The 63,948-nt window shown below is 38.9% G+C and overlaps 1 protein-coding gene across 1 annotated transcript; it reads right to left on the bottom strand.

The window, feature by feature from the left end:
• Nucleotides 1-33,077: 33,077 nt before the first annotated feature.
• Nucleotides 33,078-63,297, bottom strand: LOC124567632. The gene is made up of 2 exons (XM_047131036.1): nt 63,103-63,297; nt 33,078-33,668 (listed from the first exon to the last, which is right to left on the bottom strand). Exons 1-2 carry the CDS (start codon nt 63,295-63,297, stop codon nt 33,078-33,080), a joined length of 786 nt encoding a protein of 261 aa, XP_046986992.1.
• Nucleotides 63,298-63,948: the final 651 nt, after the last annotated feature.

Here is a 63,948-nt window from a genome sequence, read left to right as displayed (position 1 = left end):
CGGTTAGCGTCACCTTTTTGCTGCTAGATGCCTCGCGCTGGCTGCCTCCAGCTATAGTATTGTAGCGTCACACATCCCCCGCCATTTCATCACGGGGTATTAAATTACCACGAAGTGCAATGCCTTAGTCATGTGACACTCATCATTTACTTTTTCATTTACTTTTTTCTACGCCTAACCATTTGTCATAAACATGTTATAGACAACTAAATAATCTGCTTTCTTATTCCCTAAATTCCACGCTTTGAAACATTTCTATATTTATCAACAGGTAGAAAACCACTCTTTTACAATTATTTTACATTATTCTCACAGTCCCTAACACACAATAACATTAACACTTTTTTATAAGATAAATGTTTACCATGACGTTGTAGTCATTTAAGATTCACCACAGCTTTTATCCTTACTTTTTACAGTCTTTTCTGTTACTTATATTGTCCATGCATCTTTTTAGTTGCCTCTCTCATTTAATCCTCAACCTACCACATCATCGTCCATTCCTTTTGTGAAACTCTTAATATTATTCAACTTATTTTCTACACACCTGGTCTTTATTTATGACAGCTCTTGATATCTCTTTCCTCTTAATCTCTTTTTCTACACAGTTTCACCTCAATGATAGCTCGAGTGCCATATTTATTTTTCGATTTTGGTAAGATTAAGTAAAATACATTGGTATACACAATGTCAGCTACATCGAATGGACCTTTATATATATATATATATATATATATATATATATATATATATATATATATATATATATGAAAGAATTTTGATGGGGTCAAGGTGGTTGGTAGAGGTAGCACCTTTGCTTGGGGTTGACTCAGTACTGGTCCTCACCACCCCAGGGAAGAGCTGAGGAGGTATGCAAGACCTTTGCCTCTGAGGAAGCTACGTCCAAGACCGTCCGTGCGTGGTGAAGAGCCACATCCTACACGAGGTGACCCTGTTAACGCAGAACACGGCGGATCTATAGGAGAAAACCTTGAAAAAAAAATCTCACATTCCAAATCCTCAATGCGTCTGTACTCGAGTCGAGCGGCAGCGAGGTCAGCGTCTGTCCATCTAGTAGGTGCGGCTGTATTATATGCTCCAGGAACTGACAATCCCTGGTTCTAAACACCCAGTGGAAACACTGGACCAAAACTTACAAGCTATCATGATTCGTGAGAGTAATGACAGAATTACCCCAGGTGGTAACCAATCCACTCGTCGACAGACGACAACTGGGTTTTCGGATTCTGGGGAACCCGGGCCATCACGATCAGAGTTCTCAAGCAAACTTCGTCCCAAGGTTCCCATGTACATTGGTACCTTTAACATTCAGACCCTAATTCAACCTGGAAAATTACACAACTTAGTATCAGAGCTAGACCAACAAAAAATTAAGATCTTAGCGTTACAAGAAACTAGATTCACGGATGAAAATACAATAGACTATGGAAACTATCGCATCTTCAAGAGCAAGACTGACAAACGAATTGCCAATGGTACGCCACTCCTGGGCATGTCATTTGCGGTGCACAGAAATATATTACGCTCAATTAGAGAGGTCTCTTCCATAAATAATCGCCACATGACCATGCGTATCCAGTGCGCTAACAAGAAATACACATTGATAAATGTTCATGCACCCACAAACATCGACAACAAAAAACGCCAACTACAAACTGAAAAATTATGGACTAAACTTGAAGATGTCATGGCCAAAATTCCCCGGGATGATATCAATATCTTAATGGGAGATTTCAATGCACAAATTGGCAGAGAGAAAGAACACCAAAAAACTGTAGGAAAATATCCAGCACACAGATTCACCAACAGAAACGGACTGAGATTTGTTGAACTATGCCAACAAAATAATCTAAAAATTATGTCTACATCTTTGAGAAAAAAACCTAGAAAACAAAAGACCTGGAGGTCCCCCATACAAGAGATCGGCGAATAGCAGATTGACCACATAGCCATCTCCTATTTCGTACAGAAAGAGATCCATGATGTCCAAGTCCGCAGAGGGGCGAACATTGACTCAGGCCACTACTTAACACGCATTAAAGTGAAATTCACCCCAAAAAAATTCTATCCGAAGAAAACACACATGATGAAATTTGACACACGAACAATCAAAGAAACCAATCTGAAGGAGGAGTGGGAAAAGGAACCAGCTGACTCTTGGGAAAAATTTCGAACAAAAATTACAAAGAAGGCAAAAGAACTGATCCCATTGAAAAAGAACACAAAACACCGCTGGTGGGACTCTGGATGTGAAAAAGCGCTGGAAGAAAGAAAGAAAGCCTTTCTGAAGTATAACAGTAAAAAATCCCCAGAAAATCTAGATCACTTCCACAACACCAGAAGACAAGTGGCAAAAACAATCAGACAAGTCAAGAGGAAGTACCTCAAGGAACAGTGTGAGTCTATTGAAGAAAATTTCCGTAACTATAATGTACGAGACTTCTATAAGACCTTTGCTGGGAGAATCAATGGATACGGCTCACGAAATCTATGTTTCAGGAAACCAGATGGAAAATTAGCGCTCACAAATCGAGAAAATTGTGAGGAGCTCGCAAGATACTTTTCCGGACTCCTCAATTGCCCTGAACCTTCTTCAAGATTCCCTCAAGAAACTGCTATCTACACAAATCCAGAATCCCCACCACCTACACTAGAGGAGATCCAAAGACATATTCATAGACTGAAAAACAACAAGGCATCCGGAGAAGATAATATCACTGCAGAACTACTTAAAAATCTTGGACCAAATTCCCTCAAAGAACTCACTCAAATCATCACAGACATTTGGCAGACAGAAAAACTACCAGAAGATTGGAAATGCGCCCTAATTCATCCACTGCATAAAAAGGGAGACATGGCAGATATAAACAACTATCGAGGAATCTCCCTTCTCCAAGTCACTTATAAAATCCTCTCAGCTTGTCTTCTTCAACGAACACAAGAACAACTCGAACACAGTATTGGTGAATACCAAGCTGGCTTTCGCCCTCACCGATCCAGTGCAGAACAAATTTTCAATTTGAAGACAACACTAAAATACAAAGCAGTCAGAAACAGTCCGATCATTTGTTCCTTTGTTGATTTCGCAAAGGCTTATGATTCAATCGATAGGCAATCTCTCTTTATTATCCTTGAGGAGCTAGGACTCGATCCGAAAACCCTAAACCTTATCAAAGAAACGCTCACAAACACAACTTCTAAGATAAAATTCCTGGGTGAAATATCAGAGCCCTTCCTGATCAAAACCGGCGTCAGACAAGGTGACGGCTTGTCTCCACTCCTCTTCAACCTTGTCTTAGACAAAGTCATCCGAGAATGGGAAAAAGAACTGAAGAATCAAAATTACTGGAAGCCTATACAACTAGGAAGATCTAAAGATGGTATTAAAATTTCATGCTTGGCATTTGCAGATGACGTGGCCATTCTAGCAGAAAACGAGACCACAGCAATTAAACAGATAGACATTCTCAAAGAATCCGCCGAAAAAGTTGGGCTACAAATTTCCTTCCAAAAAACCAAATTAATCTGCTCAAAATTTGAAACTCAAAAACTGACTACAAAATATGGACAAATTGAGAGAGTTCCATTCTTTAAATACTTAGGCGAGGTCCTAGAACCCACAGGGGGAGAGAAAACTGCACAAAAAGTTCGACTGCAAAAACTGAAAAGAGCATACTGGAAAACCCACAACATCTACAATAAAAAGTGTCTCTCCATTCACTCAAAAATACGACACTACAATACAGTAATCAAGCCCGAAGCACTATACGCCAGCGAAACACTCACACTCCATAGAAAAGGCGACCTGGAAGGCATCCTGAAAGAGAAACGCAAAATTATCAGAAAGATTCTTGGCCCAAAAAGAACGGAAGATGGATACAGGTTACAGTCTCGGAAAAGTACAGAAAAATTATCTAACCTCGCCGAAGACATCCGGAAAAGAAGACTAAAATTTTACGGTCATATCCACAGACTCCCAACACCCAGACTCTCCCACAAAATTTTAATATACATTGAAAAATTGAAAACCATACCCTGGATACAAGAAACCAAAACAGATCTAGCAAATGCACAAATAAATTCTTCAGAAGTTATAAACAGAAATGTATACAGGCAAAAAATCAATAGTTGGAAAGTACAACCCGAGAATGAAGTTTGCAAGAGACAGGGGACAAAATGGACAGAGGAAAGAAAGAGAATTCATGGGGAAAGAATGAGAGAAGTTTGGAGAATTAAAAAATTGAATCGGAAAAGCTTTGCGTGATCCGTATGGGTCCAATCGCACATAATAAAATAAAGAATTTTGATATTTACGAATTTATTTCTTTTGATTTAACGTGGGTTTTCACCAATACTAAATCCCCTATTTCTATTTTTGTAAATTTACCTCTTTTATCATGTTGTTTCCTCCGTGAGTTACTTTTCTAACTGTTCTCTCACTAAGCATTTCTTTTCCATTGTGTCTACTTCTTTTCTGGGTGGATAGTCCATACACTCCTCAACCAAGTACTTTTCCCTAATTCCCTTTAAAATTTCATTAGGTGTAAATCCTGTACTCTTGTGTCCCTCATTGTTCATAACATTTTCTATGTCCTGCACATACCTTCCCCAAATGCTATGTTTATCATAGGCATATGTACGACGTAGTCTCCCTATTTCACACATATTTCGTTCCACTGTATTATCTGCAGCATGGTATGCTGTAATATACTTAACTTCGAGTCCTTGAAACTCCATATTATTTTTCCATTTTTTGATATAAATTGGAGCCCATTGTCTGTTAATATACTCTCAGGTTTCCCAACTTTCAAAAAACAGTCTTTGATCATTTTGTCACACACCAACTTTGCTGTTGCTTTTCTCATTCGGTATAATTTTATGTATTTGGAGAAAATATCTAAGGCGACTCGTCGTCGTCGTCGGCTGATACTCGTATCCGAGTTTTCATTTCTCTCCTGAGATTTCCTTTGTCACGGTTCAGGCGTGGAAGTGTCGTTGATGGCTTAGCAATCCAATCCTAGCGTGGAACAGGCGGCCACAGACATTACAGCTGATGGAAGGTGGAGGACGTGGCTGAGCCTGGAGGAGTTTACGTCTCTGGCGTTTGTCATTCTCCATTCTTCGACGTTCCAGCTCAAAGTTTTGAAGAGCATTTGAGGTAACTGAGCGCCAGCGACTTCGGTGTTCTGCTATTGTGGACCAGTTACTCGGATCGATGTTCAAGTTTTTCAGATTTTTCTTGTACTGATCCTTATAACGTTTGAGAGGGGCACCTCGTGGCCTTTTACCTGTGCTCACTTCGCTGTACAGCATTTGGCGTGGAAGTCTGTCATTTTTCATCCGCTGGACATGTCCGACCCATCTGAGTTGATGCCCAATGATAAGAGCTTCCATGCTATGCATTTTTGCTTTCTCTAGAACAGCCGTGTTGGATATGAAGTCATCCCATTTCAGGTTCCTGATATATCTTAGCTTCTGTTGGTTGAAGCGTTCTAGTTTCTTCAGATCGCAGCGATATAACGTCCAGGTTTCGCAACCATATAGCAGGGTGGAAATGACTACAGCTTTGTACACCATCAGTTTGGTGTACAGTGTTAGGTCTTTATTCAGGAAGACACGCTTTGTAAGACGACCAAATGCTACATGTGCAGCACGTAATCTATTCTCCACATCTTTTCCAGATGAGCAGTTGGATGACAGTACGCTTCCCAGGGAGAGGAAATGGTCCACTTGTTCCAAGAGTGTATCATAGATGGATATGCTGAAGTCAGGAACGGAGGAGCCAGGAGTTAGCTGCGCCATCACCTTTGTCTTTGGAATATTTATGGAGAGACCAAATCGTTCGTACGCCCTGCTGAAGGAATCAACTGACAGTTGCAACTCTGCAGGTGAATGAGCTGGAGAGGCATTGTCATCAGCATACTGCAGCTCTGTCACACGAGTGGTACTGGTGAACCTTTTTGAATGGAGTCTGGACTGGTTGAATAATCCTCCATCAAACCTGTACTTTAGTTCTATTCCTGCATTGTTTAAGGCGACTAATATATAACAAAAAAAAAACTGTGGTTCTGGGTAAGGGACCATAAAAATCTAAAGCCACTATTTCTAATACATCGTTAGGCAAAATTGACTGCATAGGGCCTCTACTCTTCTGATTGGACACTTTAGCTTTTTGGGACAGATCACATGTCTTTATCCTGTCTTTGTCTTGGTTCAAATGGTTCAAATGGCTCTGAGCACTATGGGACTCAACTGCTGAGGTCATTAGTCCCCTAGAACTTAGAACTACTTAAACCTAACTAACCTAAGGACATCACAAATATCCATGCCCGAGGCAGGATTCGAACCAGCGACCGTAGCGGTCCCGCGGTTCCAGACTGCAGCGCCTTTAACCGCACGGCCACTTCGGCCGGCGTGTCTTTGTCTTGCCATATTTTTAAAATCACAGATCCATTCAATCTCTCTAAACACTTCTTTGGTCCACAATGTCCATAACTTAAATGTACATAGTCAATTAGAGTTATTACGTACTTCTCTGGCCAACACACTCTCCATACATCAGACGTTTCTCCCCTTCTCCTATATAATACTCCTTTATATATACAGTAATACTGTGTCAATTCTCTGTTATTCTTCTGCCTAAATTCGTGTTTTACCATTGCCCAAAACTGATCATCATTCTGTTCTCTCCTCATGTTTTTACATATATTCCTAACTTCCTTTTGATATCTTACCCCTTTAATACAGTGGATTCTTTTACAACCCTCTACTTCTGTATTGTTATCTGTGGCTGTCATACCAATTGGAAATCTTGATAATGCATCTGCCACTACATTCTGTTCTCCTTTTACATACTTAATTTCAAAGTCAAATTGTTGTAAATACATGATCCACCTATTCAATCGCTATGCAACAACTTGCGTCTCGTCAAAAATGTCAGTGCCTGATGATCACTGGAAATTATCACCTTATCTCCCCATAGAAAATAATAAAACTTCTTAAGAGCCCATATTATAGCCAATGCTTCCATCTCTGCTATCGAATAATTCTTTTCACTTCTGTTTAAAGTTCTACTAGCAAACCCAATGTATTTCCTTTCTTCCTTTCCATCATTGTTTTATACTTGAAAGAAATGGGCGCTTAACCCATATGCACTGATATCTGTCTCTAAGCAAAACGGCAATTTCAAATCTGGGTGACTCAATACATTATATTCACTCAATTTAGCTTTCAAAACTTCAAACGCCTCTTGACACTCTTTCGTCCAAATAAATATCCTTTTTCAACAACTCATTTAGTGCTGGATTATTAAAAGCCTGATCTGATACAAATTTTCTGTAAAATCCACACAACCCCAAAAACGAGTTCACATGCTTCCTACACTTGGGAACTGCGAATTCTTTTATTGCTTGCATTTTTGCTGGGCCTTTCCTAATTCCTTGACTACTAATGAGATATCCCACAAACATGATTTCTCCTTTTACAAATTCTGACTTCTTTAACCTCAGTGTCATTCCTCCTTTCTGTAGCGCCTTACATACTTCATTTAAAATTTCACAATGTTTCATCCAACTCTCCATCGCAATGAAAATGTCGTCTACATATACAGTTACTTTCGTACTCAATTCTTTACCTAAGACTTTATCCAGTGCTCTTATAAAATTGACACTGGTATGTTGAGTCCAAATGGTACCACACAATATTGGTAATATTTACCTCCAAATATAAACGATGTATTATCTATGTTCAGCAGCTAATGGCATCTGCCAATACCTAGCTGTTAAATGGAAACTACTCAAATACTGTATCCCATTAAAATTTTGCATTATCTCATCTAAACAATCTGGCTTATAGCGTTCTCTTTCAATAATAGTATTCAATTTTCGTGTATCGAGTGCTACTCGAATACCCCCATCTTTTTTCTCCACACACATAATTGGGTTATTATAGTTACTATCACTTCTTTCAATGACTCCTAACTTCTCCATTCTCTCTAGTTCCTCAGCGACTGCTGCTCTCTTAGCTAGCGGTATCTTGAACGGTTTCTTATAAAATGGTTCATGTGTTTTCACATGCAATCTACACTCAAAATTTTCTATTCTTCCCAATTCTTCCGAAAAAGTTCTCCCATTATTGGCTAATATCTAGTATAATTCTTCTTTCTGTTCTTCATTAATAGTCTGAATACTTTCTACTTTCTCCCTCATCTGTTCTCGCTTATTTATTACCTCTTGATCGTCCTTTAACCAAAAGTTATCTGCATTTTCTTCATCATAATAGTTTCCATATGATAAGTCTACTATTTGTAGACAGCCTAACTGGTCACTTTCACTTATCACTTGTCCTACGAATTTAACTCATTTCTCTTCATCTGCTTTTTTAACTATCATCTGCCCTTGAGCACAATCTATAATTATATGGTTGTCGTTCATCCAATTGCCTCCCAAAAGTATGTTGACACTTAAGTTTGGTGTCACCAGAAATACACTTTCAAAATTCACATTGCCAGTTTTAAAACACAAAAACGCCTGTATTTTAATAGGTTCACTTAATTTACCTGTAGCACTGATAATTTTCCTTCCTGATTCTGACATATCAGCTATCTCATTCCTCTCCTTCAAATGTTTCCAGAGTACTTCTGATAAGCCTGTTACTTCACTTCTCCTACCCAACAACCTACTTTCCTGAACCCCATATAACTCTACATTTATTAACAGTAGCCTTTTATTTTCAGTTGGCTCTATCTAAGGTTCGTTAAGTCATGTTCTACGGCTTCATGAGTCTAATCCACTGTCATTCCCTGTCTTGTCTGGAGGTTTTCTTCTCCTCCCCTGTCTGTACTGTCTTTGCAGTATTCGTTTATTGCTACCTATCTGTTTTAATTCATCTGACTCGAATTTTATTGTCTTATCTGGCGATTCCTTCCTCCCTCTTCATATAATTCCTTTGCTGTTCTTGTTTTGTCCTCGTCACTTGAAAATACTACTCCTACACCTTCCTCCTCCTCTACTTCTTTATTTGTATCGTTCTCACTATTTGCTACACTCTGTGTGTTTTTCTTTACTACAAATGTATATGTTTCACCAATTCTATTAACTCTTCTCCCTCATGAGTTGCTAAGCTAACTTCAACCCTTTCGGTTTCCTGATTTATTATTAGGGATCTTTCACTATTCCTGAAGTTTGAGTTTGCCTCTGTAAAACTGTCCTTTACTACTTCTACCTCGTTTTCCTTTAATATTTCATGCAATTGTTCTTTCTCGTGTACCGCCTCATCTATCTTTTCGTTAAGTTCCTGTCCTTTATCAACTTCTATTATTTCTTTTTCCTTACTCACAATACTGCTATCACTGCTACTAAGATCACTGTCACTAGTTATTTCGTCGTCTTCTTTGCTATTTAATTCATTACTACCTTTCAACATTTTCTTCAATAACTTCAATGTCTACCTGACATCTATCTCTCATTTTCTCCTCTCTATTCCTAATATCCTCACCTTTTTTTACTGCATATTCTATGACTTCCACTCCTAACCGATGTAAATCCCTTGACCAGTGACCATAACTTTCATTTTCGTCAGCATTGCTCATTCTTTCTCTTATTATACTAGCTACCTCTCCATTCACTTTACCACCCTTTTTACTGGAACTAATTACCCCCTCTTTTGGTACACTTGATTCTACAAACCCATTAATAATTTCTTCCTGGCATTGTTCATTTGCCACAACATCATCTACTTCAACCTGATACCTAATTCTCCACTTCTTGTATAGGTTCAACTCTTTTTCCCTGATACTTATTGGTAATATTTGTACCCATTTTAACTTAGAATCCCATTCCTTTTTACCCTACTGCTTTATGTCTTTTGCACACCATGCATAATACACACTATCTCTATCCTTTATGCCTTCATTAATTTTTTTGTTTTTGCTGATTTACTTTGTGTCTAAACTGGGGTCTCTCCCTATCACCCACTACAGCTTGGCCCTTCACTGTTGCGGCCCTTCGTTTTTCCATTCACTATTTTGGTATCGAGGTCTGGCATGATTACTACCTTTATTCCCTTGACCTCTTCCCCCTCTTCCTCTCATCACTCTAACATTATAATTCCCTACATTATTATTATTGTTGTTATAATTTTGGTTGTAGTTAATTCTGTTATTATTTCTGTTTTGGTTTTGGAAACAGCTTTCATTCGCCCTATTCCAAACATCCACTTCTCCTACTCATCTCAAGAATGTAGTTTGATTACAATCGCCTAAGCTCACATACCCTTGAACACTCCATGGTAGCTTATGGTGAAACACATGCAACAGATGTTCTTCTGTCACTAAACCTTTAACATGTTCCACCTTCCTACATAAATCCTCACAATATGTCTGCATACTTCTATCTTGAGTATATCGATATGACAGTGCATTTAAAAATTATTGGTGTACTTCACTTTGTTTACTGTTTGACCAAAACTCTTCCTCGAATTTTGTCAAAAACTTGTCCAACGTCTTATAATTCTCACTTGCCTTGACAGCCCAATTCCTGGCATCTCCTACCAATTTGGTTTCCACTATTACAATTATATTCTTTACAAACATTTCTTTGGGAATCAACTTCTTACAGGTGTTAATAAACGTCATAGGGTGGATGCTGCCTTTTGGATCAGATTTGTCCAACTCAGCTCCTATTTGATTTCTGCATCCTCTCCTTGTGGTAAAATGGTTTGTAAACCTTTCACACTCTCCAACCCTTCAATATGTTCGACAGTACTGGCTGTGGTCATCTGTAATGCCTCTATATCTTTCACATTAAACTCTGTGACTTTACGTTCAACCTGCTCTTGTATCGCTTCGGTATTGTCTTTACAAATTTTATCTACTTTTTTAGTAATGGTTTCATGGCCTTGAGCTATCTTATCTACTTTCTTGCCAATATCTACAATTCCACCTTCATAATCAGTTATTCTGTCTTCCACAGTTGATACTCTACTTTCGACTTCAGTGAATTTAGCTCGGAATGCCTCTACTAACTTTTTATTTTCCTCATTAATTCATTTCACTAGTGCTTGGCCTAATGTAACATTCTCCTTATTTACTTGTTTTTTAATTTCTTTTATTGATTTATCCAACCCTGCTTGCACTGATTTATTTTGATCTTCCATTGATTGGTTTAACCTATCTTGCATTTTCTCCATTGATGTATTTACTTTAAAACCCTTAGTTATCATCTCCATCATTGCCGCTAAATCGCTACATGCGTTCTCATCTCCATCATTGCCGGTAAATCGCTACATGCGTTCTCATCAGATCCCGTCGTTGTATCCAGACCACTGTCTTTGCTCATAAGCAGATATTCCGACCCTCTTTGACCTCCCTCTTCTATTTCGTGGGTGAATTCACTTTCGTCTAACTTCCGAAGTCGGAGTGTTTCATCTTCATTGGTACTTCTGATCTTGGGCGTACTAATTTGGGGACCTGTATCACCTATTTCTTTGGCCTTCTCCGACCTTTCAAACAACCCGGCGTGTGACGCACCCTCTTTCGGCTGGTAACCCATCTTGAATTTACTATACCAGTGACCACTCGATTACTTCTCCATCCAAAGATTTTTAAGTTTGCGGACACTAATTTCCTAAAATTAAAGTCCTGGCCTTACGGTCGGCATGTGTGGTGGTGGTGCCCTCCCCAGGATTATTTCATCAGTACAGCTTAATTATTATTTTTACTCATTTACTTATTATCAATTTTCATTACACACTATTTACATTTTCAAAGGGGGAGTACTGTCCCCAGGTATGGCTACCAGTACCGTTACTCTTTTAAGGCGCTAGATGCCTCTCACTGGCTGTCTCCATTTCCTGCTCCCCTATCTCGACTTTATTTTATGTTAATACTACCGGTTAGCGTCATCTTTTTGCTGCTAGATGCCTCGCGCTGGCTGCCTCCAGCTATCGGATTGTAGCGTCACACACTCACCGAGAAGAGACGGCGTCTGGGCAGCGCATCGGCCCACACACCGTCCTAGCGCCAGCACACTGCAAAACCGCGCGCCGTACAGCGCCACCGGGCACAAGCAAACGCATGTAACCAGAACTGTCACCGCCCATCCCTGTAACTTTAGTTGTTGCCCGTGGTTTCTCTTTTGCAATTTACTGATTTATACTTCTTACAGCTTTGTACTTTCAATGTTTCCACAACCTGACTCACAATATGTAATGACGCTTCATGCAGTTCTAGATCCTCTACATAATTCCACTTCTGTAATATTACGATCTTTATGTCTTTCATTGTTTATACATCCATTGTCCTAAGCCCATACTTTTAACATTTTTCTCATAGAATTTTGTTTTATACTCTCATAGTGACAACTTATGACTTTATACATCCAAAGTTTCACAATTTGAATATCTTCACTTGCTTATTCAGTTTTCGATACTTTATTTTCAGTTTAAAATCTACTATTTTACCTCACTTTTATAGTTTTATGCGTCCATTATGGTATCTTAATAGAAGGTTTTTATAATACTGAATTTTTTTTCAATTCAGTGTAAGAATCCATAACATCCATAGTGATCGAAACACGTAATCGAATTAAAAAAAGCGCGCTACTGAGACAGGACAATAAATTAGAAATTTCTTAAATATCTAATCGAAAATTATCTTCATGATCCCTATGAAAGCGATTGTAAGAGGTTGTAGTATATTCCTACACTCATTATTCTCAACTCATTATTCTAAGCCGGTTCTTTACACTATGTTAGTAGACTTTCTCAGGATAGTTTCTACCTATCTTCAAGAATTTTCCAGTTCAGTTTTTACATCAATGAGACTCTCCCATGGATCAAACAAACCTCTGACCATTACTGCCGCCCTTCTCTGTATATGTTCAATATCCCCTGCTAGACTAAGTCCCACACACTTGAGTAGTATTCAGGCATGGGTCACATGAGTAATCTGTAAGCAATATTCTTTGTAGACTGACTACAAACTCCAACCAATAAACCAAAGTCTGCTGCCTGCTTAAACCATTATTGAGCCTGTGTGATTGTCGAGTTTGATGTCACTACTAAGTGTTACTGATTCAAACTATGACTCACTGACATTATATTCATAGGATACCATGGTTTTTTTTTCATTTTGCGAAGTTCACAGTTTTACATTTATGAACTTTTAAAACAAGTTGCCAATTTTTGCACCGCTTTGAAATCCTATCAAAGCCTGACTGAATCTTCTTGCCGCTTCGATCAGACTGAATTCCAGTGTAGACCATTACATCATCTGCGAAAAATCCAAAGTCACTATTAATATTGTCTGCAAGGCCAATAACATGCAACAGGAATAGAAAGAGACTCTACACACTACCCTGCGGTACAACCGAAATTACACTACTGGCCATTAAAATTGCTACACTACGAATATGACGTGTTACAGACGCGAAATTTAACCGACAGGAAGAAGATTCTGTGATATGCAAATAATTAGCTTTTCAGAGCATTCACACATGGTTGGCGCCGGTGGCAACACCTACAACGTGCTGACATGAGGAAAGTTTCCAACCCATTTCTCATAGACGGCCGAAGTGGCCGTCCGGTTAAAGGCGCTGCAGTCTGGAACCGCAAGACCGTTACGGTCGCAGGTTCGAATCCTGCCTCAGGCATGGATATTTGTGATGTCCTTAGGTTAGTTAGGTTTAACTAGTTCTAAGTTCTAGGGGACTAATGACCTCAGCAGTTGAGTCCCATAGTACTCAGAGCCATCTGAACCATTTTTGAACCATTTCTCATACACAAACAGCAGTTGACCGGCGTTGCCTGGTGAAACGTTGTTTTGATGTCTCGTGTAAGGAGGAGAAATGCGTACTATCACGTTTCCGACTTTGATAAAGGTCGCATTGTAGCCTATCACGATGGCGGTTTATCGTATCGCGACATTGCTGCTCGCGTTGGTCGAGATCCAATGACTGTAAGCAGAATATGGAATCGGTGGATTCAGGAGGGTAATACGGAACGCCGTGCTGGATCCAAACGGCCTGGTATCACTAGCAGTCCAGATGACAGGCATCTTATCCGCATATCTGTAACTGATCGTGCAGCCACGTCTCGATCCCTGAGTCAACAGATGGGGACGTTTGCAAGACAACAACCATATGCACGAACAGCTCGACGACGTTTGCAGCAGCATGGACTATCAGCTCGGAGACCATGGCTCCGGTTACCCTTGACGCTGCATCATATACAGGAGCGCCTGCGATGGTGTACTCAACGACGAACCTGGGTGCACGAATTGCAAAACGTTATTTTTCGGATGAATCCAGGTTGTGTTTACAGCATTATGTTTGGCGACATCGCGGTGAACGCACATTGGAAGCGTGTATTCGTCATCTCCATACTGGGGTATCAGCCGGCGTGATGGTATGGGATGCCATTGGTTACACGTCTCTGTCACCTCTTGTTCGCATTGACGGCACTTTTAACAGTGGACGTTGCATTTCAGATGTGCTACGACCCGTGGCTCTACCCTTCATTCGATCCCTGCGAAACCCTACATTTCAGTAGGATAGTGCACTACCACATGTCCTGTACGGGCCTTTCTGGATACAGAAAATGTTCGACTGCTGCCCTGCCAGCGCATTCACCAGATCTCTCACCAATTGAAAACGTCTAGTCAATGGTGGCCGAGCAACTGGCTCGTCACAGTACGCTAGTCACTACTCTTGATGAACTGTGGTATCGCGTTGAAGCTGCATGTGCAGCTGTACCTGTACACGCCATCCAAGCTCTGTTTGACTCAATGCCCAGGCATATCAAGGCCGTTATTACGGCCAGAGGTGATTGTTCTGGGTACTGATTTCTCAGGATCTATGCACCCAAATTGCGTGAAAATGTAATCACATGTCAGTTCTAGTATATTTGTTCAGTGAATACCTGTCTATCATATGCATTTTTTCTTGGTGTAGCAATTTTAAGGGCCAGTAGTGTATTTACACATATTTCGATGCATATTTCGAGTAGTGTGGTACTGAGCTAAAGCCTTTTCAGAAATCGAGAAATACTGTGTCTATCTGACTGACTTGATCCATGGCTCTCAAGATACCATGGGAGAAATCTGCGATTTGGGTTTCATATGATGCATGTTTTCGAAATCCATGGTGATTAGCATGGAAGAGCTCGTTCTGTCTGAGATACCACATTATGTTTGAGTGCAGAATATGTTCTAGGATTCTACAGCAAATGAATGTCAAGGACACTGGACAGTAGTCAGGTGCGATCTGGCTTTCTTCCAAGTACTGGGCACAGTTTTCCGATCGAAAAAATTATGATCGATTATGACCAACAAAGAGGCTAAATCACCAACAAATTGGCTACATAACCTGATTGGGATTCCATCAGGTCTTGCTGCTTTGTCCAGTTTTAAAGATTTCAACTGTTTCTCAACATCACTTACGTTTTCAGTGGTACAAAAATTAAACTGGGGCAGTACTCCTTAGTTCTTCTTTGCAAACGAACATTTGAAAATGGAGTTAAGCATATATGCTTTTACTTTGCTGCTCTCAATTTCAGTTCCTGTCTTGTCCACAAGTGAATGAGCATTAACGTTGGTGTCACAAACTGCTTTTACATACGACCTGAATTGCTTTGGGTTTTGTGAAAGATGTTTTGACAGTTTTCTTTGCTATTCACTGTTGCTATAACTGTAGCTGTCTCATGGTCAATGATACCAGTTTCGACGTGGACTTCCTACAGAGAACAGGTCTGTTTGTTGCACTTAGAGCTCATATACTCCCATCATGAGTTCCAAATTATCTGTTCTAGGAAAGCATTTAGTAATGTTTCACAGGATGTCTTACCACTAACAAAACTAAAATTATCCCAATTAATTGTTGGATCTCCTCCAATGACTGCAGTATAATTAGGGGAACTTATGTGCAACGTAAGTATGGTTTTCTCTAAAGTTTTTAGTTACGTCAGGAGATAAGTCTTGTACGCAACACAAGGATTCAATTACAATTTAATGCTCACCACTATTATTAAGTCTTACCTAAATAACGTCACGTGCAGCTCAGTTTTTATCTCAGTAGTTTCAACTTGCTTGTCTACAGCAACTAAAACACCACCTCCATTTGCGATTTCCCTGTCCTTTCGATATATGGTTAAATTTTTCCCAACCTATCAACTTCAGGTACCCCTCAGGGAAATGGCAGAAAAGTACAGGAAGGTGTCTGTTACGTATGAGGCGGAACTATGGGCCTCATGGAAAAAGGGTGACCCGGCTGAGTCACGCAGTTTGACTCTTAGTCTGATCGCGAGGTGTGGTCATTAATTGTTCGCGTTGATCACGTAGGCTGACGTGAGGATCAATGAACTATACTTGACGGGATGTATCTGGAACATCTTAAGTGATTAGAAAGTTAGTAGACAGGAATACCATTAAATATATAGCTTTAATTCAGCATCAGCGGTGAACGTCGATCTTGACGTGGTACAACAATATTTACAAGTGCAGTTATAGACTGAACTGCGAATACTTCTTTACAATTTTGATTGCTTCACACATATAGATCAATTGTCAATGCATAAACTGTATGTGGCGCCTGGCTAGGTCATAGCTACTGACTTACCTGAAGGCTATGCTAACTAGCGTCTCTGCAAATGAGATCTCTGAAGCTGTAACAAGTGAACCATTCCTACTAAAGTCGGCTGTAGAACTGGCCAGTGCGCTAGCTTGTCTCGTAAGACCAGCCGAGTGGCGGCGCTCGGTCTGCTAACGTCGACAGTGGCGACTCGCGGGTCCGATGTGTACTGACGGACCGCGGCCTATTTGAAGCCTACAACCCAGCAAGTGTGGTTCCTTGCGGTGACACCACAGTATCTGTGCCTTTTATTATATGAGCTTCAGTGTTTTTAGGAATGCTTAAAATTCTGGTACTTCGTTGCAAATTATTTGGCAATTCACTACTAGAATATTAATAGTTCCCCTGTAGGAGGTATTTCTTTGGATTTTACAGTGGCAGTAATGGGTTTCCTACGGCTGTCGTTATATGGATTGGATGGAGAGGCAACTAATGTAAAAAACACTCGTGTGCACACCACCCACAGTAGCTACTTGGGTAGCTGCCTCTGGTATGTACTGCACACCTAACCCATTTAGTGGGACCCCACAACTCTCAACCCTATGACATAACTCTAGAAAGTAACAACCTAGCTTGTCACAAAACCTCTGGAGCCTCTGGCTCAAGTCTTCCACTGGACTCAGAAACAGAGGACCATGACCCGTTGTGGGGACAGTGCCGCACATTGTGAGCTTCATTGAAACTCTGTGTGCAAGGCTGGTATTGTCAGTCTTCTCTGCTAGTTTCCAGAATGATCCAAGTGTGACTTGGAGCCCAGACAGGCATCATTTGTCGCAACGTGCACCACAATCTGCGGTTGGTTGCACCCTGTTCCCCCGCTGGATGCCAGAATAACCTCTTCAGCACGCTGAATGAGGCCTCCACCGATACACATTGAGTGCGTTTGGTGTTCCTTCCTGTACTTTTCTGCCGTTTCCCTGAGGGGTACCGTTATTCACCATACATTTTAACTGCCAACAATTAATAGACTCCTACCGTATTGAATTCACTGGACATAGCATGTTTCCTGTCGGATGAAACGAGTCCTATTGGCAAAGTTTCGGTTTCAGTGGAAGAGAGAACCCTGAACCTGCAGATCAGTCTAATATTTGCAACATCCTGAGTTCTCCCTCATCCCTGTCTCCCTTGTACAGAATGCCAAGAGCCACCAATTACATGCCTTTCACAGTCAACTGGATGAATAACAATGGGTTTTGTATTTACTGCCGGGAGACACAGGTGAGGACAGTGCCTGAGTTACTTTTGGTATCTGCAGTACATAACTCTTGATAGCCCTCCCAACCCACCAGTTTACAGTAGCTTCTAACTGCTTGCCAGCAATCAGGGCAGTTACTAATTAGTAACCAATTCATCCCCTGCCCAAGAAGAGCAAACACGGTGGGGCTGCGATATGCCTAATGCAATATTTTACATAACAGTAGATAAATAACTTACACTATGTACAGTATTTTACAGAACACGAAACAAATCACTTTATACTAAGCTAACTGATTCTCCTCATGAATCTGATACGCGGCAAGTATCACCAGCAGCCTTTTGGAACCGAAGTGATTTACAGACAAACATAAGATATCTTTTATGGCAGCAGAAAACTTTATACAAGTTTTAGAGTTTCTCTGAAACTTTCTGCAGGTTATAGTCACAAGCAAAATTCGACAGTAGTTTTGTTTTAGCATAAATGCAGGCAATATACTCTCTTGTTAGATGAGCGAACTATGTGACACAATATGTTTCTTATTTACAATAAGCCCCAACCATAAATCACAAACAATGATTAATTATGAAACAAGTTATGCAAAACACTCCTAATTTACAAACATCTTTGCAAGCATCTGAAATTTCTCAAAAATATACTTTTCCATGTAAATGTATAACGAAATTTGGGAACCGTTAACTGTGAACAAGAATACCGTGACCAAAGCACAGTTAAGTTTACAGCTGGCAATGTAATGCTTCAATACACAATACATCAAGTTCCTGAAAAGCACAGGTTATGTTTACAGTGGATAGTTTAATACTACACAATATATTATGACTCCATCACGAGTTTTGATAAAATCAGCACAAAAAAACACACTTACATTTTATGTCAAGTTTTGTACCAAGTTTTATAAAGGAATTTATGAGATACACATGATATTACTCCAAGACAAAGGAAATGCCGAGAGTTGACTTCCGTATGTAAATCTAAGTAAAGAAACGTGCGAATTGCACGGATTTTACCGCTTAGTTATTTTTGTGTTCAATTTTACACTAGGGTAAGGTTCCAAAGATGAATCATGCAACTTCAGTACGTCTCACAAAAACTAAGTGGAATGCTGTGGCAGCTGATCAGAGGAGACAAAAAAGATGGGGCCTCCTCACTTTTCTGCATTAGAAGTGGTAGTAGTTGTAGCTATAATTATTTGTACAGTAAAACTCTTTGCACTTCTCTCAGTGAGCACGAAATTCGTTAGCTTCTTGAGTATATTCTTCTAAACCGCCATCACTAGACAGCAAATCACAGTGCGAAAGTTTAACGCTAACCTGAAGCAGACAGAGGTGTGAAGCATATTGCCAGGAGGCCAGACATTTTCCAGGCCGTCTCTGAAAGCTCGGTTGCCATGGTAACTGTTACGTCGCTACTAGAAACTGGAGAGGAGATACGGGCTGCCTTCACCATCCTGCGGCGTGTCTCCGTGCCACAGAAGGTCAGTCGCCTTGGTGTCCCCTCCATGCGTTGCCCTTAATTCAGTATTGATAATGCCCTACATTGCACAAGTACTGATGTAACACTTTCGAGTAATATCATCATTACTGCCTTGCAGGAGCAAGGACGTGTCGCAGGTTCGAATCCTGCCTCGGGCATGGATGAGTGTGATGTGCTTACGTTAGTTAGGTTTAAGTAGTTCTAAGTTCTAGGGGACTGATGACCTCAGATGTTAAGTTCCATAGTGCTCAGAGCCATTTGAACCATTTGAAATTGAAAAATATTTTTATTTTCAATCACGCGACGAAAATCAACAAGCTCATCAATCCGTTCTTCCTTGCAGTTAAATTTAATGTGAGATGTGCTGTTTGTTGTGTGCTGTTGTGATAATTTCTAATTAGCGATAATTTTGTAGCAAGAAAGAGGAAGAAAACCGGGTTTGATTCGTATACCAGAGTTTCAGTAAGTGTAGAATTTTTATGCACTACTACAACAGCCTTATTACCTATCTACAGTAGTAATGTTAGCACTTGAGTCTTTAGTTGTAGACTGGTAGAACTTTGCTGTTGAGGTATTTCAGTGTTTCACAATGCAGCGGAACGAAATACATCATTAGAAATAGCACTAAATTGAAATCAGTGCGTCAAAATACATTTGGTTTTGCCCGTGACGTCCAAACGTCGCGTCGAACACAAATTATCGCCCAGATGGCGATGGCTGCATGTCTTTAAAAAATTGAACAAAATTCTATCATTTGTAACCCAAACGGCAAAATATCACCTATGTGGCCACGTGGGTGGTACTCAATTAAGAAAACTATTTCTGATGTGGAATAGAGTGCAGGGGTTTGTGCAGAGCGAGAGGGGTGCGCGATGACAGCACGTTCTATATTTCGTTCGTTGCTAAAAGATTTTTTCAGCAGGCTGCTTGAATTCGTCACAGTCGACTGCACCTTTGATCCACCCCCCCCCCCCACCCCCCTTGCTGCCAGCACCATCACCTTTCGTCTGAAATCTATCTACGCCCATGTAAAACTGTAATAGCTGTGCCTGGAATTCCATGCACAATTAAATCTTAAAATATGCATCCATTTATGACAGTCAAATTATCAAATATGCACAATTAAAGGAAAATCATAGAATATCAGAATGCCATCTCTTTTTATGATGCATTTTATTTTATTTCAAAAAAAAATGTACACCAGTTAACCATATTGTCCACTCACTGGGGTAGCTGTGCGCATTGAGGCGCTGAGCTGTGTTGAGACGAATCAGTAGATTCGAGAGGCGAGTTGGTTTTCTGTGATTTCTTTCTCTTTTCAGTTTAGACAAATGCTGATATTGGGCCCTTACCATGGGCCGCAGCCAATTCCTTCCGAATTCCTTACTTTCCTGAAAGATTCCAATTCCCTTAAAGATGCACCCTCCATGCTTAAATGAATAGAGCTGTATCAAAGGATCCAAACACCTCTTCGCAGACCTCCGATACGAAAAGTCATATGATAACTAAGTAATAATCCACATTCTCTTTATTTAGGCTCAAACATTTAACTGCCGGTTGTTCTGTAATGCAGAAAATGATCTTCCTACATTGCACGAAGTGACAGAGGCATACTTAAAAGAGGAAATTTGGGATAGTATAAAGTAGAATAAATCCAAATTCCTTGCATTTTCGCCACCAGCAATTTTCCTACCTTCTCTGGCGAACGAAACGCTATCAGTTCTGTTTATTCCAACAGCCCTGTCGGTAATAATGACGGTGTCTCAAACAATCCACACTCACCCATTCCTGATCACTTACTTGCACAAATCGGGATTGAAACAAGAAGTGCGTAAAATGGTCTTGGTGGCTGAGGGGTGGGGGGGGGGGGGGGGGGACTGTGGAGCATGACTGCTTCTTAGTGGTTTGCCAAAATACAGCACTCCTAAATAATATCGAGATTACATCTCTGTGTGGTGAGAATTCCTAGATCATAGATCATTGACGAATAAAATAGTTTGTCGTTCATTTTGGAAGCTCCATATTCCTTTGGCACCACGAAGGAATTATGCAAATTGCACGGAAATCACTAGATGTGATAAACATGTACAGACAAATAAATGATTATAATTTAAGAAAAATTGGATGAATTATTCCAGAGAAAGAGTTTCACAAATTGGGAAAGTCAATAACGAGTTTTTCTACATACGTCCCTTGGTCAAGCAGTTACTCAGCTTGACAGACTGACAGAGGAATATCGTGTCAAAGTAGGTCCACTTGAATGTCAACCGAGCTGGTTGGAGGACCTTGCCCATAATGCTTCAAATGTTCTTAACGGTGGTGGTGGGGGGGGGGGGGGGGGGGGGGGGTGAGAGAGAACCGGCGAACTTGCTGGCCAATGTAGGGTTGGCCATGTGTGGGCGGGCATTAATTTGCTGAAGTGTAAGCCCAGGATGGCTTGTCGTGAAGGGCAACAAAACCTGGCAAAGTGATGCTGCTATGAAAATAAATGGCACCCCAGATCATTGCTCCTGGTTGTCGGGCTGTATGGCTGGCGACTCTCAGGTTGATATCCCACTGCCGTCCGGTACGTCTCCAGACACTGGTCATCAAGGCACAGTTCGAAGCGGACTCATCACTGAAGACAATTCTACTCCATTCAATGAGATTCCAGCCGAAAATCTCTCTGGAGACTCCATAAAATATGGAGTTTCCATAACGAACGATTTATTGTTTATTTCTCGTTCGATCTGCCAAATACGTTTTACAAAGAACAGATAAGATTAATATAAATCACAATAAACGTTTGGAACTTACAATATGGAAACAAATTATATCAGTAATTACATTACAGTTATGTCAGGGAAACTACATTATTACATTAAATGGAACAAAAATCACAAATTGAAGACAATTAATCACATAGAAACATTAAGATTACGGAGCCATTTCCTGGCATTGTCCGTTAACTTCTGGAGCGACATCAGAGAGCCGTCTCTAAAGCCATGAATGTTATAAACCAGAAGATGGTCAATTGCTTTTACCTCGCCACAGTCACAACACGAATCGTCTGTATAGCCCCATTTGGTTGTTTGCTGTTGCATGGTCCAACTCCCGTGCGAAACCTGTTTAGAGCCGACCAGTGTTTCCTGTTGAGATTGAAGCCTTCAACCCTTTTGGTTGGGTCGTGGATTAGGTGATGGTTTTCCACGACGACTCTTCTCAGACCCTGCCATGCATTCTTCCATTCAGCATCGAGACCCTCTGTGCCCAATGTTCTGCTCCAGACGATAGGTTTGCTGGACTTGAGTCTTGTGGGTCCTCCCATGTCGGCATGTATGGGTAGCCTTGAGTTTGCTTCAATTTTTTCTACTATGTCCTGGGTTGCTTTCTCTCTACGTATGGAAGCAGGAGCAATGTTTGCCAGCACCGGAAGCCACTCAACAGGGGTTGGCCTGAGAGTGCCGGTGATGGTTCTCAGAGTGGCATTTAGTTGTACAACCTGCGGGCTTCTGCTCCAGACTGGGGCACAGTATTCTGCAGCGCTATAAACCAGTGCCAGTGCAGCAATTCGTAGAGTGGCAGCATCACAACCCCAAGTGGTGCCTGCCAGTCTGTTGAGCAGGTTATTTCTCGTCTTTAGCTTTTGGGCAATATCAGTTATGTGTTGTCTGAAAGTCTTGCTGCGATCTAGCTTAATACCGAGATATTTTGGGAAATTCTGGTGGCTGGCAGCTTTACCATTTATAACTAGGCGCAGTTCCCTTCTCGCTTCCTTGTTGTTTAGATGCATGACTGTTCTTACTTTTTTGTCACATTGATTTTTAGATGCCATGTGTCATAGCATTTTTTCAGTGTAGCTAGATCTTCATTTAGTGTTGATTCCAGGTTTTCAAACGAGTTACTTTGCGCTGTAATTGCTAAATCATCTGTGTAGGCAAATTTACGTGAGTGCAGATCAGGCAAATCTGCTATATAGATGTTGAAGAGCCAGGGAGCTAAGACCAATCCTTGTGGAAGACCACTTTTTAGGGTATGGCACTTGCTGGTTTCACCATTTAATTTGACCCTGAACTTCCTTTCGCTCAGCATGTTGTTCATGAGCTTCAGCGTTGTTTTGCATTTGACTATCTTTGCCAGTTTTAACATGAGACCATTTAGCATACAGTGTCGTACGCTGATGCCAGGTCAATGAGGACTATCCCTGTTTTCTTCTTTTCCTGAAAGCTTCGTTCAATGTGTGTGGTAAATGCGAGCACCTGGTCGCAGCAGCTTCTTCCTTGTCTAAAACCTGCTTGCTCCACTGGTAGTTGTTCCTCCAGTTCTGGTTTAAGTCTTTCCAACAGTATCCTTTCAAACGGTTTGTAGGTTATGCACAGTAATGAGATTGGCCTGAAGTTCCCTGCGTCAATTCCACTCTTCCCTGGTTTAAGTATGGCAATGATTTTGGCTGTTTTCCATTCTCTGGAGATTTCATAGGTTTCCATTATTCTCGCGAATAGTTTGCATAGCCATTTCAGCGCTTTTGGTCCAAGATTTTTCAAAAATTCTGGGAGGATGTTGTCTGGTCCAGCTGCCAACGATAAACCATTTTATTCGACAATGATCTCGGAGTTGTCATCAAGCAGAGATATAACCTTGTTACCTAGGAGTGCTATATTTTGGCAAACCACTAAGAAGTAGTCATGCTCCAATGCCCCCTCAATCCACAAAGCTATTTTACACTCTTTTTGTTGCAAACCGGGTTTGAGCAAGTAAGTTATTAGGAATGGATGCGTGGGGATTGTTTGGGACACCGTCATTATTGCCGATAGTGCTATTGGAATAAACTGATCTGATAGCGTTTTCTTCGACAGAGAATCTAGAACAATTTCTGGTGGCGAAATTACAAGGTATCTGGAATTATTGATCTTTATGCTATCCCAAATTTCCTCATTTAAGTATCCATCTGTCACTTCTTGCAATGTAGAAAAATCATTTTCTGCATTACAGAACGTCCCAGCAGATAAAAATGTGGGCCTAAATAAGGGGAATGTGGATTATTATTTAGTTAGTGTATGACTTTTCATATCGGAAATATCCGAAGAAGTGTTTGTTCCTTTGATACAGCTCTTTTCATTTAAGCAGATCGGCTACATCTTTAAGAGAATTGGAGTCTCTAGCGAAAGTAAGGAATTCGGAAGGAATTGGGACCAATATCAGCATTTGTCTAAATTGAAAATGGGAAAGAAATCACAAAAAACCATATCAAAGTTGATGGCGGATGGACTCAAACCAACTCGCCTCTCGAATCCAGAGATTCGCCTTAACTCAGCACCTCATTGCACAGAGCTATCCCAGTGGGTGGAGGATTTGGAAAACTGTTTGTTGTGTATTTTTAAAAAAATAAAATCAAATGCATCACAACAAAAGATGGGATTATGATGTTCCATTTCTTCTTTAATTGTGCATGGTTAATCATTTGATTGTGCATACATGCATGTACGGTGTACTTTAAGGCTGAATTGTGTGTGTAATTTAATATTATAAGGGCGTAACTAGATTTAATATTTAATGTCTAAATTTAGTATTTCAGAGCTCCTTAATGAACATCACAAACTGATGAAATCAGACACAACAATGAAGTGAAAGATGCGAGAGGTCACGAAAATTCTAATTGATGTCGCAAGTGTTAAGTAAGATGGGGTTAGATTCAGAGGTCATGATGAGACAGGAGATTTCTTGAATCCAGGAAATTCAGTGCCATTTCGAAAAGTGTGCCGAACAGAAACGAAGCTTTGAAAGCTCACTGGGAGAAAATTGGCTCTTTCTGCGGATTTTCAGAATCTCTACAGAACGAGCTGATTGAAAGTGTAAGTGAGTCGATTTGCGAATATATAATTTTGGAAAGAGTCTTATGCTGCATTGTGAACGAAACAACAGACGTTTTGGGAACCACAATTTTCAATTGGTGATTTGTTGTGCGGCTAGTGTACGGCAAAGGCGACATTTAGAAGTATTTTCATCATGGTTTTCTTAATGTTAGTAATGCTGCTTTATGCACTGTGTTTTAGTAGCGCGTTTCATAATTATGATATGAAGCACAAACTGGTGGCTGAAAGCTAAGATGAAGCTTCCGTTCTGGCTGGAGAATTAAATGGCCTGCAAGCTAAGGCTAAAGACCCCAAACTCTTTTTACTCACTGTTTTGCACAGCGGTTAAATTTAGTTTTGCGGCAGAGGTGTTCTTGTATTTCTGCTTTCTTCCTCTGGTCTTCCAAATGCACGGCAGTTCTCGACAGTATTGCTGGTAAACGCATTTCTGCGAAGAGTGGGACGAGACGGAACTTTAATGTCTGCCATTCATGAAAATCGTTGGGGAGCATTTGAAGTTCTAAATGAAATAATCAACAGTTCAGACCATAGTTCAAAGACTACAAGAGACGCCTGTGGTTTCAAAAATAGCCTCTGAGACTTACTTTATCTTCTCTCTTTTTTTAAAGCACATAGGCTACTTAAACACTGAACTGCTTTTCAACACTCTTCAAGAAAAAAAAAAAAAAACAGTGATGCACTGTTTTGCAATAATGCTGCCTCAGAACGAATATCTTATGCGAAAAAACAAAAAATGGATATTAGTTGATCAACTTATTAAATTCTACGAAATGTTCGACTAACTAACATACTTAAGTTTCCATGAATAGGCCTAGGGCTCAATTAATGGATGACTAAACTGACAATACGCTGATGTCAAAATTCAAACAGGTGTATTTCGAGGTATTGGATTATAACACAACTGCAAAGTTTTCACATTGTGATACACTGCTCTTCCTTAACTTAGGCAAAGGCGGTACTACTCAGTTCGCCGATTATGCTCAGAATTTCCTTGTAGATGATGTGGATTGATTATTACAAACCAGTGACGCCACCTTCACTTGCAGTTCCGTGTAGAACTGAAGACGGTATTGTCTTCTCAGCGTAAAGGAACATTTCACTCTGTCAGTTTGGGTGATGTAATCAAAAAAATGACAGAATGAAACAGACCGACTTCTTCCTCAGGTTTTCAAACTGTTTTGTCTAATTGCAACCATTGCTGCAACAAGTGCTTTAGTTGAAAGGATTTTTCTTGCCATAAAACTGTAAAAACGTATTTGAGGAACAGTAGGCCTATGACCCATGATCACTTACCAGCTCTCGCTTGTACCTTACTAGAAAAACCGGTACTCCGAATATTTGAAAGCAAGAGACATCATATGATGATGTTACCTAAAGACTCAGGAAGAAGAAAGATCATCAAGTTAACTTGTTTCACAAGTGACAACACACAAACACCAACTCTATCAGTTCATTTGTAAATAAAAGTGGGTATTTTTATTATTATTATTAGTAGTAGTGGTAGTAGTAGTAGTAGAGGTTGTGGTGGTGGTGTCATCGTCGTCATCATTCGAAACGCAAGATACGCGTACAGCAGAAGGCAAGGAAAGGGGACTTTCCAATATGTTTCCTGACCTCCCCAGAATTCATACCCATCATCCACTACTGGCAGAATGTAGAGCACATGGCAAAAACTCAGCACCCATGATACCATCCGGTGAACATTCATGTCAATGTGTGCTTTGCTATAACAAATGTCAGATTGAAGAAGCACAGTTTTATTCATGGTTATTGTTACCACATGGTTTCTGTGATGATAGTGTGCAGATGCAAATTGCCAAACATTCTGCTACTGGGAAAGGGTGTCCACTGATATAATAGGAGAGAGAAAGAGTGTATTACATGTTTACCATGTCAGTGAACCAGTGAGCTGTTTTATCACTTGTGTTGTATGTATTCCAACACTCAGTATCAGTTCTTAGTATTTTCATGCCTATATGTATCATTATCTCACTAGACCACCTTCCTCCCTCTTCCTTCATTTTATGCTACCGTCTGCCAACTTCTCCTCATGTGCACTTCCTGCCTCACCTTGCAACAACACTTGCACTACCCATTCCATTGTCAAAAGTAGACTGTGTGTGTGTGTGTGTGTTTGTGGGTGGGTGTGTGGGTGTGTGTGTGTGTGTCAGCACTGAAAAAAAAAAAAAGAAACTAAATTTGAGAGCTGAGCTACAGAGCTCACACACACATTCTATTATTTATAAACTATTTTGTAACGTCATTATTACACCACTGGGCACTGAAATATACACTGATGAGCCAAAACATTAAGACCACCTGCTTAATAGTTTTTTTATCCGTTTTTGGAATGAAATACATCACTAATTCTACATGGTAGGTTTGTGGAGGCATGTGGCATTTGATCTCTCTGCACAGGTCATATAATTTGCATAAATAATGGGCTGTTGATTTGCGTATGTGGTGATGGTGCCTGATAGTGACTCAGACGGGTTCCATAGGATTTACATCAGGCAAATTTGGTCACAGAGACATCAGCACGAGTTTGCTCTAATGCTCCTCAAATCACTGTCGCACGGTTCTAGCTCCAAGGCACAAATGATTAAGTTGCTGAAAGATGACATCCATGATGGTAGACATCAAGCATGAAGAGATGCAGGTGGTTCACAGCTGTCAGCATGTCTTTGATTATCGCCACAGGTCCCATGCAAGTGCAGGAAATGTCTCCCATAGCATAATAATGCTCCCACCAGCCTGTGCCCATGGCAAGCTGCACATTTCAAGCCACCATTCACCATGATAATGGTGTTTGTGGAGACAACCATCCACCTAGTGTAGCAAAATGTGATTCACCCAAAGAGCTGACATTTTTCTGTTGGTCAACGATTGAATCTCAATGGTCTTCTGCCTACTGCAATCGTAATTGACGATACCATTGAGTCAACATGTGAACACATTGGGGTCGTCTGCTGTGGAGCTCCGTGTTCAACAATGTATGATAAATGGTTTGCTCTGAAACAATTGTGCATGCACCAGTATTGTGCTGTTTCAGCAGAGATGCTACAGATAACCATATAGCCTACTTTGCAGAGCAAACAAGCCTCTGAATCCCGTCTTCTGTGAAGAGTTGTGGATGCCAACCATTTAGGACTTAGCGGTGGTTTCACTGTCCTTCTGTTTCTTTCCATAGATGCTCATGACAGCAGCACATGAAAATTCAACCAGCTTTATCATTTTCAAGATACTTATTCACGGGCTCTGCGTAAAAATAATGTGCCCTGCATCAGAGTTGGTTATCTCAATGGACTTCCCCCATTTGCTGCCCGTATCTTTACTAGTGTTATCCCTCATCTGTGTCTGCTCTGGTTACATACTTTTGTTACTGCATCATGTGCCCATAACACCACCAGGCGGCATCCATTGTTGTGGTTATATTTGGAGACTGTAAGGAATGCAGGAATGACACAACAAAGAATATTTTTTTATAAAATATTGATCTTTATTCAAAGAACAATTTAGTGTTAGCATGGAATATATATTTACAAGAAACAGCTGCTAAGTAGAAAGTTATAGTATAACAAAATAGTAGCTTTTGTCAATAAAATATACTCATTTTCTTGTTTGAAAGCAAAACAGAGAACACATGCTCTCTTCATACATAACTCAGGACATTTCATAGAACTGCCAACAATATCAAAGTTCTCAGTTCCATGTACAAGATTGATGTAGAAGATATATATTTAAAACACAACATGTCATATACTTAATTTTTGTTCTAAGACATTTAGTTATTTACATAATGGAATGGTGCAGTTTATTTGTCTTTCTGTCAAAGCAGAATTTAACAATTGATTTAAAATCTTTTAAAGTATTTAGAGGTTTCTCTTGTTAACATGAAGGAAAAGAAATGATGTACACAAATAATGAACTAGGTTCCAGGCACTAAACTTTTCAACAGGGTAAGTAACAGTGATATGAATTTAGTACAACATTTCAAAATAGTTATTTACAACTTTTATCAGGATTAATTTTGATCATGGTTTCTATTCAGCAGATTTTGTACAAAATATGTCACTAATGCAGAAATATTCAGCAAAGTGAATTGTTTTCATGCAAAACACAAATATTAAACCTTTAACCAGTTCAAAATGTTATAATTCTGCTTCTCAGCAGCAGTCTGAAAATATAATAGAGTTAAAATAATACAGCTATTATATTTTGATACTTTCTAAATGTTCATAGCCACAATATGGTAACATGTAAATAGACTCTGGTAAGTGCAATAAAAAAAATATATTCCACAAACGTGGAACACTGTTGAAAAAGACTGCTCTGGAAGAGAGAAACAGCTTCAGTTTAATATTGTGGTACAAAGGGAATGTCATTTTTAGACAGCTTACCAATGACAAATGAGATTTCATTCAGTCTTTTAATATATATTCAGCAAATTCCTCTACAACAGAAAATAAAAATCCAGAAAACCTGGACAAGCAGATTATTTGATAGGTATAATTCATAACAGCACCATATTTGAACTAAATTTACAAACTATAGAGAACATTATTTATGAAAGGATTCATTCATTTATTAGGTCACCAACAAAATAATTCACTCTAAACACTGGAATGGGGAGCTTTAAGCACTAAATGACAAATTTACTGTCATCCACAAAGTTGCTAGGTGGGTTGGCAGTTGCCTGAAGTATTGAATAATATATTAATCAATGGTACTTTAAACAGTGCAGCAAGTAAATAAAATAAGGTGTAAATATCAGTTTTATCTACTTTGTGTTCAGGAAATCCTAAAAGTCTATTTTGATTGAAGGTGTCAAATGCATGAAATTAGAAATATCTTAAAACACAGGTAAGAAATGTGTTTAATATGTACAGATCAATTTTATCATTTCCTCTGAGGCTTCACTGGCAAAGGATACGTACCATAATTAACACTTAGTGTCACATTATACGTGAAATTTTGTCCTAAGATGAATGCTGTAAACTGCGGAAAGAGTAAATAAAAGTCATGTGGTATTGGTAGCTACTTAGATCAAATTGTCTAAATAACATGAAGTAAGAAGTATGAAAGCACTGCTGACAACAGTAATTCAGGAAAATAGGACAAAGTGTTAGTTACTGTGAACACTTCAGAGATTCAACAGCAAACCACTGCTGACAACAGTAATTCAGGTATACATGTTGATGTCGCAATCTTGGGGTAGCATCTTTCACTAGTAACTAAAATGTTCTCAGTCTCAGGTTTGAACCTAGCTACTCCTTAAATTTTGAATAACAATCATCAGCAATGCCAGCTAGAGACTTATGCATAAGAAGTCACCTCCCTTGTACCAACAGGCTTGTGAAGGAGGGCAGAGGAGTGGGCAGAGGATCAGAATACCAGCTCTTGTTCTGTGAAATTTCCTCTGAAAGGTAGAAGGATCAGCAATGATCAACAGCATGAGAATGCAAAATGCAATGGAAACCGCTACATTTAAGTTGTATAATGGGTATCCACAGGTCATGTAGCCTGAAACTGAAGAAACGTTATGGTGAACTCCCTGTTGGCAAAAGATTTTGGATTAATTTCCTGTTTGGACCTTTTTAGAGGGACTGTCAATGGACAGGCAACAATGAGAAAAATGTGGAATAGTCAATGAGGCTCAGTCTAGATATAGTGGGGTTCAATGAAGTGAAATGGAAATAAGAGAAGGATTTATAGTCAGAAAAATATAGGGTAATATCAGCAGCAACAGAAAATATGTAACAGGAATACAATTTGTCATAAACAGGAAAATAGGACAAAGTGTTAGTTACTGTGAACACTTCAGAGATGGGATTGTTCTCACCAGATTCAACAGCAAACCACTGTTGGCAACAGTAATTCAGGTATACGTGTTGATGTTGCAATCAGAAGATGAAGAGAAAGAGAATGTGTATAAGAATACTGAATGGGTAATTCAGTATGTAAAGGTGGATGAGAATCCGATAGCCAGGGAGACTGAAATGCAGTTGTAGGGGAAGGAATAAAGAAAGGGGTATGAGAGAATATGGGCTTGGCAGTAGGGATGAGAGAGGAGAAAGACTAACAGAGTTCTGCAGAAACATTCAGATGGTAATAGTGAATCCTCTGTTCTAGAAACACAAGAGGGGGAGGTATACTACGAAAAGACTTGGAGCCTTTAAAAGGTTCCAGCTGGATTACATCATGGTCAGACATAGATTCTGAAATCAGACTTCAAAGTGCAACAACTATCCAGCAGATATATACTGAGATTAGTGTGGAAGGAAGTGGGATAATGAAGTACTGAGAAAGGATGAGATGCTTTTGAAGTTTGCTAAGAATATGGATACTACGATAAGAAATACCACTGTAAGTAGTTCAGTTGTAGAGGAATGGACATCTCTACAAGGAGCAACCATATATGTTGGACATATAAGGGCAGGTATAAAGAAGATAACCTTGGAGAAACTTTGGGTGGCAATAGAAATATTTCAACTAACTTACCAAAGACGGACATACTACAATGTTAGGAGAAATACAGAAATACACCAACATAAATCACCAAGGAATGAAGTAAATAGGAAGTGTAGCGAAGACAAGGTGAAATGGATGAAGAAATGAACCTAGAAACAGAAAAAGAAATGATTTCTGGGAGGACTGATTTGGCATATAGAAAAGTCAAAACAACCTTTGGTGGAATTAGAAACAAGAGGACACTGGAAATTGTACTGTTAAAAGCAGAGGAGATATCAGATAGCTGGAAAGAGAACACTGGGAGCCTCTAAGAGGAGGAGGAATTGTCAGGGAGGTTGGAATATATCCAACAAAAAATTTAGGACATAGGATGCAGATGATACTCTGAGATGAAGAGGTTGGCACAGGAGAGGAATTTGTGACAGGCTGCATCAAACCAGTCAGATGAAAGATGTCTCAGGAAAAAAATTGACAGTGTGAAGCACAGCATTTTAAATGTAAAAATAAATTATTTTATTCTGCAAAATAAAATCATTGCTATGATCTGTCTAAAATATCTCTAGGAGTGTCACATGCTTTTATACCCTTTATTTTTTGAAGAAAACCTACTGAATCACAGTATCAGAAGTAATTAGCAATGAATAATTACAAACATGTGAAAGATCTGCAATGTTATTTATGGTACAGAGTTACGAAAAGAACAGGTGGCAGCCAACGATTTTAGACCTGAGTGAAATTTAAGATCAGTGCAATCCGTCTGGTTTGTCAGTGCTGGAGATCGCAATATTTTACATGTAAATATTTGTGACAAGGTAAATTAGATTCCTTTCTCTTTGAGTAACATATCATTTTAAAATCAGAAGACTGACAGTAATAAATAATTATTTTTATATACAGACTTACAATGTTCAACATTAGGCCAGTTACAATAAAGCTTCATTTCCGATTTTGAAGTGACTGTCTTTCTGAGAAAATGTTAAGTACCTGAACTGAAATTATAGAATATATTGATGGAAATATGTTACTGAACATTAAAATACAAAAACTAACTTTTTATAATGTGGGCATTTTCTGTTACACTTTATTTTGGATCCAGAGTATTTTTTTTTTCAACTAACCAGTTAAACTGGCAAATAATTAAAATTAAGGGGTGAGACAGATTCGAAACAAACTGTAAACATACAAACATACCAAGCAACTCACAAGTTAAAATATCATTGAATGTCTTTTTCTTGAATTACACTTTACTTTCAAAGTATAACTTAAACAAATTAAAAACTATATCGCAGTTGATCATTATGTACAAGAAACAAGAGTAAATTAAGCCTAAATAAAAGTAGGCATCTATCAAAATTCAAGCAAGCACACTGAAGAGAAATGTACTTGCATTTTGAAGAACTGGAGGACATGGAGAGCCACAGCTCAACTATCAAAAGACTGGAATTTCAAAGATTGTGATGAAGAAAAGGGGTTAGCTGCTTGAAAAGCAGCTGCAGTCACACCTTCCACATCACCTGCACTGAACCTATGCCGTTGGGAATCCACAGCTGTCCGTGCGTGGTTCCAGTTGCTAGGTGTCTGCACGGATCGAAGATCACTTTGAGTTATAATCCCATTCTTATGATGATTTCTCAGAACACATGTACCATTTGTCTGTGGAGCTCCCAACATCCTCTCCTGTGCACTACTACTTCTTAGCACTGCTTCAGCATCAAGTCCAAGTATCAATAGAACTCTGTGAGGATTCTGAAGCACAAAATTCTCAAAAATGTCTACAGGCATAGAAGTTTGTGTTTCCTTATCTGCAAGCCGGCTCAATCTCATTGGCATTTCTTCAGTTTCCCAACAGAACATGTCAGGGGGATGTGATGAACTGCGCTGTATAATACTGCCATCCAGGCAGTTGTATGGCAAATTGGGATTTGAGTGTGCTGGAAGGGGATGAGGATAGCGTGTCGCCACTGTACTGCTACTTGATGCAAGCTCTTGCAGAGCTTGAATAGCATTTCGAACCTGTGCACAACATACAAATATTTTCTATCATGCCATAAGGCTGACAATACTATTGACAACTAATGAATAATATCAAAATTTTTAGAAATATATCATAAAATTAAAAGTATATGATCATGTCATTCAGAATTAGTTAAATACATGTTTTACATGGGGCAGGTGCTGAAACATGAATTACTCATAATTGTATGTTGGATAAAACAGCACTTTCTTCTATTTCTTCCAATATTTGTTGAAAAAAACATGTTTGGATGGAACTGCATACATAGTGGTTATTATGCTCCTACTGAAAGAATTTCTGCTCTTGCTGACCAACATTTCCCATTAATTGCCTGAAACCTAGCCTCTCACATCAAATATACTAACAACTTCTTCCAGTGAGTCTCCCCCATCCCCACCCCTTTACCTCCTGGATCCTTACTTATAGCTGTTGATTGCCCCCCATACACAAACATCCCTCATGCCAATAGCCTTGCTGCTCTTGAATACTACCTCTCCCTACGCCAACCTTTTAATGGACCATATAGAAGAATTGAAATCCAAAGCCCTTGTCTGGTTTAGATTTGTTAATAGTATCTTCATGATCAGGACTCAAGAGTCAAGACACCCCAACGTCATTCCTCCCCAACCACAAAACCTCTTTTGTCTACTTTGCATGCTCCATTTCAGACCAACGTGCCACCTTCTTGGATGAACCACACATTTGTGGCGGCTCTGTCCACACCTCTGTCCATATTAAACACACTAAACACCATCAGTACCTACAGTTTTTCATATTTCATCCCTTCCACACCAAAAAAACACTCCAATACAGCCTGCCTGTGGATGATATATCTGCAGCGATGAGAACCCCTTTGCCCGGTGTACTGAAGGTCTCTACAAGGCTTTCACAGACCGGCATTACCCCATAACCTAGTCTGCAAACAGATATCCCATGCCATATCTTTGCACATCCCTAATCCACCCACCACCCAAGAATCAGTGACAAAAGAGTACCCCCTCAGCATTCAGCATCACCCTGGACTGATGGGCATCCTACCCGAGATCCTTTCCATCCCTCTGAAAGTGGTCCACTGTCACCCAAGCAAACTACACAACATCCTGGTCCACCTCTACAACACTCCCACTCTCAGTTCCCAACCTCTTGCCACAACGATCGTACCCCCATGGAAGACCCGCATGCAAGACCTGGCTAGGCTACTCAGTCAGCACTTCCTACTCCACTTCTGTCACAGGATTATCCAATCCCATCAGAGGCACCCATGAAAGTAGCCTTGTCATATACCAACTCTACTGCAAGCACTGCACAGCTTTTTACACCAGCATGCCAACCAACCACAATGAACAGCAATGAATGGCAACCACCAAACTGTGGCCAAAAATAAAATTTTGCAACATTCAGCTGAGTACAGCATGCTTGATTTCAATGGCTACTTCATAACCTGGGCCATCCGTATCCGTCCCTCAATCATCAGCTTTTCTGAACTCGCAGATTTGAGTTATCCTTGCAATAAATCTTTTGCTTCTGTAGCCCTCCTGGCCTCAAGCTTCATTAATCAACTGTTCCTGCACCCTCCACCCAACAGTGCACTCTTCATCTGTCTTGCCACCCCCTCCCAATCCACACCTCCATGTCACCTTCACCATGCACTATACCCCACTAGCTCCCATATCCATGCATCATGCATCTGGCCTGCACACTTGCCACCACTCCTTTCTGCATTCCTAACCAGCATACCTCCCTTCCAGCCCCTAGCTATTCACTCAACACCTCTACTGGCATTCAACCTCCCTTCCTCTACCCACCTCATCCAACACAATAGCCACCCCACCCCAGTAGTCCATCTGCTGAAATACAGTCCCAGTATTGTCTGTCCAATTGGTTCAATGTAGGGGCATGGGTGTGTGTTGCATGTGTGTGTTTCGTGTATATATTTCTACTCTACTTCAACAAAGAATTTATTACGAAAGCTAGCAAGTTTCCTTTCACTTTTTGGGGCGACTCTCAAGGATTCAATGCTTTTGCAATTCGCTGAGTGGTCTCCTTTACTTCTAAATTAATTACAATCTGGAAAAGGTTTCCTTCTATTTATTTTTTAATTTTATGCTACAACATTAAACAACTTGTGAATGTCAATTATTTATAATAATCCACAAGAATCGCCCTATATTTTAAATTAGTTAACCCTGTAAACACTGGAAATTATCTAGGAATTTCAAATGTGTACCTTTAACAACATATAGTGTTAAAACAACAAAAAATGCTGTAAAATAGAAAATCCAGGATGGAATGTAACAATACGAGGGAAGGAAAGTTGCTACTCAACATATAGTGGAGATGCTGAGACGCGATAGGCACAATAAAAAGTTGACACAATCATAGCTTTTGGTCATTAAGGCCTTTGTCAGCAGTAGACACACACACACACACACACACACACACACACACAAGTGCAACTTGCACACACATCTGCAATGGCCGAAAGCTATGACTGTGTGAACTTTTTATTGTGCCTATCACGGCTCAACATCTCCACTATATGGTGAGTAGCAACTTTCCTTCTCTTGTATTGTTATATATATATATAAACTCAATAAACTGGATTTGAGTTAGGTACTGTTAGAGCAAATAAAATGCAGATATTTCTCATTTATGTGATGTCACCTAATTCCCAATATAACCGTCAGCTTGGTAGTATGTCTAAGTATGGCACTATTTGCAACTGTATCAGCAATCACTGACTGACTATGCCGACCACATAGTTCCTGGATAGCTGTGACCATCACTACCAACACCAGAATCCTACACATTAACATTCCCCACAGTTCTGGCCATGCCACCATTGACTGCTACCTCTCACAATATTCTGGCAATCCCAAACCTGCCACCTCAGACTCATATATCTGAGTGCCTATGACAGTAACAAAGAATCTTTTCATTTTGATTAATGAATAATTACACAGTCATGTTACAATTTATTACTGTAAAGAATGTTCTCTTTGAATGTCTGTATCCTTCTACCTACCTTTTCTTCACTAGTCACATCAGATATAAAAGAGAAGTTGAAAGGTTCTCACTGTAGTTCATGCAACAGGAGCAGACACACATGTAAATTTTTCTATGAACAAAAATGCCATACTGTTTATTTCAGTATTTAATTTTGAATTTACATGTCAGAGTATTTCTGATCCACAACATCACATCCAAGATTAACAAGGAAAAGGGAGGAACAAGGGATATTATAAACTTGTGACTATGACAGGATAGTAATATGTAGTCTTCAGATTATGTCCTGTACTACATAAGATTGAAATGGACAAACTGATTTTGCAGAAAGCAAAAATTAAAAGAACTTCTTAGTGCTATGGCAGCAACTGCTGTAGACAAAATATGTCCTCTGATAAAGTTAATGTGACATCAGTCACATAAGGTCAGATGCTAAGTGAAAGATATAAGGAGAAAAGTTTAATTTTATCCACAAATTTTGGAATGTTGTTTAAAGAAAGGAAAATGTACTGTTGATTGGAATATTACACAATAGATTTAATGAAGTCACACAACACTATTAGTTTGGTGAATGGCTTAATGAAGGCTTGTATTCTACATCTGACAAGTATAAATGAGATACAGAGGTAGCTGTTAATGAAGTCATCACTTCAAAACTTAATGTGATAAGTACAGAATAGAATGTTTGTGTTAATATTGTTGATGAGAAAATAGAATCAACTCTATGGACATCGGAGAATTTTTACAGTAAATGATGCAAGCTGTAAAGAAAAAAAGAGGTGAATGATATAAAATGGAACACACAGCAAGAGAGTGGTTAGACTCATCATTTAAATCAATTTTTGATTGTAAGTAGGCAGTGCAATGGTAACACTATGAGACCAAGAGATCCAAATAAGCTATTTTGTGCTGGAAAACATTTTCCCACATACTTAAAATAAAGAACATTATGATGAGACATAGGTAGTTTAATATATTTTTATCAGATAAGAAAGATGAAAAATTCATTTTTTTTGTAAAATCATTGAACACTGTGTGCCCTCAGACATGGACAAACATGCAGAAAATAAAATTTATTGGAGGATATATGCAGTGAGACTCTACTTTGTGCAGAACCAAAACCTGTGATTGATATCAGGCCTATGAAGATTTTCTAAGTAATAGTTGTCCCATGGACTGTAGGAGAAACTGCAAAAGGAAATATTAATTCCTTATACTTACAAGTGAAAGACAGGAATATTAAGCAAATATTGCTAAAAGTGTTTCAGTAAAGTTAAATATTGAGACTAAGATTTGCACAACCTGACATATTGCATGTCAGAAGCTGTCAGATATTCAGCATTAGAGAAAGTTGATAACTCCCCCTGATAATGAGGATAAGTAGTTTGTACTTGTTCTAGTGAAATACAATGGCCACAACTACAGATTGCTGTATAAACTATATGGGGATTTAATGAAGCACCTAAAATGTGTATTTTTTTTGTTCTGTATCAGGTGTTTGGCATTTGGTTATATGTTTGTATGGATAGTTAAAATTTCTGAATGCCAATAAGAGATTTTTGCTTCTATTTGAAATTATTTTTCACACATGACGAAGTTGATACTGTAAGATAAAAATCCATAAATAAAGGTTACTTTATTATTTATGTAATATGAATTCACAGAGTCACTTTTTCTACAAGAACTATAATTGATCATGGCTTCAGTTATACGATAACTGTTAAATAACGCTACACATGTATTCAAGTTTTAAACCATGATACTAGTCAGGAAAGTTGAATTTGGATGAATGCGTAAAAGACCAATTTCCAGAACTAAAAATACTGTTTTATAAAAGAATATAACATTTTAACAATGGGGAGTCCAGGTTGGAATCTCAATAATTATGATAATGACAGTTTGCTTCTAACCATAGAGATGATATGATTGCAGAGAGACACAATGAAAACATTGTCATACTCTGAGTTTTTCCTCAAAGCCTTCTCCAGAAAAGAAAAGAAAATGCACAAACAAACAAACATACAAGCAAGTACTCCTCAGACACACATGATGCCTGTCTCTGGCTGCGCTGGCTAGACTGCAACAGTTGCGTTGAACAAAAGTAGCAATCTGGAGAGGGAGGCATAGCAGGGTATGGGTGAGAGGAGAGAAGAGTGCTGTCTGGTGAAGCATGCAAGGGCTAGAAGACTGCATGACAAGGCTGCCAGGAAAAGTACTGAGAGACTTTGGGGAAAGGGGGGGGGGGGGGGGGGGGAAGGGTTGGAGTAGGGGGACGTAGCGTCGCAGATATTACACGACTGCAGATTTTTGCAGTAAGTTTTGTTACATTATGGCAAGCTGTTTTGGAAACCTGCTGTATAGTAGCATTCAGCAGTGGTTGACTTGTGGCCTGCTGCATGCTTCATAGCCGCACCTGTTGCTATAGCGGACAATGAGAATGTACACTGTGGTATGTACTAAAAACACTTATTCACCTCATTTAAGAAACTAAATAACTATGTTAAACATTATCTGTTTTATACCAAATTTGGTACATGACCTTTTGTTATTCAGAAGAACTTTGTGTCAAAATTTGATACCGCTACCTATAATAGTTTTGGAGCTATAAAAAAACCATTAAAAAAGTACCTAACTGACACTTAAGAAAGTAAATTCAGATAGGAACAATAACAGTTTATATTTCTTTTATTATTTGAAAACAGTAATAGCATTCTCATTGTGCTGATTTATTTTATAAAGATTTTCAATTCTAAACTTTAGAAAATTTTTCTTTCTTAATGAAAGTAACAGTTTAAAAGTTAATATTTATATTTTGTGTTAGGGTGAGAGTAAATGAGAGTGCATGTGAGTGTGTGTATGTGGGACATAAGTCAAGTTTCAATTCTAGATTGTATTACACCTTACGTAACTAGCAAGCATTCCGCCACCAGGGTGTCATGAAAACTGTAAATCCCCCTATCTGGTGGATGACAAACAAGTGTTTGCTTTTGTAATAAGGCAGCCAGAAAGGTAATAAGAGGATAATCAGTTCTAAAGTATATTTCAAGCATAGTTTTCTCTTAGTTTTCATTTCATTTGGTTTGATTGAACATTTTGTTAATATTTGCAGCATGAAATGACGTAAATGCACCTACAAATGTTGATTGGAGTAAAACAGTTTAAGCGTGAATATGATCTTGAAAGATTGATCTGATTGGCTGTTTTATTTGATCAACCAATGAGAGTAAAGTCTTTTCTGCACATTGGAATTAGTTATATGCCCTGATAGCAATAGCATTCAGACAGTCATGGACTAGCTGCCAGATGAGAAGGTCATGTTAGACGTGTCTAAAAAAGTTATTTGTAAACTGAAGAAGTGACTGTTATTTCACATTTGGTTTATATCGGAATGCAAACAGATGCATTTACAGACAGTTCTGTGAAGTTTGGGAGATTTTGGAGTGTTGGTTGTAGAGTAAACCGTGTGTGAAACTGTCATCCTTTGTGAAGAATTCTGCACTACATAAAATTTTTTGGCAAGCAACTTCCTTTGAAGAATCCACTGAAAAGGACCGAGTGTGAAACTCATTTCGTAGCAGAGTATTGACTCTATTAATCTCATAATATTTCAGGTTGGACCTAGTACACTCCTGGCGGTCTTGTATGTGATATAAGTTGCATGAACTAGTAGTAGATGTGCTATCAACGTATATGTGACACCATAACTAAAAGACAATAAAAAACATTAGTATCAGGAAGCGGACATTTTCAATGAAGGAAGGAAGCATCCACTTTTGCCTGTTATTACTAGAAATTTACAGGTTTATTTTGTTACATGAGTTACGTAGACTATGCAATCGTAAGTATGGATGATGGTTTTCTTCAACGCTGCTTTTAACATTGTCTGCAAAGTACCTACGAATGCAGAGCAACTAATGGTGAATGAATGCTGTACTGAGGTAGGTGTACATTAATTTGCAGCTTGCTTCACTCAGTGCTAGCGAACTTTTTCACACTTCTTCGCCGCAATTGGTGCATCGGCCGGAAATATAGACTACAATATAGAGTTCGGGAGAATAGGAACTGTATATGAAAAAGTAGCAGTGTTTAATTGGACTTGTAAAGTGGTCACACATGTGTGAAAAAAGGAACTGGAATGTATGACCAAAGACATGTGTGTAATTGAACGTGCGTCAAAAACACGACAACAAGTGGAACGAGGCGACGAGTAGAACGAAGTGGCAGACTTTGGCAGTGACAGTGGAGCTATGGGAGGTGATGTCATGCTGGGGCAGTTGCAGCCGCAAGGTAAATGGGGGCCCATAAGCTGGCATAGGTGAAGTTTGGTGGACAGAACCGCTGTATCACCTCGCTGTGCAGATCACAAGGAAGAAAAGAGAAGTGTTGTTCTACTTCATTGTTTGTGTGTGTGTGTGTGTGTGTGTGTGTGTGTGTGTGTGTATGTGTGTGTGTGTGTGTGTGTGTGTGTGTCTGCACCAAAAAACTTTGCATCATGGCAGGAAGTAATCAGGAATTAGTAGATGAAAAACTAAAGGTAGATGATTCCAGGATAGGTAACTTCAGTTTTTATATATCACAAGCAAATGACAGTGGTTTGCCTGAGTCGATGCCTTCTAATTCTGGTCTAAAAAATGAATTCAGAAAGGTGGAAGCTGATGTTAAATATCTCCCTGTAGCTATTCCAAAAGCAAATCAGGAACCAATGTCAGTTGTTGAGGAACCAAAGGACAGTGCGTCGGAAATGTTGGTGAATATAATGACAAAAATGAATGGTTTGGGTTCCAAAATTAAAATGTCATTAAGTTCTGATATTGATGATAAAATAAATAAAATGGGTACTAACCTTGATGCTAAAATGAATAAATTAGGGTTGGAAATAAACATGTTACACACTGAAGTTGTCGAAATGGAATGCAAAATGGAAAGTAAAATTTAGAATTTGAGGGATTCATGGAAAAATGACTTGACTTTGTTTAATAATAATATTAAAGGAGAAATTAATCAAGTAAAATTCTAATGTAAAACTGCTATTGTAACAGTGAAAAGTAAACTAACTTCACAAATTGAGCAAGTTGCTGAGAACAACCAGCAGGTAGAGCAACAATTTCATTCAGAAATAAGTAAAGTTCAGGAACAGATTCACAGGGTAGAAAAGTGCTGTGAGGAAATTCATATTGTCTTAGAAAATAAAATCAAAGAAGGAAAAGATATGTGTGTTAATTTTGGTACGCAAGCTGCTGGTACGATTACTAACATTGAAACTAATGTCCAGCAATTTAGTACTAGTGTGAATGAGCAACTGTGTAACCATGAAAGTAGACTAACAAAAGTTGAACAAAATGGTAATAACAATAACATTTGTGTAGTGTCTAATGGTGTTGTGGAATCTTCAGAAACTGCTTATGTTACGCATCGCAAGTTTTTGAAATTTGATCCAAATAAGAACGTTCACCCTAAAGAGTTTTGGAGTGATTTCAAAGATGTATTACCTAAAGTGTGGAATGACAAGCAAAAGATTGGATTCATCGCCTCTAATCTAATGTGAGAAGCTAGAATCTGGGGTAATCGAGATTCAGATAAATATGACAGTCTAGTGGAGTTCAAACAAGCCTTCTTTGAAGAATACTGGGGAAAGAGGAAGCAGATGGAGGTGTTGAGTAAATTTTGGTCAGGGAAAAAATACGATCCCAAGAGAGACAGTATCAAAAGGTTGGTACAAAAGTGTGTGACTACCTTGTCAAATTTAAATGCAAAGGTAGAGAACGAGCAGATCATTATGGGTATAGAGAATAATTTGCCATTCTATTGGCAGATTAGGATCCTTTCGGGTTCTTGAGATGATATTGATAGGTTTATCCATTATTTAGAAAGAATATAAAACATTTTGAAAGAGGAGGAAAATAACAGAGGAGAATACAGGCCTCTGGCAAGACCCAATGACAAAAGGACATAAGTCAATGTAAATAGAACAGGCGTACAAAGAGGCAATGGTTACCGGGGTAGGTACAGAGGGAGAGGAGGTATTGCTGGAAGTAGGTTCAATGACAGATTACATTACGGTATTTTGATTGTAGTCAGCTGCGAGCCCTATGACGTAATAGATGGCAGCTACTCATCAGGTGATAGAAAGGTCAGAGCCAAAAACATCGCACAGCAGGGAAATATGTAGCAGTCTGTGATGATGCTAACGTTTACAGACTGCAACCATATAGACTAAACCCGCTAGCAATGCCCTTTGCAAAGAAGGCACCTACTAAACAATGTATTGAATGTGATGTTAATAAAATCAGAAGGGCAGAGGAGCGTGATACTGAGAAGCGATTTATTTCATTAGAAAAGGAAATAGCATTTCGTGGAAAGGAACGTTCTAGTAAAGATCGGGACCGATGACCGTTGCTGTCTGGTCCCTTAAACCCACAAACCAACCATCTAGTAAAGATCACAGGAACCATGCTAAGAAGGAACTTAATACAGAAGGTAAAGACTCAGATGAGGAGGTGGGAGTGAATCAGCACTGTGAAACCAAGGTGGGGCTACATGTAGACAGTGGAAGTAACACTATGGGAATATGAGAGGATGTTGTAAATAGACTGAATAAAGTAATTTTGGAGAGTGAGGATGAAGGGACGGAAGGGGAAGAAGTAGTAAATTATTTAAATGGTTCTGACGACACCTTGGATGGGGTTGCAGAAACAAAAATTATTCTGGAGGGAGAGAAGTTAGAGAAATGTTTTGATTTGTCTATAAGGGAACGGATAGTAAAAGCCACCACTAATAAAGAAGTGAAAGGGGAGCCAGTTAAGTTGAATGTGCTTTCCACAGAAGGGGTAGGCTTTGATAGGTGTGAAGTAGTGCAAGATTTGTTGGAAGAACCTGAGTCTGTAGTTAGAAGAGAATATGTGGGACAACCTATTGTAGAAGTAAATATTTTTGAAGAAAGGGTTTCTTGCTTGATAGATACCAGATCGGACGTTTGCGCAGTGTCACAGAATTTTGTGACTGCTCTTCCAAAAAGTAAACATATAGTGATAATGCCTGTGAGTGGGTTAAAAATTGTGGGTGCCACAGATAAAAGCAAGAAAGAAGTAAAGCAAGAAATATTCTTACCAATCACTGTAGGTGGGACACAGACAGAACTGAATTTTTTGATTATCAATGGACTCCATGCGGAAATATTAGTAGATGCCAATTTCTTAACTAAATGTGAAGGGTGGGTTAATTTTGGAACTAATGATGCAATGGTTAAGATAAAGGGAAAACTGGTAACTACTCCGTTTATAGGTAAAAGGCATAGTGTAAATAATGAAGGAAGTGATACTCTGATCCGATAATGTAGGACCGCCAAGGTTGTTGAAGGCTATACTGAATACAGCGAGAGGAAGGAAGTGGATCCTTCTGAGCTACAGAATGTCAGAATTGGGATCAATGAAAAATTAGAGGAATTCACTGATATGATGAATGTACAAAGACAAGATCTGAGGCAAATTTTACATAGGCATTGTGAAATATTTTCAGACCAGCCTGGATTGGTTTGGAACTATGAGTGCTATTTAACTGTGAAAGAAGATGCACATTTTTTCCAAAACCCCTTCGCTGTTCCAGAAGTGCATAAGGAAGCTGCTCATGATTTGATACAGAACATGCTCAAATGGGGAATAATAGAAAAAGCGATTAGTGTATACAATAACCCATTGGTTGTAGTGCCTAAGAAAAATGGCTCAATTACACTAGCTTTGGACGCCAGGGCATTAAATAAAATTATCTTACCAGAAAGTGATAGACCTGAAAACGCAGAAGAATTATTACAAAAATTTAAAGATGCAAAATTTTTTACTTCTATGGATGTAACTTGTGGTTACTGGAATCTACCTTTGGCTAAAGAATCCAGAAAGTACACAGCAGTCCTGTTTGAAGGACGATGTTACCAGTATAAGGAGTGCCCTTTGAGTTGAACATCAGTGTGTGTGCTTTTGTTAGGGCAATATCTAAGGTCTTAGGTGATTAGTTATTAAGGCAAATAACTGTTTTCATGGATGATGTATTAGTTTCGACTCCCACTTGGGAAGAGCATTGCATATTGGCTATTAAAAAGGGGGCAATGAAATTGAAATTAGACAAAACCAAATTTGTAAGAAAGAAATTAAATTTTTGGGACATATTGTTAGTGGTGAAGGGATTATGCCCAATCCAGGTAAACTGAAGGCTGTTAGAAATTATGTAGCCCCAACTACATGTAAAGAGCTAAAGGATATGCTTGGCCTTTTCGGATATTACTGAAAATTTGTACCGGGTCAGTTATTTATTGAACCTCGTCTGAGGGAAATTTTAAAGAAGAACATGCCTTATAAGTGGACCCATTAGTGTCAAACAGCTTTCAAAAAACTTAAAGAAGCACTGGTGAACAGTCAGATTTTGAACCATCCTGACTTTTCAAAACCTTTTTGTTTCGGATTAGATGCTTGTGGTTACGACCTACGGGTGGAATTGTTCCAAATCAAAATGGTTTATGAAGAACTGGTCCACAAAACGATTGCCTTTGCAAGCTGGTCATTGCAACAAGTGGAGAAAAATTATAGCATTTTGGAACTGGAAGCATTAGCCATTATTTTTGGATTGCAGAAATTTTAGCAACACCTTTTAGGACACAAAGTTATGATCTATACAGACCATGGTGCTCTAACATATTTAGATACTTGTCAGCTTAAACACGGCAGACTGAGAAGGTGGTCTGTGTACTTACAGCAATTTGACTATAGATGAAGTATGTAAAGGTTTCTAAAAATATCGTGGCACGGGGTGGATCCATTGAGATACAGGAATTGTGATGAAATTTTGCTGGCGGTTATTTAACCGCATGAAGAGGGAGTGATTAAGTGCATCTGCGAGAATCTCAGATGGGAGCAAAACTAGGACGATAATTTGAAATTGGGTAAATGCAGGATAGGTCACCCCGACTTTCCTAAGTTAGCTGAATATTACCAGGTGCACAAAGATATACTTTTCCGAAGAACAAAGAACTCGTGACAACTGGCGCATTTGCTTCCCTGAACAACATGTGGATTTGTTGACTGATTTTATACATGGGAAGTATGGGCATTATGGAGCCCGTAAATGTATTGTTAAATTGAGTCAAGTAGTGATTTTTGATAACATGTGACGGCAAGTGCAAAAGAGGCTAGAATACTGTGACCGATGTCAAAAGTTACGAGCAAACAACAGAATTGTGCAGGGACAGATGTATTCTGTGGAACCTCAAGAGGAGGTTGTGAGTATGTGTACATACTGGTAGGCTGTTTTACTAAGTATGTAAAGTTTTATCTGATTAAAAAGGCCAATGTTAAGGTAATAGTCAGTAAATTGGAAGAGGACTATTTTGTAAACATTGGGGTTCCAAGAGCAATTTTGTCAGATAATGGGCCTCAATTTATTTCTAAGTGTTTTGAGGAATGTTTAAAGAAGAAAAATGTGGAACAAATTAAAATTTCGGCCTATTTTCCACAGAGTAACATGTGTGAAAGAATCATGAAAGAACATAATCGTCTCTGTAGGACACACTGTCATAAGAAACACTCTGTCTGAGCTAGCTACTTGGAATATTTTGAGGAAGTGATTAACAATTTGAAACATGAAGCCACAGGTTTTGCGCCAGTAGAATTACTGGGGGGAATTAGAGCTAATAATCTCCTTTTTGATTTAGTGGAATTTCCTAAACTCACGGAAGTAGTGACGGAAGAAAAGAAGAAGATAGCACTAGCCAATATTAGAAAAGAGGCTTTGGAAAGGAAAAGAAGGCACAATGTGAGGGTGAGTCCTATAGGTTTTCAGATTGGTGATCTGGTGCTCATAAAAACTAAAGAAAAATCTAAAAAACTTACACCTGAAACTAAAAAATTTACAGATGTATATGTGGGACCTTTTAAAATTATAACCAAACCCCAGGCTAATGCCTATCGATTTGAATATGTTAAGTCACATAAATTAATTGGTTTGAGAAAAATTACTGATTTAAAGACATACATACTGAAGGAACCATTAAATAGCAGTAACTAAGAAGCCTCAAGGGACATGCATTCATTACGTTGTCAGATGGTTGACGATCATCAGGCACCCGAGTTGTTGACAACATTATTTTCCCTTTCTTTTCATGTTGTCAACCTTCCTCTTCTTCATTCAAAACTTTAGCTATCTTCTCTCCTTCTTTCCTATCAGTAAATAGTGTACTAGAGTAGTACAAAGCATACAGAGAGCTAGTGTCCCAATAGAAACTAAAACAACTAACCAGAAAGAGAGAGGAATGAAAAGTATGCTTTAATGTGATGATACAATAATATGGCAAGAGATTTTTAGAAGCTTTTGTGACATGTAAAGATGTTGTAAGAGTAATGTGTCAGAGGCAAGAGCGTATTGCCTGCCTAATGAGAAAAAAGAAATTTGTACTTGATATATTTTGAGAACCAGAGAGGTGGACTTAAGTGTATTTAATTTTTTTAGTGATGTGTGTTTTCTCCAATGTAGTGTATGATATGGGTTTAAGGGCCACATAAGTTGGCATGAGTTGTACTTAATGTTTTTCTATAAGGACCTATATATATATACAAACTGTTGCCTCATCAGGAAAGAGGGAAGGAGAGGGAAAGACGAAAGGATGTGGGTTTTAAGGGAGAGGGTAAGGAGTCATTCCAATCCCGGGAGCGGAAAGACTTACCTTAGGGGGAAAAAAGGGGTATACACTCGCACACGCACACATATCCATCCGCACATACACAGACACAAGCAGACCTAATGTATTAAAAGGAGTGGTTTTGTGGTGGCAGATTGTGAAAATGAGGCTAACAATTGTCTGACGAAGAAATAATGACGTTAAAACCTGTGGGAAGTAGCTAAAAAAGATCAGTAATGTGGGAAAAATGAAAATGGAAAAAAAGCGAAAGTTATTGGAACTAGCCGAAATGGCCGTTTAATAGCTGAAAGGAACTGTTTGTGAACTGGAAACGGTGGATTTTGTAGCAGCAGTATTGTTGAAAGTGGAAGAAAAAAAAAAATTTTTTGGTTGTGGTTTGGAAGTGGGTTACGTATTATTGAGTATATATAGGCGGGATAAAATTGTATGGTAGATTCGGTAAAGAGGAGAAGTTGAATACAAAGTGAAACTACTTGCAAAAACAAGAAGAGAAAATAAGATGACAGGAAAGATTTCGAAATGCAACAGTGACAATAACAAACGGAAGTGTTGGGTTCAAATTAATGATATGAATATAATAGAGGGAAACATTCCATGTGGGAAAAATACATCTAAAAACACAGATGATGTGACTTACTGAACGAAAGTGCTGGCAGGTCAATAGATCGGTGTGAAAGGAAATGCTCCATCACAGCTAGGCCCTGGACGTGCGGAATATTTGTGTATAAGGAAGTGGCATCAATGGTTACAAGGATGGTTTCTGGGGGTAACAGATTGGGTGAGGATTCCAGGCGTTCGAGAAAGTGGTTGGTGTCTTTGATGAAGGATGGGAGACTGCATGTAATGGGTTGAAGGTGTTGATCTGCGTAGGCAGAGATACGTTCTGTGGGGGCTTGGCAACCAGCTACAATGGGGCGGCCGGGATGATTGGGTTTGTGGATTTTAGGAAGAAGGTAGAAGGTAGGGGTGTGGGGTGTCGGTGGGGTCAGGAGGTTGATGGAGTCAGGTGAAAGGTTTTGCAGGGGGCCTAAGGTTCTGAGGATTCCTTGAAACTCCACCTGGACATCGGGAATGGGGTTACCTTGGCAAACTTTGTATGTGGTGTTGTCTGAAAGCTGACACAGTCCCTCAGCCACATAATCCCGATGATCAAGTACCACGGTCGTGGAACCCTTGTCCGCCGGAAGAATGACGATGGATCGGTCAGCCTTCAGATCACGGATAGCCTGGGCTTCAGCAGTGGTGATGTTGGGAGTAGGATTAAGGTTTTTTAAGAAGGATTGAGTTGCAAGGCTGGAAGTCAGAAATTCCTGGAAGGTTAGGAGAGGGTGATTTTGAGGAAGAGGAGGTGAGTCCCCCTGTGACGGAGAACGAAACTGTTCTAGGCAGGGTTCAATTTGGATGGTGTCTTGGGGAGTTGGATCATTAGGAGTAGGATTAGGATCATTTTTCTTCGTGGCAAAGTGATATTTCCAGCAGAGAGTTTGAGTGTAGGACAGTAAATCTTTGACGAGGGCTGTTTGGTTGAATCTGGGAGTGAGGCTGAAGGTGAGGCCTTTGGATAGGACAGAGGTTTTGGATTGGGAGAGAGGTTTGGAGGAAAGGTTAACTACTGAATTAGGGTGTTGTGGTTCCAGATTGTGTTGATTGGAATTTTGAGGTTTTGGAGGGAGTGGAACTGGAAGTGGGAGATTGAGTAGATGGGAGAGACTGGGTTTGTGTGCAATGAGAGGAGGTTGAGGTTTGCTGGAAAGGTTGTGAAGGGTGAGTGAGTTGCCTTTCCGGAGGTGGGAAACCAGGACATTGGATAGTTTATTGAGGTGGAGGGTGGCATGCTGTTCTAATTTACGGTTGGCCTGTAGGAGGATGCTCTGAACAGCCGGTGTGGATGTGGGAGAGGAAAGATTAAGGACTTTTATTAAGGATAGGAGTTGACGGGTGTGTTCATTGGCTGAGTTGATGTGTAGGTGAATGATTTGGTGGGTGAGGGCAATGGATTGTTCAGTTTGGAACTGGTATAGGGACTGATGGAAAGAAGGGTTGCAGCCAGAGATGGGAACTTTAAGTGTGAGGCCTTTGGGGGTAATGCCAAATGTCAGACAACCTTGAGAAAATAGAATATGGGAGCGTAATCTGGCTAGGGCGAAGGCATGTATGCGGAGGGAATGTAAATAAAACTTAATGGGGTCGTTGTGGGGGTGTTGTGAGGGTGACATGGTATTAGAAGGTGGAAAGTGTAACATGAGGCTGAAATGAAAATGAAAATAAAAATATATGGGGAGAGATAAAGGTGGACTGGAAAGTAACTGGAGATCTCGTGTGAAAAAAGGCGAAAAGGTGTTGGTTACAGCTGGGCTATGTTGGACTTGGGTTGGTAGACAACGATGTGCACAAAGGTTAGGTGGTTGTGTTGCCGCGAAAACACGTTAAAGGACGGAGAAATTCGGGAAAATTTCGAAAAAACTGCGTGTAATATATTAAAAGGAGTTGTTTTGTGGTGGCAGATTATGAAAATGAGGCTAACAATTGTCTGACGAAGAAATAATGACGTTAAAACCTGTGGGAAGCGGCTAATAATTATCAGTGATGTGGGAAAAACGGAAATGGAAATAAAGCGAAAGTTATTAGAACTAGCCGAAATGGTTGTTTAAAAGGTGAAAGGAACTGTTTGTGAACTAGAAATGGTGGATTTTATAGCGGCGGTAGTGTTGAAAGCGGCAAAAAAATTTTTTTGGTTATGGTTTGGAAGTGGGTTACGTATTATTGAGTATATATAGGCGGGATAAAATTGTATAGCAGATTACGGTAAAAAGGAGAAGGTAAATACAAAGCGAAACTACCGGCAAAAACAGAAAGAGAAAATAAGACGACAGAAAAGATTTCGAAATGCAACAGTGACAATAACAAACGTAATTGTTGGATTCAAATTAATGATATCAATATAATAGAGGGAAACATTCCACGTGGGAAAAATATATCTAAAAACAAAGATGATGTGACTTACCGAACGAAAGCGCTGGCAGGTCGATAGACACACAAACAAACACAAACATACACACAAAATTCTAGCTTTCGCAACAAACGGAAAGAGCGGAAAGACTTACCTTAGGGGGAAAAAAGGACAGGTATACACTCGCACACACACACACATATCCATCCACACATACACAGACACAAGCAGACATTTTCCGCTCCTGGGATTGGAATGACTCCTTACCCTCTCCCTTAAAACCCACATCCTTTCGTCTTTCCCTCTCCTTCCCTCTTTCCTGATGAGGCAACAATTTGTTGCGAAAGCTTGAATTTTGTGTGTATGTTTGTGTTTGTTTGTGTGTCTATCGACCTGCCAGCACTTTCTTTCGGTAAGTCACATCATCTGTGTTTTATATATATATATATATATATATATATATATATATATATATATATATATATATGATGTGACTTACCATACGAAAGTGCTGGCAGGTTGACAGAAACACAAACAAACACATACATACACACAAAATTCTAGCTTTCGCAACCAAAGGTTGCTTCGTCAGGAAAGAGGGAAGGAGAGGGAAAGACGAAAGGATGTGGGTTTTAAGGGAGAGGGTAAAGAGTAATTCCAATCCCGGGAGCGGAAAGACTTACCTTAGGGGGAATAAAGGACAGGTATACACTCGCACACACACACACACACATATCCATCCGCACATACACAGACACAAGCAGGCATTTGTAAAGGCAAGTCTGCTTGTGTCTGTGTATGTGCGGATCGATATATGTGTGTGTGTGTGTGTGCGAGTGTATACCCGTCCTTTTTTCCCCCTAAGGTAAGACTTTCCCTCTCCCGGGATTGGAATGACTCCTTACCCTCTCCCTTAAAACCCACATCCTTTCGTCTTTCATTCTCCTTCCCTCTTTCCTGATGAAGCAACCATAGATTGCAAAAGCTAGAATTTTGTGTGTATGTATGTGTTTGTTTGTGTTTCTGTCGACCTGCCAGCGCTTTTGTATGGTAAGTCACATCATCTTTGTTTTTAAATATATTTTTCCCGTGTGGAATGTTTCCCTATTATATATATATAATTTGGACCATGAGATGATGAAAAGCCACAATATTTGGCTGGTGTAGAAGGTGTATATGTACAGCCACAGAAGTTGGCTGTAGTTAGTTGCAGTAATGAGTAATGAAGAGCTACAGTGATTGGCCAGGAGGTTCAGTAATGTTCCATATGGAATATTGTATTTTTTCTGGAATATTGTGTATGTGATGTACAGAACCACAGAGGTGGCATGAGTTATGTTCAGATTTTTCTACAAGGACTTTTGGTATTCTGTGTGCCAATAATGATGAGTATTCCTTATATAATATGTGTCTAATGTGTATTACTTAAGCCACAGAAGCTGGCGTAAAGTACTTTCAGTCTTCCAACCACAATATGGTTTTTTTGTATCTAGGATCTGTGTGAGGACTTTGCTAAAGCCGCAGGAGCTGGCAAGGATAATTTACAGTAATTTTATAAGTACTTTTCTGTAGAATAGGTATTCTTTGTATATAGTAGTATGTAAGATGTGCCTCGTAGCTACTGAAGAGGACATAAGTAATTTTAGTGATTTTCTTAAATATGTTTTCTCTTTTTGTATGATGTATATAGGAGGTGTCGAGGAACTGCAGGAGGTGTACTGAATGGTTTTCAGTGCTTATTGATTTTGTATCTATTTGCGTAATGTGTGATGATGTTTTTCAGAGCTGCAGATGGTGGCAGAACTAGTTTTTCAGTATACTTAATGATGTTGTATTTTGTCTTTGTGTACAATAGCTTATTAGTGTAAAATCAAGTTGTAAATTTTATATTCTGAAAGAAAGTAAAGAAAGAGTAAAATTTTGGATTAGCAATATTTGTAACAGTAACTTGCTTAATTACACACAGAGTTTGAAAATAATATTTCAGTAGTAGTGCCTATTTAGTGTGCACTGTTAAAGTTTTTAAAAGCAGTTAATTCATTTTCACTGAATTAATTAATACTAAATGTAAAGAAATGTTGGATTGAAAATGAATACGAATTGGCTTGAAAAAGAATTTGAATAAAAAGTTTAAAAAAATCTTTAAAAAAGTTTTGCTTTTAACTTTTGCATTTGAGAGGCAATCTTCAAGAGATATTATATATTAGGATAAATGTGTGTCTTAGGATTAGGATGTAAAGAGTGAGAATGTACACTGAGGTGTACTGTATATTACAGGTGCTGAGAAAGAACCCGAGGTTGAGACAGAGCTAGATGGTAAATACCAGTGATAAAGCCATTTTGTGATTCAAGTGTAAGTGCTTACTCCATTAGTGAAAAATCTGAACCCCCCCCCCCCCAAAGTGTCAAAAGTGTAGTGTGATAGTTATAGATGATGTAATGCTTCAACTAGATTTTCAGTAAAGTTTTTTGACGTCATTAAGAGACGAAACAAAGTTAATGTTTTTTTTTTTTTTTAATGGAAGAATTGGATTTAAAAAAGAGATTGTTGTTCCAAAACGTTTGAAGAAAAGAATATTGTTCATGAATATTTTGAAAATTTAAAGAATTTTGAAAAAAAATATTGTTATACATAAATTTTGAAAGTGGAATTTTGTTAAAGTCATTCTTTGAACAAGAAAGTATTAAATTGTTAAGAATCCTCTAAGAACATTATACATATTACTTCTTTTCAGCTGACGAAAAATAATTTTTTTTGTAAAAATTGATTTGCTGTGCGTCATCAACCCCTAGCCATTAACAATTGATGTAAATAGGTATATCATGTTGTGATGTTATGTAATTTAAATAATTTGATCAAATGGAAAAAAATTTGTTTGGTAAAAACACTTAAATGAGAGGTGTTGGTGTAGTTAAGGAAAACCATAACAGCATAAATTGTAAGTAACATAAAAATATGATCTGGAAAATTTTTAGTTTCTTAGGGGGTGTGTAGCATCGCAGCTACTATGTGACTGCAGATTTTTGCAGTAAGTTTTGTTACATTATAGCAAGCTGTTTTGGAAGCCAGCAGTATAGTAGCATTCAGTGGTGGTTGACTTGTGGCCTGCTGCATGCTTCATAGCCACACCTGTCACTATAGCGGACCATGAGAATGCACACTGTGGTATGTACTAAAAACAGTTATTCACCTCATTTAAGAAACTAAATAACTATGTTAAACATTATCTGTTTTATTCCAAATTTGGTACATGACCTTTTGTTATTCAGAAGAACTGTGTGTCAAAATTTGATACCGCTACCTATAATAGTTTTGGAGATAAAAAAAAACCATTAAAAAGTACCTAACTGACACTTAAGAAAGTAAATTCAGATAGGAACAATAACAGTTTATATTTCTTTTGTTATTTGAAAACAGTAATAGCACTCTCATTGTGCTGGTTTATTTTATAAAGATTTTCAATTCTAAACTTTCGATAATTTTTCTTTCTTAATGAAAATAACAGTTTAAAAGTTAATATTTATATTTTGTGTTAGGGTGAGAGTAAATAAGAGTGCATGTGAGTGTGTGTGGGACATAAGTCAAATTTAAATTCAAGATTGTATTACACCTTACATAACTAGCAAATATTACGCCACCAGGGTGTCATGAAAACTGTAAATACCTCTAACTGGTGGATGACGTATGTCTACGAGTGTTTGCTTCTGTAATAAGGAAGCCAGAAAGGTAATAAGAGGATAATCAGTTCTAAAGTATATTTCAAGCATAGTTTCCTCTTAGTTTTCATATCATTTGGTATGGTGGAACAGTTTGTTAATATTTGCAGCATGTAATGACGTAAATGCACTTACAAATGTTGAATGGAGTAAAACAGTTTAAGCGTGAATGTGATCTTGAAAGATTGATTTGATTGGCTGTTTGTTTTGATCAACCAATGAGAGTAAAGTCTTTCCTGCACAATGAAATTAGTTATATGTCCTGATACCAATGGCATTCAGACAGTCATGCAGTAGCTGCCGGATGAGAAGGTCATGTTAGACGTGTCCAAAAAAGTTATTTGTAAAATGTTATTTCGCATTTGGTTTATATTGGCATGGAAACAGATGCATTTATGGACACTTCTGTGAAGTTTGGGAGCTTTTGGAGTGTCTGTTGTAGAGAAAACTGTGTGTGAAACTATCTTACTTTGTGAAGAATTCTGCATGGTACGTTCAGTATGCATTTATAGAACATTTTTTGGCGAGCATCTTCCTCTGAAGAGTCCACTGAAAAGGACAGAGTGTGAAACTCATTTCGTAGCAGAGTATTGACTGCATTAATCACATAATATGTCAGGTTGGACTTAGTACACTCCTGGCTGTCTTGCATGTGATATAAGCTGCATGAACTAGTAGTAGATGGGCTATCGATGTAAATGTGGAATTGTTGACACCATAACTAAATGACAATAAAAAACATTAGTATCAGGAAGCGGACATTTTCAATGAAGGAAGGAAGCATCCACTTTTGCCTGTTATTACTAGAAATTTACAGGTTTATTTTGTTACATGAGTTACGTAGATTATGCAATCATAAGTATGGACAATGGTTTTCTTCAATGGTGCTTTTAACATTATATTCATAGTACCTACAAATGCAGCGCAGTGGATGGTGAACGAATGCTGTACCGAGGTAGGTGTACATTAATTTGCAGCTTGCTTCCCTCAGTGCTAGCGAACTTTTTCACACTGCTTTACTGCAGGGGGACTTGGGGAAGAGAAAGGAGAGGTGCATATACAGAAAAAGGCTGGTGGGCACATTTGCAGAGAGTGGTTCATAATGAGGGTGAGGAGATGTGAATTGGGAGGAGGTAACAGTGCAGAGGGGGTGAAAACTGTTGGATGGAGGGTATGGGGACAGTAGGTTATTGTAGGGCGAGGCCAGGATAATTTCAGGAATGGAAAATGTGTTGTAACGATAACTTCTACCTGCGCACTTCAGAAAAGCTGTTGGTAGAGGGGAGGATACAGATGGAATGGGTTATGAAATAGTCTCTGAATCAAGTACATATGTTCAGCTGCATGTTGTGTCATAGGGTGTTCCACTTGGCTCTTGGCCACAGTTTGGCAGTGGCCTTTCATCCTGGTGGACAGCTTGTTGGTAGTCATGCCAATATAGAAAGCTATGCAGTGATTGCAACAGAGCTGGTCTCTGACATGGTTGATTTAACTAATAGCCTGATCTCTGATGGGGTGAGATTAGCCTGTGACAGAATTGGAGTAGGAAGTGCTGTGCGTGTGGATTCAGCAGGTCTTGCTCCTTCATCTTCTACATGAATATGAGCCCTGTGCCAAGGAGTTGAGAATGGGAGTGGCAAAGGGATGGACTAGAATGATGCGGAGGTTGTATGGGTAACCAAACACCACTTTAGGAGGAGTGAACAGGATCTTGGGTAAGATATGCCTCATTTCAGAGTACGATGATAAATAATCAAAGCACTGATGAAAGATTGGGTTCCACTGTTCCAGTCTGGGGTGGTGCTGGGTGATGAATGGAGTGCTTCTTTGTAACTGCTTCTTGTAGGTGCTGGGAGGCTTGGGCATGTATGGGGATATGGCATGGGAAATCAGTTTGTGGACTAGGTTTGGAGGACAGTTCCTGTTTTTGAATGCCTTTGTGAGACCTTCAGTATACTGGGAAAGGGAATTCTTGTCACTGCAGGTAGTTCTTGTCATTGCAGATACACTGTCCAGGTGGGTGGCCAGGTTCATACACAAACAGCAGTTGACCAGCGTTGCCTGGTGAAACGTTGTTGTGATGCCTCGTGTAAGGAGGAGAAATGCGTACCATCACGTTTCCAACTTTGATAAAGGTCAGATTGTAGCCTACCACGATTGCAGTTTATCGTATGGCGACATTGCTGCTCGTGTTGTTCAAGATCCAATGACTGTTAGCAGAATATGGAATCAGTGGGCTCAGGAGGGTAATACGGAATTCCGTGCTGGATCCCAATGGCTTTGTATCTCTAGCAGTCGAGATGACAGGCATCTTATCTGCATGGCTGTAACGGATCGTGCAGCCATGTCTCGATCCCTGAGTCAACAGACAACAACCATATGCAAGAACAGTTCGATGAGATTCGCAGCAGCATGGACTATCAGCTCGAAGACCATGGCTGCAGTTACCCTTGATGCTGCATCACAGACAGGAGCACCTGTGATGGTGTACTCAACAACGAACCTGGGTGCACGAATGGCAAAACGTCATTTTTTGGATGAATGCAGGTTCTGTTTACAGCATCATGATGGTCGCATCCGTGTTTGGTGACATCACTGTGAATGTACATTGGAAGCGTGTATTCGTCATAGCCATACTGGCATGTCACCCGGCGTGATGGTATGGGGTGCCATTGGTTATACGTCTCGGTCACCTCTTGTTCGCATTGACAGCTCTTTGAACAGTGGACATTACATTTCAGATGTGTTACGACCCATGGCTCTACCCTTCATTCGATCCCTGCGAAACCCTACATTTCAGCAGGATAATGCACGATCGAATTTGCAGGTCCTGTACGGGCCTTTCTGGATACAGAAAATGTTCGAATGCTGCCCTGGCCAGCACATTCTCCAGATCAATTGAAAATGTCTGGTCAAAGGCGGCCGAGCAACTGGCTCATCACAGTATGCCAGTCGCTACTCTTGATGAAGTATGGTATCGTGTTGAAGCTGCATGGGCAACTGTACCTGTACACACCATCCAAGCCCTGTTTGACTCAAGGTCCAGGCGTATCAAGGCCGTTATTATGGCTAGAAGTGGTTGTTCTGGGTACTGATTCCTCAATATCTATGCACCCAAATTGCGTGAAAATGTAATCACATGTCAGTTCTAGTATAATATATTTGTCCAATGAATACCCGTTTATAATCTGCATTTCTTCTTGGTGTAGCAATTTTAATGGTCAGTACTGTAGTATAAATGTTTTGATTGTTGAAAACTTATGAGCTGTACTGTAATTGTGGCCACATGTTTCAGTATTGGCTCAGTGTTTGTATCTGTGTCTGTCTTGTGCCTGAAGAAAATAAAAGAAAAAGTTTGAAGCAAATCGAGCTGAATTCTTGGACAAAATGAATCCGGACCTGACAATTCTGCACCAAGAAGTGTAAAACTTCTATCTTTCTTTAACACTGCTAACTCTGTCACTAAATAACTTCTGGAATGTTTCAAAATCTTGCGTACATTGTTGAAGGCATGGAACTTTAAATGTGACAGCACTAATCTTATACAGGAGGATAGGAGATTCACCAGAAGCATGAAGTGGTAACGCACTGTCTACTGAAAATTCACTTATCTTCAGCTGAAGAAAATAACGTGGTATCTCCTGAGAAGGACAACAAATGGTATGAGATTTTAACAATGTGAACAAGTATGAAGTTATATTGATCATCCAATAAGTGTTGACAAGCGAGAAGAGATGCAATAAGTAGGTTGTAAAGTAGTAGGAAGTGGTGTAATAGAAATGACAAAAGGTGATGGGGGAATGTTTGTGAATGTGAATCTAATACTCTGTCTGGTTCACAAAACAGTAAAAGAAGAGATGGAGGGGAAAACTAAGCAGGACCAGTGAGAGTTGGCAGTATAACTAATTTCTACATAAATCTCATAAGCTAAAGTCATAGGGAGATACTGAATGATGAAACATGAGAGAAAAATGCAGACAGATCTCATATACCATATCCAAACTTGCCTTAACTCTTCCAACCACCATCATGAACCTCCACATTACACAGTTGCACCCTGGACTGTAGGATCTCTAGCATATCTTTCACTAGGCTTGGCCACCTATCTTCATGATAAAAATAATGAACATCCATACCACCTCTCCCAAAACAGTATTCTGCTGCTCAACCAAAACTATCCCCAACTCCTTGTCACATGGATCATGTCCCTGAGGAAGATCAAGATGCAGGACATGAAGATACGTTAATTAGTTAGTTAATTACATATAAGTTCTGTGGATCATAACTGTAATATCTCACTATGATATGGGATGAATTACCGGTAGGGCAATTACAAGTACACTTTTTCAGTGGAAAGTATGGCAACATGATGACCACACACACACACACACACTATCATACTACATATTCAGAAATTCTTGTATGAAATAGGTGTTGTCAAGCAAACATGATCACAGTTTTGTGCTTGGAAATAATTTTATTGTCCATTAAGTTCCTTACAGCATTTAGTAGGTGGTCAAAGACTTCAATGGCTGAAAACCTCATTCCTTTCTGTGCCACACTAATGCTGAGTGAGGACTGAACACTACAATTGAATTTAACACAAAGTAAAACAATTACCATACGTAAGAAAGGAAATGCCAATGATTTTAAATTATAGGGCCTTGGCTTGTAAGTCTGCTTTAAAAACTCTTCTCAGTATTATTAAGTAGAGACTAAAAGCTAAGATTTACATACATTTCGGAGAAGACTGATTTGGATTTAGGAAAGGAAAAGGAACCAGGAAATCTATAATGGTACAGTACTGCAAATGATCTTAAGAAGTCCAAACAGAGAACAGGACAGAAAGGCGATGGCAAGGTTCCAACAATAAAAGCTCATATTTGTGCACACAGATTGTATACATCATTTAGTTTAATGGTACTCTTTCATACTTCCTAGTAGACGTGAACAGTATCTGTTTATTTATCTGCATTTAGAAGTGCTGTTTATTTTGTTTTAAGAATTTGTGTGTTTTTCGCTCATTTGAGTAACAGTCAGTCAACACTGTAGAGTAATTTCTCCTACTGTAACCACAAGTGTTGCTTAATTTTCTTCATTTCTGTAATCTTTGGGATCTGTTTACATTTTCTCAATTAGTCTGTGACTGACTGGCCAGTAAACAGAAGAAACAAGTCAAAAACTCAAAATAGTGTATTATATCATGGTATTAAATTGTGCAACAGATTACCAGTAGAAATAAAAGATGTAAATGATCCCCACACCTTTAGTCAAAGGCTAAAAAAATATTTACTAGATAATAGCTATTACACTACAGATGAATATTTGAAATAGCTATAGACTAATGTTCATGAACATTGTACTGCATAACAAATTTAACTTGACATGATTAGAAAAATAGAACTAAGTATAGGAGCTGTATATACTGTAAAGAATGTTTATTTTATAAGAAATATTGTACAAACATTTGACTACATCCATGAAACGTATATTGTTCTACAGATGAATAAATCAATTAGTCAATCAATCATGATTTCATACAAGGTGTGATCAAAAAGTAATGGGATTTTTTTTTAATTTCTTGGGTTTTATACATCCAGTTTTCAAATTCTTTTATCTTGTTGGTACACATGTTCCTGGTGTGCATTTGCATTTTCAGCTGTTTTGAATATTTAGTTTATTGTTGACAGACAGAAATATTATAGTGTTTTCAAGTGCTCATTGAATTTTTACCTTTGAAGTAGATGGATCAAAAAATTTGCATCAATTTTTTCTTGAGAAGTGCAATAAAGTGCAGTATCAAATTTTTAGTGTTGACTGTAGCTTTTTTGGATAAAACAATCTGAAGAAAAGACCAGAAATGTGGCAAAACCACTCTTGGAAACTGCATCACGATAATGCTCCCACTCATATCTTAATGATTATTCATGATTTTTTGGCAAAAAACAAAACTTATGTTACCTCAGCAACCTTATTCACTGAACATGGCCCCCCGAAATCTCTTTCTATTCCCGAGGCTGAAGAGAACCATGAAAGGATTTTGTTTTGTCATCATTGATGAGATAAATGGAACTGCTGAAGGAGCTGAACATGATAATGAAAAATTAGTTCCAGAAGTGCTTCCAAGATTGGAAAAAGCACTGACACAAGTGTACTATATCTTAACAGGATTACTTTGAAGGGATAAAAGGTGATGTTGATGAATAAATAAATATTCTTTAACAAAAACAAAAATTTTTGTATCATTTTTATCACATCTCATATGTTTCTCTTGAGCAAGGTAAAAAAGAGCAAAGTTCATTTTCAAGACATTCTCGTGTGAAAGCTAGTGAGAGTTATTACAGTATATTAAGAAGTGTGCTCAACCCTATATCAACACACATTTACTGAAAACATCTTGAATTAAGGATGCTGACTTCAAGATTACTTTTTCAGTTACTAAGTGAAGAGTTTCATGAGGGACAGTGCCTATGGCTTTTGATGCCTGGACTTCTCAGTGAGTAAAACAGTGTGTCCAAATAACATGAGGAGCCTATTTATGGATCAGAACTTGCATTCCATACTATGGCTTCCATCTGTACAAACACCTACACAATTTTCCAGATTAACATTGCTTCCTTGCATTAAAGAGCTTAGTGTTTCAAAGAGGTCTGTTGATTTTGTTCCAAGAGATATTTTGGTTCAGAAAAGATCTTCATGGAATTTGTTGTCATGTACAAAATATACATAAGACATTACAGGCACATCATTGTTGTTGTCTGTAGCTTCTTCCAAGTGAAGGCCATAGTCACCAATACCTTTGAGGTTTTCAAACAATTGATCATTAAATTTGTCAGCCATATTGAATATCTGATGATCAATAGTATTGTCTAACAAAAGGCACACTTCCAGTTGTGTGACAGCTGACTCATCTACCTGCAACATGATAGCCAACTCTGTAATATGAAAGAATAGCTTTTGTAGCTTTTTTTTTCTTTTGCCTGTCTAATTTCTTTTAGCTTGTGGGAAAAGTATTCTCACATTTTGTTAACTGAACTACTGTGATTTGACTCCAGATGCCATTTCATTTCATAAGAGGCATTTTTTTCATGACAGTAAATTAAGAAGTATGCTCAGCCCTATATCAACACACATTTATTGGAAACATCTTGAATTATGGATTGCTGACTTTATAATGAAGATTACTTCTGCACTTACTGAATCAAGAACTTCATGAAGGGCAGTGCCTTAGAAGCAAATGACACAAGGTGATCATTCTTTACTTCAAACAGCAGTGCTTGTAAAACTGAAATTCAAGTAACTGTTGTCATACCTCTTGAATTCTTGTTTGTCCACATATTCTGAACTAAACAAAAAAACTGAAGTATCATAATTAATCTTCAAAATGTCTGTTACTGAATAAAAACTAGTACAATTCAAATGCCAACTACTACACTGCCATAATAACAAGACTTACATGCTGCTGGCCCACTAGATATCACCACTAGTGCACATGTTTTTCCTTTATCAGAAAGCAAATAAACCAAATTATACTTTTATGAAACCACCACAATACCGCTACAGAAAAACCATGGTGACTCTTGAAGCCACAATGCACAGTTTGAAAACTCCAGCCTTAAATGTAAATATCCAGGAGAAAGATCAAGTTTTATCAGTGGCATGGACTGCAGCAGTTACAACCAAATGGTTAAGATGGTGAGGGACAGAGAAGGACGACTGTATCAACAAGGCAATGCCTTTGGTATCTGCTTATGGCACTGTTGTTTTCAAACTTTGGTTCAATATTGACAACAAACTTTTCTAATGGAGTAATGTACTGTACTGTGAGGCTGTTTTCCATTTGCTTAAAGAGTTGTCTACAAAATGTTCTAGACTGGACACCACATATTATCCTTATTACATACTTCTGTTCACAAACAGTTTTTTCTTCAGTTATGAGTTACCACAGAATATAATGCCATAGGAAGTAAATAAAAATAGGAAAACAGGCACAGTAAGTCAACTTTTTGACATCTTCATCTTTAAAAGCTGATGTTATCCTTGATGCAAAAGTTACAGAGCTGAAGAAGATTTTTAACTGACTTCTAGTTCAGCATCTTACCACAGTCATATCCTACTACAAATAAAGGTAGAAACCTGTGAAAGGAGTCATGTCATATGTTAGGTAAGCTGTAATTCTTTATGTCCATTTTTGTGAACATATTTACTTAGCAGCTGTCCACCTGAATGAATGAACACTGCCAAATTGCAGCCAAGAGAAAGTCGACTACCCAGTGCATGCTGTTGAGCACTATATGCTCAGCTTCAATAGCTGCTCCAAAACCCATGCCATCTGGATTCTTAAACCCCTACCCTCTTCCAAATACCATCTTCTCTTAATTACATAAATGGGACATTGCTCTTACAACACATCCTTCGATCCCATAAGTCTCCCATCCTGAGACTTCCAATCTCCAGTAGTGTCCATCTCACACACACTTCTACTTCTGTCCCCATGCCCCCCACTTCACATCTGCTCTTACTCTTCACAGTTTCCCTCTTTCTCTGTCCTATCTTCCACTCCATCTACCCTCCAATGCTCTACCAACTGACTCCTCTACTTCATTGTGTGCCACATGAAAATTCCCTTTCTTCTGCAGGGGGAGTTCACTGAGGTCATGCTACTATTCAGTTCCTTTGGTGCACCTCCTCCCAACCATCAGCCATCCTTCCCTCCATATACCTGGCTCCTCTCATCTCTCACTCACTTTATCAGACAAACCCCTCACCCCAAATTGATCTGTAACACTAAGGCAATGCAATATGACAAGACGATGTAGCTCTTTGTATGTGTGTGTGTGTGTGTGTGTGTGTGTGTGTGTGTGATTTTATTATTATTGCAGTTCCTAGAAATGGGGTGAGAACCTACAAATAAGGTCCCAGATATTGAAATCCATATCTAAGTGATAAGCAAAGATGGCAGAAAGTGTGATTGGCAGCAGTTTTCTTAAATTAGGAGATAATTAATTTGATTGTAGTTGTGGTAGATAAATAAAATCATTGTGGTTTTTACTATTTAATCTAAGAAAGTATTCTGTACCTCCTGGCTGAGAGTTGCCACATCCTGGTGCAGTGATGAAACTTGATTGTCAAGCCTCTCAACACTGGTTTTAGTTTGCTCAACTTCTCCTCTGAGCTCCAGGTTTAGTCCTTCCAGAGAACCTGATTTCTGGCTCAGGCTACTGATGAGGGGTGGTCTTTGCCTGTCCCTGAGCACAGCCACTCTCGATCTCATAGTACGAGTTGTCACTCCAGCATATTCCTCCACCCTGGAGAACAAATATTTGATTATAGTTTCAGCTAAAAGCTGAGCTACAACTTTTTTAAAAACATTGTTGTGATTATAAAACACTACAAATAAATCTAAAAAACTGCAGACTACATTAAAGCTTATTTCAGTACTGAAGACTGTTTATAAGGAGGCAAAGAAAATAAAAAGAGAAAAGATGAGTCATCACTACAAACACAGCTGCACGCGAGCGCATGCGCGCGCGCACACACACACACACACACACACACACACACACACAGAGAGAGAGAGAGAGAGAGAGAGAGAGAGAGAGAGAGAGCCTCATGACATACTTTAGAGCTATACCACTCACAACCAACACTTTCACTGTGCCAAACTCCAAAGAGATTTTCCTGTCAACCACTCACGACCACCACATCATAAAAGGTAAGGTATTTCAGATAATGGCTTCATTCCAAGGATAAATTTTTCACTCAGCTATATAACTCATCAGCAGTGTAACATATATGTAAATTGTACATCTGATAATAGAGCTCTTTGCCCAGAATGAGTCTCAGTCTGTGGCATAAACTCTGTTATTAAGAAATTATTTCATGCTGATCATACACAATTAACAGGAGAGCATCTGTCAACTTT

Source organism: Schistocerca americana, chromosome 1 (genome assembly GCF_021461395.2).
Source record: "Schistocerca americana isolate TAMUIC-IGC-003095 chromosome 1, iqSchAmer2.1, whole genome shotgun sequence".
NCBI lineage: Eukaryota > Metazoa > Arthropoda > Insecta > Orthoptera > Acrididae > Schistocerca > Schistocerca americana.
Note: the sequence above shows the minus strand (reverse complement) of the source record. Positions and strands in the feature narration are given on the sequence as shown.

Coding starts and splice junctions, on each gene's coding strand:
- LOC124567632 (XM_047131036.1), bottom strand. CDS start 63,297: ATGAGATCGAGAGTGGCTGTGCTCAGGGACAGGCAAAGACCACCCCTC. Junction 33,669..63,102: donor TGGCAACTCTCAGCCAGGAG/GTACAGAATACT, acceptor TGTTGTGCACAG/GTTCGAAATGCTATTCAAGC.